The sequence below is a fragment of the Phodopus roborovskii genome, unplaced genomic scaffold (assembly GCF_943737965.1).
Source record: "Phodopus roborovskii unplaced genomic scaffold, PHOROB, whole genome shotgun sequence".
Classification (NCBI taxonomy): Eukaryota; Metazoa; Chordata; class Mammalia; order Rodentia; family Cricetidae; genus Phodopus; species Phodopus roborovskii.
The window spans coordinates 24,470,844-24,542,932 of record NW_026126558.1 but is presented as its reverse complement, the minus strand read 5'-3'; the positions used below and the strand labels follow the sequence as shown (position 1 = coordinate 24,542,932).

Genomic DNA, 72,089 nt, shown 5'->3' with positions numbered 1-72,089 from the left:
AACATAGCTGCAAACAGGGCAGGGAACCAGCCCAAGAGAGAAATGTGTTGCAGTCAACAAATCTGGAAGGACTGGGGGATCAGAAAAGCCATCTCAGTTTGACATCAGGCATAGATGTACAGGACTTGGAGTTTTCCCTGCTGGGGTTCTGTCTTACATAGGGTCAGTGCTCCATCCTTACACCCCTTTCCTCTTTTTTTTTTTTTTTTTTTTTTTTTTTTTGGAATAATGATGCATGTTCTGTGTCATTGTATGTTGGAGGTATGTGATGGCTTGCTTTTGGTTTTTCAGGCAGTTACAACTCAGGGATTACCTTGAGTGTCAGAGGAGACTTTGGACTTCCACACAGTCTCGAGAATGAAAGACTAATGGGGATGTTGAAATTGGAGCAGATGCATATCACGTTATGATATGGCTGCAAGCCTATGGGGGCCAGGAAGTGGAATGTGGTAGTTTGGATGCCCATTGGGTCCATAGTTGGTAGAACTGTTTAGGAGGGATTAGGATGTGTGACCTTGCTGGGGGAGGTATGGAGATGCCTCTGGGGGTGGGCCAGTGTGTCTCTGTCTCTCTTTCTCTCTCTGCCGCATGCTTGTGGATCAGCCACTGCTCCAGTGCCATGCCTGTCCGCCTGTTGCCATATTCCTACCATAGTATGGACTTACCATCTGAAACTGTAAGGAAGACCTCATTTGTAAGTTGCCTTGGTCATGTGTGCCTTCACTGCAATACAACAGTGACTAAGACACTCAGCATTAACAGGAGGGGAGGGAGAATGAGAAAACAAAATTATGTAAAAATTTCCCATCTTATTGAAGATAGATTTTTTTTTACAACTGTTTCCCACCCCCTTTGCTTAGCTCATCTTGATCTCTTAACCATTTCTCATCCTGTAAGCTCTACATAGCTGAGTCTGATCTCAAACTCATGGTCTCCGTTTTGGCTTCCAAAATTCTGGGATTAGAGGGAAAACATCACTCTGGTTCTTACTCTTTGTCGCTAACCTTCCTATACCTGTGGCTCTGTAGATTGAAGTAATTCTCCAAAACAGCAGCTATCAACTTGGAAAGCTCTTACATCTTTTGCAGATGTTGCAATTTCCCTTTGTAATAAGCATTCTACAGTAGCGTTCTATAGTAAGTGAGACTCACCAAAAAAGAGAGGCAGGGGTTAGACCAGAAGAGACAGCATGTTTACAATGAAAGAATATAGTTTTATAAAGTAAAATTCTAAAGATTTACAAACAGAAGATATGCAAAATCTGTATGCTTGAAATTATAAAATACCAATGAAAAAATGAAAGAAGAGGGGCTGGAGAGTTGGCTCAGAGGTTAAGAGAACTGGCTGCTTTCCCAGAGGTCCTGAGTTCAATTCCCAGCAATTACATGGTGGCTAACAGCCACCTACAATGGGATTTGATGCACCCGTCTGGCCTGCAGGTATACAAGAAGATAGAATATCATACACATAAAATAAATAAATCATAAATTGTTTTAAATTAAAGAGGACACAAATAAATAAACAGTAGTATGCCATGTTCATAAATTAGGAAGGTGCAAAATAATTACATTGTAGATTTACTCCAAGTTGATTTATAGACTCAATCAAATCCCTGTCAAAATTCTAACAGACTTTTGAGATTGTTAGATTGGGGCTGGAGAGGTGGCTTACAAATTAAGAATGTGTGCTCTTTTGCCAAAGGAACAGAGTTTGGTTCCCAGCACCCACATCAGATGTGGCAGCTGCCTGTAACTCACACTCCAAGAGATCTGACATCTTCTATCTTCAACTGGCACCTGCAACCATACAGGCTTTCATGTAAGCAGACACTCACACAAATACAAATAAAGAAATCTTTAAAGTTTCTCGGTTGATTCTAACATTCACATTTGGAAATGTATAGAACCTGGGAGAGCCAAACAACTTTGAAAAAAAGGTTGATGAACTTGAATTATCTGGTTTTCATCAGGGTTGACAGGTGGCTCAGTGGATCAAGGTACCTGCCACTTAACCAAATAGCCTGACTTTTCTCCCTGTGTACTACTCTCAAAGTTACCTTCTGATCTTCACATGTGTGCCATGGTGCACGCGTGCACACACATGCACACGCATGCACATGCGCACCACCCACACACCAACAAATGTTGTAATTTTTAAAAAAGCTATAGTCATTAACTCCTGTGTATCTGTGTAGAACATAGCAGAGAGTTTGGAAATGGCAGAGCCACACAAACCTGTTCAATGGGATTTTGGCAAACGTGAAGAAAATAACAGAGAATGAACAGCATTTTCAGTGAATGGTGTTGGAACAATTGGACATCCCTGTACAGAGAAGTGCTTTTACCTGTTTTTTATACAGAAATTGATTTTAAAAAAAAAGAATCAAAGCCCAACATGTAAATGTAAAGTGTAAAGACCTTAAAAACTTTTAGAAGACAATGTGGGTAAAATCTTTGTGACGAGGGTGGGACAGAGTTCTCAGAAGTGACAGTACTTAATCCATAAAGAGAGGAAAAAATGAATTAAATGAGCTTCATTAAAAAAAGAGAAGTTTGTTTTATGAAAGACACAATTCACAGACTAGGAAGACAAGCCACTGTCAGGTGTCTGGAGAATATATCCAGAATATAAGAAGCGTGCTCTAAACTCAACAGTAAGAAAAAGAAAAGCCCACTTTAACAACAGGCAAATAATTGAACAGACACAGAACAGACACATAGGTGGAGGCAAATAAGAACATGGAAGTTACTAAAGCCCATTAGTCATTATGGACATGCACACGAAAGATGCCACTATATACCTATTAAGATGGGGAGGGAATAAAACATGATGATGCCTAGTCCAGTTGAAGATACAGAGTCCTGGAACTCTGACTCATTGCTGATGGTCACGTTGGAAAACAAATTGCAGTTCTCACAAAATAGGCAAGTGCTTAAGACCAAAGAATCCGAATAAATACTTGAATGGATTAGCAATCTTCCTCTCTGTTTAGACAGGGTCTGTGTAGCCTATCTAGCCTTGAACTCATAATCCTCCTGCCTCAAGCTCCTGAACACTGGGATTCTATGGGTGCCTTGTCATGCTCAGCAAAATGTGTTATACATGGACCAGGAGGCAGCCCTTAGCAGACACCAAATCTGCTGACACATTGATCCTGGACCTCCTAGCCTACAGATATATTTATGAGAAATAAAACTATTGTTTATATACTCTGTGGTATTTGATTATAGAGCCTACACAGAAAAACAAGTTAATGAAATACATCTGTCATACCATATAAAGAAACATTATCAAACAACAGAAAATGATATAAACAATTTAAATGAATTTCAAATGCACTGTGCTATATGAAACAGCAGAGGGTCAAAAGCCCACATCCTGATTCTGTTTCTGCAATATTTTGAAAGGAAAATGTAGCTGTTCCAATGGTTCTCAACCTATTGGTTATGACCCTATGGAGGTTGCATATCAGATATCCTGCAATAAGATATTTACATTACAATCCACGACGGTAGCAAAATTATAGTTATGAAGTAGCAACGAAATACTGTTATGGTTGGGAGTCACCACAACATGAGGAACTAACTGTATTAAAGGGTCACAGCATTGGGAAGGTTGAGAATCACTGAGCAAAGGGACCAGATCAGGATTTCTAGCTACTCTATGCCAGTTACAAATCACATCCTAAAAATCAACAAATGTTTTAAGAATAGAAAGATATTTGATCAGGACCTGTCTTCTTGTCGAGGTGACCACTGGTTGTTTTACTGGTGCACAAGGTTTGGGCACACTGACTTATTTATTTATCTTCTCTTTCTTAAAAAAAAAAAAAAAAAAAAAAAACCATACATTGAATGGAATACTAACCAATTCCTCTGATCCTTCTCCTTCTTCTCTACTGGCCCAGCCTTTGTTCAGGCCCACTTAACTAATCTATTCTATGGTGTTTTGGCCCATTATCTGTTGCTATAACAAAATGCCTAGGGATGAGTAATTTGTTTTTAAACGTTTTATTTGAGGCCACAGTTTAGAAGGCTGTACATTCAAGATTAAGTAGCCATGTATTGGCCTCTGGCCAGTGACCCACAGCTGTGTCACACTATAACAAAGAAGCAGAATGGGAAAGAGAAGGTTCCCCCAAGGGTCAGGATGGCAATGTTTTACCACTAACCACCCACCTGGGAACTAACAGAGTTCCTACTGATCACTTCTAAAGGTTACCAGCCATGACTTAATTCAGTGACTTCCATCCACACCACCTCTTCCAATTTCCATATAAGGAACCTAGTTTCCAGTCCACAAATCTTTAGGACACATACTCAAACCATACCCAAACTATGGTATTCCCCAACCTTCCGAACATCAAAGCCATGTTGCTACAATGATGCATCTCCCAATGTCAAAATTATATCTTGTGTTCATTTGTTTAAAACTCAACAAATATATTTAGTTGCTCCCTACTACTCTCAGCCCAGTAACCCAGATTCACAGGACTTCATTTCTCCTTAACATTTTATCTCTCTATTGTCTACCCACGTGCCACACATTCCAGTTGCATTAAGCTCTTCACCTCCCTCAAACAGACGGTAGGCTACATTTTTGATCCAAATATTGATTGCTGTTTTCTGAAAAAAAAATACATATGTCTGATGCATCAATGCCCATCTTAGTCATGTGACTCCATTGTGGAGTAACATGTGAGACACCACTGCCCCCAGCCCATACCAATTCTTTAGTCTCAGGACCCAACACCCAGAAACACATTTTGCCTGAAACTCCTAGTGGCCACGCTTATCAAGACCCCCCAGAAACGTTTTTCTAGGCAATTCACAGCCACCACAGTCTTCTAAGAACCAGAGAGGAAACAAAAACCAAGGAACAAAATACCCACCCAACAAAGACAAGACCAGACATCAGCACCAAGAACTACAATCTTCCAAACACAGATGCCTAGATATCAGTGTACTAACACTGAACAATATGTCTCCACTAGGGCCCAGCAACCCTTCCACATCAGGCCTGGAATATTTCAACATAGCTGAAACACAAGAAAAGAGCATTTATGAATATGATAAAGGTCCTTAAGGGGAAATTAATAAATCCTTTAAAGAAATCTATGGAAACACAAGCAGTAGAAGGAAATGAATAAAACTGTTCATGTTCAAAACATGAAAGCAGAAATAGAATCAATAAAGAAAACCCAAACTGAAGGAAATTCTGAAATGAAATTCTTAGGAACTCAAACAGAAACCACAGAGGTAAGCCTCCTCAACAGAATACAAAAGATGGAAGAGAGGATCTCAGGCACTGAGAACACAATTTAAAAAAAAAATGGCTATGCCAGTCAAAGAAAATGTTAAATCTAAAAAATCTCCTAGCACAAAACACCCAGGAAACCTGGAACACCATGAAAAGACCAAATCTAAGAATAATAGGAATAGAAGAAGGAGAAGAAACCCAGGTCAAAGGCACAGAAAATATTTTCAACAAAATTGTAGAGAAAAAATTCTCTAACCTAAAAAAAAAGAAGCCTATCCAAGTATAAGAGGCATAGAGAACACCTAATAGACTGGAACAGAAAATAAATTCCCCTTGGCACATAATAATCAAACCACTAAACATAACAAAGAAGAATATTAGAAGCTGCAAGGGGACAAAAGCAGGTAACATATAAAAGCAGACTAATTAGAATTAAACCAGACTTCTTAATAGAGACTCTAAAATACAGAGGGGCCCAGACAGATGTGATATAGACTCTAAGAGACCACAGATGCCAGCCCAGACTTTCAATTACCATAGATGGAGGAAATAAAGCATTCAATGATAAAACCAAATTTAAGCAATACCTATCTACAAACCCAGCTCTATAGAAGGTGCTAGAAGGTAAACTCCAACCTAAAGAGGTTTCTACATTCAAGAAAACAAAGGGTAAAAAGAATCCCAGATCAACAAAATCAAAGGAAGGGAACCATGAGTACACACACACAAAACACCACCAACAACAATAAAATAACAGGAATCAACAATCATTAGCTATTGATATTTCTCAACACCAGCAATCTCTATTCCCCAATAAAAGACAAAGACAAACAGAACAGACTTGAAAACAATATCTATCCTGTTACTGCGTCCAAGAAACATACTTTAGCATCAGTGATAGCTATCACCTCAGGGTAAAGGTATTTTACCTTTTTGCTGGGATAAAAAGATATTCCCAGAAGAGGTACCAAAGAAACAAGCTGGTGTAGTCATTTTATTTTCTGACAAAATAGACTTCAAACCAAAACTAATCAGAAAAGATTGAGAAGGACACAACATACTCATCAAATGAAAAATTCACCAAGAGGATGTTTCACCTCTTAACATCTACTTCCCAAACATAACCCTTGTAAAAGAAATGTTACTACCGCTTAAATCACATGCTAACCCTCACACAATGATAGTGGGAGATTTTAATACTCCACACTCACCAACAGACAAGCCATCAAGACAAAAACAGAAAAATTCTGTAACTGTTATCATAAATGAAATGGACCTAACAGATATTACACAACATTTCACCCAAACACAAGAATATAACTTCTTCTCAGCACCTCACAGAACTTTCTCCAAAATTGACCACATACACAACACAAAACAAGTCTCAACAGATACAAGGAGATTGAGACAGCACCCTGCATCCTATCAGACCACCACAGATTAAAGCTGAATAGCAACAAAAGAAATGACAGAAAGCTGACAAACTCATGGAAACTGAACAACTTTCTGCTGAATGAAAAATGAGTCAAGAAAGAAATTACTTTCTAGAATTGAATCAAAATAAATACACAACATATCTAAGCTTATGGGACGCAAGGGAGGCTGTTCTAAGAGGCAAGTTCACAACACTAACTGACTACATAAAAAATTAGAGAGATCTCACACTAGTAACCTAACAGCATACATGAAAGCTCTAGAACAAAAAGGAGAAATCATACTAATGGACCAATAAACAGGTCATCAAGACAAAAACTAAACAGAGAAATGTGTAGCTAAAAAGGAGAAGATGGCAAGAAATAATCAAACTCAGGGCTGAAATCAATAAAATAGAGATAAACAAATAAAAACGATGCAAAGAACCAATGAAACAACGAGTTGGTTCCTTGAAAAAAAAAATCAGCAAAATTGACAAACCCTTATCCAAACTAATTAAAAGACAAAGAGACAATATACACATTCTAAAAATTAGTAACTAAAAGGGAGACGTAACAACAGACACTGAGGAAACCCAGAGAATCATAAGGACATATTCTAAAAACCTCTACTCTACCAAACTGAAAATATAAAAGAAATAGGTAATTTTTCTCAATACATACTATTTACCAAAGCTAAAACAAGATCAAACAAACAATTTGAAATAGGTGCAGTCATTAAATGTCCCCCAATGCCCTCCCCTGCAAAAAGCCCAGGGACAGATAGATGGCTTCAGCACAGAATTCTACCAGACTTTCAAATCAAGAAGAGTTATTGCCAATACTCCTCAAATTATTCAAAAAAAAAAAGAAAGGAAGGAAGGAAGGAAGGAAGGAAGGAAGGAAGGAAGGAAGGAAGGAAGAAAAGTAAAGAAGGAACATAGCACAGTTTATTTTAGAAACCACAGTTACCCTGATACCAAAACCACATAAAATTTCAACAAAAAAGAGAATTACAGACCAATTTCACTTATAAACATAGATGCAGAAATTTCAATAAAATATTTACAAACTGAATTCAAGAACACATTAAAAAAAGATCACACACCATGATCAAGTAGGCTTCATCCCAGAGACCCTGGGGTGGTTCAACATAAAGAAATCAGTAAATGTAATCCATTATATAAACAAACTAAAAGAAAACACACACACATGATCATCTCAGATGCAGAAAAGGCCTTTGACAAAATCCAATACCCTTCCATGATAAAAAGTCCCAGAAAGATTAGGAGCACAAGGGACATACCTCAGCAAAATAAAGGTAGTTTACTGCAAATCCACAGTCAACATCAACTTAAAAGGAAAGAAATTCAAAGCAATCACATTAAAATCAGGAATAAGACAAGAATGTCCACTCTATATCTATACAGTACAGTACTTGAAGACTTAGCTAGAGCAATAAGACAACTGAAGAAGATCAGAGGTATACACATTGGAAAGGAAAAAGTCAAAGTATCTTTATTTGCAGATGATATGATAGCACACAAAAGTTGTGGTGGTTCGAATGAATTTGACCTCCATAGACTCATAGGGAATGGCACTGTCAGGAAGTGTGGCCTTGTTGGAGGAAGTGTGTCTCTGGGCAGGGAGTGGGGAAGACTTTCAGGTTTCAAAAGCTTAACCTAGGCCCAGTGGCTCATTCATCCTTCCTGCTCTCTGAGGATCCAAATGTAGAACTCCCAGTCCATCTCCACCACCATGGCTGCCTGCACTCCACCATGCTTCTTGCCATGACAATAATGAACTAAATTTCTGAACTGTAAGCCAACCTCCAACTAAATGTTTCCTTTAGAAGAGTTGCCATAGTCATAGTATCTCTTCACAGCACAATAGAAACCCGAACTAATACACAAGTGATCAAAAAAAAAAAATCCACCAGGAAACTTCTATAACTGATAAACACTTTTAGCAAAGTAGCTGGATACAAAATTAACTAACAAAAATCCATAGCCCTCCTATATACAAATGAAAATGTGCTGAGAAAGAAATCATGGAAACAACACCCTTCACAATAGCCTCAAATAACATAAAATATCTCTAACCAAGTAAGTGAAAAACTTCTATGATAAAGATTTCAAGGCACTGAAGAAATAAATTGAAGATGATATCAGAAGACAGAAAGATCTACTATGCTCATGGATTGGTAGGATTAACAGTAAAAATAGCCAACCTACCTAAAGCAATCTACAAATGAAAAAAAAAATCCCTATCAAAATTTCAACACAATTCTTTACAGATCTTGAAAGGGCAATTTTTTAAGCTTCATATGGACACACACACACACACACACACACACACACACACACACACACCAGTACAGCTAAAACAATCTTGAAAAAAATAAAAGAACTGCTAAAAGTATCTCTCTGATTTCAAGTTGTACTCCAAACAATAATACTAAAAAACAATGTGTTGTTGGCATAAAACCAGATAAATTGATCAATGGAATCGAAATAAAGACAAACAAATCCTTACTTTTTTTTATAAAGAAGCCAGAAATACACACTGTGGGGGAAAAATCTTCTTCAGCAGATCATGCTGGTCAAACTAAATAGCTGCGTGGAGAAGAATTCAAATAGGTCCATACTGATCATCCTGCAAAAAATTCAACTCTAAAACGATTAAACACTTCCACATAAAACCCAATACACTAAACCTATTAGAAGAGAAAGTGGGGAATAAATAGTTTTGAACTCATTGGCACAGTAAAAGACTTTCTGAACAGAACACTGTTAGCACAGGCACTAAGACCAACAAGTACTAAATGGGACCCCATGAAACTAAGAAGTTTCTGCATGGCAAAGGACACTAGCATTCAGACAGCCTATAAAATGGGAGAAGTTTTCTTTTACCAACTACACACTCAATAGAGAGCTAATATCCAAAATACATAAAGAATTCAAGAGGATGTGAGGGTGATCTGGCTGCGAGATCTGTTACCCCTTGATCTCTAGGGTTGATTCAGCTGATCTGGCTGGCTGGTTAGGTGGATGTCCCCTTCCTCCCTCACAGCTCCATGTGTGTCCCTCCTGAAGCTGCATACTCTGTCGAGGAGGACAACCTTCCCTGAATAGAGGAGGACCGGTCTTTGGTCAAGGGTATATGAGTAGCTGTGCTCCCCTGCTAGAACCTCCAAACAAGCTCTCAAGAATTCAAGAAGCTATATATCAAGAAAAAAAAAACAACCCAATTAAAATAGAAGGTATAGATCTAAACAGAGAATTCACAACAGAGGAAAGTCAAATGGTTGAGAAACACTTAAAGAAATGTTCAACATCCTTAGCCATCAGGGACATGCAAATCAAAACCACTTTGAGACTTCATCTTATACCTGTCAGAATGGCTAAGATCAGCAGAACAAGTGACATCTCATGCTGGAGAGAATGTGGAGAAAGTGGAACACTTCTCCATTGCTAGTGGGAGTCCAAACTTGTACAGCCACTAAGGAAACCAATATGGCCACTCCTCAGATAATTGGGAATCTATCTACCTCATGATCTAGCTATACTACTCTTGGGCAAATACCCAAAGGATGCTTCATCCTACCACAAGGACACTTGCTCAACTATGTTTGTAGAAGCTTTATTTATAATATACAGAAACTGCAAACAACCTAGATGTCCCTCAACTGAAGAATGGATAAGGAAAATGTGTCACATTTACACAACCAAGTATTATTCAACCATTAAAAAAAAATATGGCATCATGAAATTTGCAGGCAAATGGATGGAACTAGAAAAAAAATCATCCCAAGTGAGGTATCTCAGATCCAGAATCACAAATATATGTGGGAATTAGCTGTTAAGTCAATAATAGAACCACAGAGGCTAAGTATAGAGTAGAGGACTGGAGAGAATTGATAGATCTTGTTAGGAAAGAGAAATAAAATGATAATTATGAATGGATGGGGGTGCTGAAATGGAGGGATTAAATAGAGAGAGCACATTGTAAGAGGAAACATGGGGAAGAGACAGGTAAAATTAAGGGGCATTTAAGGGTTAGTGTGGAAAGATAATATAGTAGAAGAAACGTGTGTGTGTGTGTGTGTGTGTGTGTGTGTGTGTGTGTGTGTGTGCATGATCTAAATGAAATTGCCAAATAATGGAGAGCTAGAGTCCCAACTGGCCATTTCTTGTCACCAAAGGAAGCTTTCAGTACTTCAATTGGATTATCTAATTGAGTTGTTGGCCAAAGGGGCCCTATGAGAATCCCCAAACAACCCAAGCTTTTGCCAAGGTTATAGGTTGCTCTCCACAAACTGATAGCAAGGCCCCATTGCTGAAGACAACACCTACACTGCTCACTAAACATAGAGCCTTCATCCCTACCCCTACATTCCAGCATCTTGGATACAGAAAGATACTCCAAATGTTACCAAAAGAAATGTAAACGCCAAGCCAGCCACTAGCCCTTTGGTCTACAGTGGTATGCTACTTTCAAGATAAACTGAGGTAGTGGTGAAACAAAGCTTGTGGAAGTTACCAACCAGTAACTTATTTGGCTTAAGGCCCATCTCATGAGATGGAACCCATATTCAATGCTGCTTGGATGTGACCAAGAACCAAAGACTAGGTAGGCCAGGGGCCTAGGGTAAAACCAAATACTAGTGGTCTTAAAAAAAAGGGTAGTGAAATTGTGACTCCTCATGACATTCTGTCGTACTCATACATCAGTGCCTTATTCAGACATCACAGAGAGACTTCCTCCTGCAGTAGATGTGTACAAATACAGAAACCCACAGCCAGACATTACACAGAGAGTGAGAGATCCCGGAACACTCAGCCCTAAATGGGATGTCTCCATCAAATTCCTCCCCTCAGAGCTCAGGGAATTCCATGCGAGAGGAGGCTGAAAGAGGATAAGAGTCAGGGGAAGGAGAGCACCAAGGAAACAAGGTCCTCTAAATCAACATGATCAAAGCTCACAGGAACTCACAGAGCCTGAAGCCACACGCACAGGGCCTCACAGGTCTACACCAGTCCTCTGTGAGTCTATTACAGCTTCCACTTTAGGGTGTTTATGGGATTCCTGAGTGTGCAAACGAGTGTGTTCCTGATTCTTGTGCCTTCTCTTGGGCTCTTTTCCTTCTGTTGGTTTGTCTTGACTAATGTAACAGTTTTTGTTTTATTTTATTGTATTTTATTTTGTTATTTTTTTAAATGAATGAATGAATGAAGACCTAGTCACTGGATTAAAGATTACGAACTGAGTTGTCATTTATACCTGCTGGGAGAGTAAAAATCAGTTTTCTCTAATGGAGTGACACTGGGTATATCAACCACTCCAGGTTAAGCCTCGTGTTCAGGAGAAGTTGACCAACATATAATGGACCCCACAGTATTTTTGTGTACTTTTATTTAGTTATAATTTGGTAAGTTTTGTTGTTGTTTTGGTTGTTTATTTGTTTGAGACAGAATTTGAAGTTGAGTGGGTAGGGATGGAGAGAAGACCTGAAAGGACTTTGGGGAAGAGAAGAATATGATCAAAATACACTTAAATTTAAAAAACTGTTTTAAATAATAAAAAGCAGGTGAAAGGAACGAGCACCTGGAGATTAGAGAGATGGCCCATTAGTTAAGAGCATTCCTTCTCCTTGCTCTCACAGACTTCTCCCAACAGAGGCCATGTCACGAGGCATTAGACTCTTCCATGGTCTATCTCCCCATGTGGACACGAAGGGCAGGGCCTTCATCAGATTCATCCTATGACTGTCATCTCACCATCAAATTATAAAGAAATAAAAGTGCACACGCACACACACGCACACACACACACTGTGGAGTCCATTATATCTTGGTCATCTGCTCTTGAACATGAGGCCTAACAGAAACCATCTAGGGCTTGCTTTCGTCAAATGAATTGGAATGTTCTAGTATCTTTTTCCATCCTCCCTCAGAAAAACCCAGATGTATCATAGGAAAATGATTTTCTGAATTCCATGAATGAGGCTGTATTGATTGGCACTTTGTCACCAGGGGAGAGTCCCATCCTAGATGACTCTGTGAGCCACATGACCCCACCAGTGAGTACCTCAAGGCAATATGACTCAGCATGCAGTGCTCCTCCTTTCCAACCCAGCACCCACTCCCACAGCAGGGGACCCCTGAGAAGTGTGTGCTGCTCACCTGCCAGGCCTGGGGCCCCCTCTCTCCAGTCTGTTACCAAGGGGAACAAAGGGTGGAGCAGAAGGCATCCATGTCCACCACAAGGTCATTGTGCATGGCTAATTGTATAATCAACCACAGATGTGGCCAGAGTCTGCTGGACCAGAAGCAAATGTCCAAGGTCAAGAAATACTAATCACCACCTCCTAATGTGCTTCTCTCTGAGTCTTGTTCTAGAAAATCCCAAGGGAAGCAAGGGGAAGGAGAGGAGAAAAGAAAAAAAAAAGAGTTCTTATCAAGCCTTAAGGGCAAACTTCCAGAAACTGGGAAATAAATATATAAAAAGCTTCTGTAAAAGCAATCAATACTTATTAGAGGAGCCAAGGCCATGATTGCCAGGGACAAAGGAGGAATTGTAAGAAAGTGGAACAGCCGGAAGGGACACAATAGCTGTGAGTGATTTGGGATCCTGAATCAGATTCTGGATCAGAAAAAAAAATATTCTAGAAAAAATGGTGATAGTCACAGGTTTTATGATTACATATGTTGTTGACATCATATGTTGTTGACATTGGAGGAAGCTGGGTGGAGGGTATACATGAACTCTTTGTACTGATCTGGTTGCTTTTCTCTAAGTCTGAAAATATTAAAATGAGAAAGGTATCTTGCATGCAGTCAGCCTGGTAAGGATGATAACATCGTCCCAACTAAACTTGGCTTTGCTGGTTGTCCATGAACTGTAATTTGCTAATTTAGTTATTAATTTGGTTAGTTAGTGGTTTTGCAAAGGGTCTCACTCTGTAGAGCAGGCTGGTTGTCCATGAACTGTAGCTTCCTGATTTTAGTTGTTAATTTTATTTAGTTAGTGCTTTTGCAAAGAGGCACACTCTGTAGGTCAGGCTAATATCAAACTCACAGAGATCCTCCTCCCTCTACCTCCTAAGTGATGGAATTAAAAGCTAGTGTCACTATGCCTGGCCCTTACTTCCCCACTTTATTTCCTATTCTTTCAATAAACCCAGAATTCTTTGTGAAGAAGTCAAAGCTAAGAACTTGGTGTTGAACTAGACCTAGTTCCTGCCCCGGAGAAGCAGGCCTGGGAAAGAGGTGAATAAACAAGCAAGCCTTACATGCTAGACAGAAGATCTGTGTTTAGCCCAAGGGAAAACAGGCCAGAGGAGTCTCCAGTGGGGCTGTTTGAATGTCTAAGGTGGCCATGGGACAGAGTTAAGATGAACAGTGAATAGGAAAGACAGGTAGACAGGGTCCTCATCAGAAAAGAACCTGGACCCTGCTGCCAGGGCTCTATGGCCTGAAGCCTTAAACAGTGAAGCTCCTGGGGTCTTTGACAAGAGCAAGGATGGTTGGAAGAAAGCTCCTGAGTCTGCAGTTGGGCAAACATTCCTTCAAGATGGTAGGTATTGGATCCCCAGTTTGTGGGGATCCACTGATGCAATAAATCCCATCAGGCCGAATTAATAAGACCAGATTTAGTAAACAGGGTAAAGCAAAGCAGAGAGCTCCCAGGTGACTCTAGGAAAGACTAGAGGAAGCACATCAGGTCTGGTGAGCAGGTCTCATATACTTGTAGGTGTGGTCTTGATCAGCTCCAGGGAAGAACTGACCCTTGGTGGGCTTTCTGAGAGGCAGAGTCTGGAATGGGAGAAGGGAAGCTGGAGCTGAGATTCCCAACGCAAGAGTCTGAGTCATGGGGAGTTTTTCTGCCTGCACCTTCCTCCAACCCTACCCACAGTTCTGGGGCTCAAACCGGAGGTTGTGTTTGTGCTAGGCAAACACTCTATCACAGAATTGAATCCCCAGGTCATATTTTTCATCTTTTTAAATTTTTGATATAGGATCTCACTAATTTACCTAAACTATCCTTGAATTCTTTGTGTAGCCAACTTGTGATCCTCCAGGGTAAGCATCCTGGGTAGCTGGGACTACAGGCATGCACGACCAGTTCTAGTTTGTGCTCTACTTTGAAAGTGTACATATACAGCACTAAAAAGGGACAAGCTGACAGTTCACACAGGAATGCCGGGGAAACCTGCCACGCCTGCACAGCCAGAGTACCGAGCTTGGCAGAGGGAAACTCTTAACAGACCACCACGAGAAGTGAAGAAGCCGCTGCCACCACTGTTTATTACAGAGAGTAATGGGCTTTTATACCCAAGCCAGGGGATGGGCTTAACATAAGAGGAAGTCATGTACCACTCACACCTGGGGTCAAGGTATGGGCACTGCACACTGGAAAGTTCTGAAAACAACTTTGTTTGCTCAACCTTGTTTGCCCTGAAGTTCTACAGCTGGATGGGGAGAAGAGAGCTGTAAGGAACAAATACTTAAGTTTCCCAACAAAACCAGCTCCTCAACACTAGGCCAAATGCACGAGCTTACTTTGCCCACCTAAAGGCAGTCAGTCAACTGCTCCTGCAGGAAATAAACTGTTCCTGCAAAATGCTACATTCAGGGCCCATGCTCTAGGGAACAGCATCTTACAGCACCATCAAGTTCATCCAGGACAGCTTAAAATGACTAGTAACAAAACAGCCCATAGCACCCTGCAAGCACTTCTAATTGTCGTATGTCAACTAAAGAAATGAAAATGACTGGCAGGTAGACTGGGACAATGCTTCTAGGGGCTGTCAAATAGGATGTGTCTCAATTCCCTTGGTGCTAGGCTCTGGCATTACCTGTCCTGTGTGTCATGGACGAGTACATGTGACTAGAAACTTTCTTGAATTCCCAGGAATCACCAGAAGCTCTGGCAGAGAAGGTCAAAGCACAAAAGAGAGGCAGGGTAAAAACCACCCTTTCATTGGCCACTCCACAGAGGATGCTGCAGAGGCATACCCAGGTGCCAGATGATGCTGCGTGAGACTCCTGCTGGACTATGGTTCTGAAAATACAAGTAGTTTGTCCCAAGATACACAGCAAGTAAATGGAAGAGAAGGGATTTGAACACAGGTGTCCTGATATCGGCCCTCTAGAGTTAGAGGCTGAGAGAACATCTCAGTGTTTTCTGTGACTTGGGCAGTGATATACATAGGCACTGTGCACCTTCTATGTGCTAGGCCAGCCCCTTTCCTCACTCAACGTGACCCTTTCCCATTTTCTTATTTATCCTCTGAGATATCATTGGAAAACATGCACACACACACACACACACACACACACACACACACACACACACACACACAAAGAGAGAGAAAGTTTTTCCATAGAAAATATTTTTCTGTATTATTATTCATATTTCTCCTTCAGAGAGAATCAAACCCACCTGAAATCACACACATAGTATGTTTTCTCTAACAAATGGGGGCCTTCTGGTCCCAGGAAACATACACATCTCTCTATTTTTCTGTATCAGGGAATAGGTAAAGGCAAAAGAAAACATTATGATGTTTTAAGTGAGCAAATTGGGGAAAATGAAAAATACAGACAGGAAATAAAAAGGCCAAAACGACACAGAAATGTAGAATACCCTTACTTGCCTGAGATTAAATCCCTCACTCCCAGCCCCCATCAGCACTGACTAAGTAGCAACAGTTGCAGAAGGAAGCATTCTATGACAGGACCTGCAAAATTCAAGAGGTGTCTTCAAATAAATGAAAAGATAAGGAAAACTGCTGTTCAGAAGAAAGGACACTATTTTTGCAGTCTGGAAATTCTTGCACAGATGGAATAAATGTTATTTCCTTTTCCTCTGCCTCTTGTGTTTGAAATCCCATTCTGACTCCCCTATCCCCACACCACCTCACCACCTTTATCTTCAAGCTGGGAGCCCAACTCTCTTTCTGAAGCTGGGCATACACATGAAAACCGGATATATTATTATTCAGTATTGGTGTGGTTAGTTGCTATGGTTGTTGTTATTATTATTATAGTTCAGTATTAGAACGCACATTGTTCTGCTGTTTGGAGAATCTGAACAAAGAAAATATCACAGTGTACCCAGCACCCAGGACAGGGAACAGCAGTACCAGGCTACCTGAAGCTCTGGCCCAGTCACAGCATGACCTGCACTGGAGAAGCTCTGCCCAGACCCTCAACCCTGCCGATCTCCTTCCTGCTTTGGATTGCTACATAAAGAGAGCCAAACAGTGTCTGGCTTCTTTCACTTGCTACTGTTCGTAGTTTGTCCATTCTACAGTCCGTAGCTGTCCTGCCCTCACTCTTGTGGCTGGATTCGGTCATGCGACATTACTACAAATTACTCTCCCTTGGGTGGGCAGGAAAATGAAGATGATCATGGGTAGATCACACACTGTACCCTGAGTTGGCTCTTAATAAATCCTTAAATGCCTGAGTTCATGGAATGTCAATGTTATTTTTCTAAACTTTTCATCTTGACTCAAACGTAGTCTTTGGAAACTGTGTCTGGCAGCTGGTATCATTTTAAACACTGAAGTCTATTGTTTGTTTGTTTGTTTGTTTTTTGAGACAGAGTTTCTTTGTGTGGCTCTGGCTGTCCTGGAACTCTAGAGGCTGACTTTGAACTGATGGAGATCTACCTGTCTCTGCACCCCTGAGTGCTGGGATTAAAGGCGTATGTCACTACCACCTGGCTTGAATCCTATTTTTGTAACCAAAGATTTTTCAGTCCTGTGGACCAGCAAAGCAAAAACAACAACAAAAACAAAACAAACAAAAAACAAATAGAAAAACGTGTTTTTCTTCACTCTCTTGTGCAAGTAAACACTCAACATTTGTGCACAGCATTTATTGAGACTTCACTGTGTATCAGGAGCTGTACTCAACACTTCCTGGGTATCATCAGTGGGGGTTCCTGACAAAGGCCCTGGAAAATAGCTTTGTTTTTCATTCACTGTTTATGCATTGTCCTAAATCCTTAGGTTTCACTTTATAAACCCTTTGCAGCCATTAATATCCCCTCTTCCCAAAAGCCCTCCAGGGCTAATCCAATTCACACTAATTTTCCTCCCTTCTCTGGACTCAAGACCAAAGTATATGAAACAAAATGGAAAAAAAAAATGTGACATAAGACAAAGCCATCTGGATAGAATACCAAGCTCAGCACTGCAAATGGAGAAAAGATTAAAGGATAAAAGTCACAAATGTCATACAAGTATAAAGTGAACACATGTCTAAAATTTTTATTTAACTTATTAGCAAAAGAATCATTAAAGATGTATACATTGTTCTTTCTCATATGCAGAACCCAGATTTAAATAGATATGAAGCCAGGTGTGGTGGCATATACCTGCAACTCCAGCAGGGAGGTGGAGGTAGGAGGATCAAGGGTTCAAGGTCAGAGGCTGGAGAGATGGCTCAGCAGTTGATAGCACTGGCTGTTCTTCCAGACAACCTGGGTTCAATTCCCAGAACCCACAGGAAGACTCATAACCATCTCTAATTTCAGTCCTAGGGGATCTGATGCCCACATACATGGACTTATATGCAAGCCAAACATTCACACATGTAAAAAATTTTTAAATTAATTCAAGGTCATACTTGAATACATACCAAGTTCCAGGCCAGAATAGGCTAGCTACATGAAATACCATCAAAAAGAAAGAGGGAGTGGAAAGACACCTCAGGGGTTAAGAGTTCTTGCTGTTCTTTCAGAGAACCCAAGTTTGGTTCCCAACACCTAGGTCAAGTAGCTCACAACTGCTTGTAACTCCAGGTCCAGGGAGTCTTAATGCCCTCTTCTGTCTCTCCTACAGCACCTGCATACGGGTGGCATACACAAATACGCAAAAATATTTTTTAAATAAAATCATTTTTCTTCAAAGGAAGGAAGGAAAAATGAGAGGAAGGAAGGGGAACTATGTGGGGTCAGTGGGAGAGATAAGGGAGATAGGGAAGGTGATGAGTGTAGGTATGAGCAAAGTATAATGACACACATATGAAATTGTCATAATGAAACTAATTGTCATGATTACTCTATTTTGTTTTATTTTCAAATGATGTTATGCCCTATTCTTATGGAAACTCCAAAGACTGGGTATTCATGGACAGCTGTTGCCCATCCCCCACAGAGCTCATAGATAACTCAGTGGGCATGAAAAGTTTACATCACTGCCCATTTACTAGAACTTATAGATAATACAATGGCTCAGAATCTGTGGCAGGAACAAAGAACAATATTCAATTTAGAGGACACCTGGCCTTTTTTTTTTTTTTTTTTTTTTTTTTTTTTTTTTGCCTGCCTAGTTTTTAAAATCTCTCATTCTTTCCTACTCAGTGGTGCATCACTGGAGAGCTGCTAACCCTTGAGGGCCTTGATCTCTCCATCTGTGAAGTGGGGTGGTTATGTAGACAAAAATGCCCAAGGTCTCAGCACACAGGGAGCTATCCCCAAGGAGATGGATGTTGCCATATTGCCTGAGTTTTCCCATTCTGTGTCAGCTGTCACCTCTGTGTTTGTGACTTGAGGAAGGACTGAGCCTTGTCCCCACCACCTCCCACTGGCCATGAGCCAAGGTATCTTGCTTCATCAGCCTCTAATGTCAGTAGAACAAGTTCCTTGCACTGACAAGATAATGTATATGGAAAGGGGGAAATTCTTCACCAAACTGGTGAGATTCAGTTTCTTTATGGTATAGTTCAAGATTGAAAAAGCATTGTACCATACTTTCTTAAAGAGTCCTTTAGACAGTGCACCAGAAGACTTAAGGGACCCGTTCTTTACAAAGTGAAATTACTTGGGGAAGGCAACAGCTTCCCATTAGTGGTTAAGGTAGCATGAATATACTGTCACTCTAGGGTAAGTCTTGACAGCCAGCCTTTGGGGACTCTCAACAGTTCACTGTCCTGAGAAGTCCTCTTAGTTCAGAGTGGTGATTTATAATGAACAGAAATACATTTGGCTTTTGGCTCTGAAGGCTCAGAAATCCAAGATCAAGGGCCACACTTTGAGAGGGCCTTCGTGCTACATCATAGTATGTGTACAAGTACCCCCTGGGTGAAGAGGATGAGGGAGTAGACCGGCTAAGGAATTCACTCTGAAGATAACCACTCCCTCGATAATGACACTAATCCCTTCATAACATCTGGCTCATCTCTTTGTTAAGAGATCCCCCTTTCAACCTGTTGCACTGGTAATTCTAACACATATACTCTGGGCATATGTTCAAACCCTACCATTACCACATGAATCCCTGAGAGGCTGGCTCCCCTCACCAACCTCCCCACTGAGTCTTGATGAAGCAGATGCCAGATATCTCTGTGCATTCCTGATATCCACGAAATATACACCCACTGGTATAAAGGATATTCATAGACATCAGGATGTCCACTGCAATGTTGTCTACAGGTAGAAAAGGGAAACAAACTAGATGTGCAGCAATAGGGAAGCAATAAAATAAAATACAGGGCAAATACAGTGCTAGGCAGCACTTCAAACTGTGACACAGACGAGGAAAGAGGCCACACTCAGCAAGCTCACTCTATTTAAGGGTATATGCAGAATTATACAACTTTTTTAAAGAGAAAGAAAATGCAGTATTAAAAATTAGTGGTTTTATTTTCTCCTTTTTGGTGTTTTGCTTATGTGCTGCTCTAATATGTATTTGTGGATGGGTACAGAGATGGCAGACATGTGGTCTCAATCCAACTCCTTAAAGCAAGACTCAGCCTCACCAACTCAACTTGAAACTACTTTTAGATCTGAGGCACAGATATGTCAGACCAGAGGTACTCAAATGAGAGGGTGGGGTGTATAAACCAATGAATTATTTAAGGCTGTGTCCCTCCCACTCAAAGTGAGCCACACCCACATCCCATACCCCTAAAACATGCATACTCAGGATTGCCCAAGAGTGACTATTTAACAACTGCTATGGACCAACTGATGTCTGCTCAGAAAGCATGGTCATTCTGTGTGCAGTGGCCAGAGCTGTGGCCTAGGAGTCAGCCTCCAGTCCTGGCTCCCTGGTTTGGTTCTCTCCCCTCTTTTCCTGGTCTTTCATTTGTTCATCCACAAAATAAATAAATGTTTGGATTTGGACAAAGGGCCCACCTAGGCCTTTTCTTAGGATCCTCATTCTAATCACATTTCTCGGCTCCCCCTACCATGACGACCCCAATGAGCTGAAATGAACCCCTTTAGGTATGGGAAGGGACCAAGGGACCAGTCAAGGAGGCAGAGTCCCAAATGAAAAGCTGCCCAAGGAGGTAGGGAGGGGGAATCTAATCCTGACTCCCCACATGGAGGCAGGAGCCATGGTGCCTAAGGGAGCTGGGGTAAAAGTCATCTGTTTTCTCCTGGAGGCTGCTCTGTCCCCACCTCCCAGTTGGGGCTTGCAGCTGCCTCACTTCTCTTCCACAAGGTCCCCAGGGCTCCTCTGCTTCCCCAAGGTTTTATCATCAACATGTTCAGCTCTTTGTCATCATGTTTTATTTTTGAGAACACTTTCCAGGCAGTGACAGGCATCCTTGTTTCTCTAAACCTCAGCTTACTCACCAATAAAATGTGTCTTTGGAGAGGGTCAGCAAAGCCTCAATTCATGGATTCACTGGTCAGATTTACCAAGTGCCACCCTGTGTAGACTTCCCACAGGCCCACCCAGACATAGCAACCCTTGCAGAGCTCTCCCAGGTGAATAAATATTCAAAATTATTCTACCAGTAACTGTATAGCACACCAATATATTTAAATGTGCAATAAACAGGGACCTTGTGGTAATGATGAAAAAGAATGGGATGGGATAGGATGGGATATGCCTGATGCTCCTAAAGTGGGGTGAATGCAGAGGAGTAGCTTGAACCCAGGCCCCTCCCCTGAGCCAAGGATCTTCTAAGGCAGGCTTTCATCTGCCAAGACTTAAGCTACAAGACAGAGGGCACTGAGTGGGCAAGGAATGGAGAAAATAGGCCTGCTGGTAGCTCAGATTGGAGGCCTCGTCCAAGACTACATGAAGGGAATTCTAGCAGCTGGGAACCAGAAGCCCTGACAGGTTCCTCTGCCCATCTCAAAGGCCAGCAGGCTGTGTCCCCCCGGCCACCACCACTCTATGCTCTCATCTCTGTCCAACCAGTCTGGATGTCCTTCCCTGATATATGGTTGGTCCACCCTTCTCTGCACGTGTCAATCTGTCCACCCTTCACAGGTCTGCCAGGCACATCGGCTTCCCTGCATCCCTGGGCCTCCTCGCCGCCCTGCCCCGCCCGCCCGCCGCTGAGTGGGTGTCGGGCTGGCTGTGCGCAGAGGGGCGCGGCTCGGCTCTCCCACCTCCCCCGCGTCCCTATCTCAGCAATGACCCGGGCCACGCCGCCGCCGATCTGAAACCCGGGAGTCGCGCCGCCGCCCAGGAGGACTCAAGAGGTTGACGGTGGCGCAATCGGCGGTGGGGAGACGGGCAGCGAGGCGGGGCTGCGACAGGGCAGGGCAGGGCAGGGCCCGGGAGACCGCCGCCAGCGGCTCGGTTGGAGATCGCGGGCGCAGGTCCGCTCGGCCCGGCCCGCCGGTGCGCCCCGCCCCTACACGCACAGCAGGCCCAGGCGGAGCGGCGCGTCGTCCCAACCCAGCCCGAGCGCCGCGGCATCCGAGCAAGAGCCGGAGCCCGAGCGGGACCCGAGCTGGAGCCGAAGCTGGAGCCGACACTACGGCGCACGGAGCGGAGTGCGGCAGCCAAGCCGAGTAAGGGGCGCGGGGCACGGGGAGGGCCGCGGAGGGGGTCCCGGTGGCTTACGCACGCGGCCAGGGACGCGCTGGGCGGCGGGGGACGCGGTCCGGAGCGGAACCTCAGCGCGCGCAGAACTGAGCGGCTTCCCGGGACTCCTGCGGTTCCTGCTCCAGCATCCCCAAGAGGCAAGGAACCCGGGCTCTTCCTCCTGCCTGAGTCTTCCAGTGGTGGAAGCCCAAAACAGGGTCCCCAGCCCCGTGCCCTGGGTTTGGAGGGTTGCGGACTAGCCCACTCAGGAAGACTCTAGGGCGCACTCTTGTCTGGGGTGGGAGAGGAGAAAGACTGAGGTTCTGTGGAGTTTGAGTCTGAACCTTCTCCCACCACCTTAAGCCAGGACGTTTGACGCTCCAACGCGCGGGTCTCCTGGACCATGCCCCTGATATTGTAGCACTTAGAACAGAAGGACCTTCCTCGCCTTCCCTCACCCCACTCCCACCCCCACCCCCCGGGTAAAGCAGACTTTCCCATGTGCATCTCTTGAGAAGGACCCGAAGCTGAATCAGAGGTGGCGGTTCGGCTGACTGAGCAGCGCTGAGTGGCACTGCCACCTCTCTCCAGGTTCCTTCCCAAGGTGGGCAATGCCCACTCTGCTCCAGCTGACTCCCGCACGCACCCCTTCCTGGTTGTCTTTTGGGCTCTGCAGACCGGGAACAGGCGGTTACTGTCGACTCTGGTCCTCAGTCACTCCAGTGCCAGCATAGGCAGCCAAACCCAGGGTAGGAAGGGAACCTAAGTGACATACATACCAGAGAAGCAGTGGCTACAAGAGTCTTGACTCACTGAGTCTAAGTGCACCGGAAGGCCAACAGAGGGTCCTTTAGGTTCTCAATTATAGGACTGCATACTAGAAGCACTGACTTCACCACCGGGTGCCTCGGTTTCCCTCTTTGAAAAGTAGGCATGATTCTGTTAGTGGACTGTGCAGAAACTGTGGAGCCATAAAACACCTTTGACTGATTCCCTAGCTCTGTGGTCTTAGGCAAAACACTTGACTTCTCTAAGTTTCAGTTTCTCTTGCCTGAAACACCTGGAAGATGAACCCAGATCATTAGCCGATTCTTCTGGGACAACAGACATACATATAGTACTAGACTGTATTTTGCCACAGGTGTCATTTTCTAAGACAAAGTGAGTGTCCCTGATGTGAAGGAGCAAGATGCTGCCCCCTTTTCCACCCTCTAAGACAGATTTTGGCTTCCTTGGTTCTACTGACAACTCGTTGCAAAGCAAGATTTTCCTTTAGCTTCTTTCTCAGGCACTTGCTGGCATTCTCTGTCTTGCCCAGACCCTCTCTCTATGCCTCTGTCCAGGTTGTAAGAAGCTCACAAGGTGTGCTCTTCCCCCTTTCCCTTTGGCTGGTACTTGCTGCCCCAGGCTGAGAAATCCCACATGATCATACTCTGTACAAAGGAATCTTCACACCCCACTCCGTCACTCTGGTTTGGGTGAAGGGAGGATTACCTCCCATGGGATGACTTAGGTGAGCCATGGTGATGGCTCCAACATGTGAAAAGAGAAGCCCAGGAGGTTACCATGAGTCAGAAGGGTACCCTCTGTGATGATTTCTTGCTCACTGTGGTGTGTCTGTCAGGGCCAGTAGCTCACAGGATCATGAAAAACCTAACAAAGGAACTGGAGCTGGTGACAGACAGCATGGTTTGAACTTAAGAGCTGCCCTGTTTCCTGGAAAGGATCTCCCTGAGTCTGGGCAGCTGGGGCCTTGGGCCCAGTGGGCCCAGGGCTTAGGGAAAATTGTGAGCATCTATGGGGAAGGGGGGCATGGAGGGTGTAGAGGACCAGGAGCATTGGTGGAAAGAAAGCAGAGGACACCCATGTTCCTGTCACCTAGGACTGGAATGAAATCAGGAAGTGATCCACCTGTTCCTGGACAGAATGACTGCTTCCTTGGTGTTCTCTCAGAAGTCCCTCTCTCGTTCTTTTGTAGCCTCCTCCACCCCTCTCCCATTCACTCACTAGGGTGTCCCTTTCCCTGCATCTTCTATAACCCTCTCCCCTCCTCTTCCCAAAGGAGTTCATCAGAAGCTAATTAGGTTTGTTCTGCTGCTTCACTCAGTATTTGGAGCACAGCTGATAGGGAAGGTGATGGGGATGTGGGATGATCATGGGCTTTGGTAATAATCAGCTGGACACCCTCAGAGGACATCACTGTCATTTGAAACCCTAGTCATCATGTGCCAAGCACGGGATAGGACACAGGAAGGCACTAATCAGCTCACAGCTTCCTTAAAGAGAAACTGAGGCCAGGGATGCTTGCTCCTTGGCAAGTGAGCTGCACAAGATAGAGTTGTGGCTGCAAACACAGCTCTTGGAGCTAGAGGCCAAGTTTACAGCATTTGATTCTGGGCAGGTGGCCTCCCGTTCACAGCCTCAGTGTTGTCTCTTGAAAATGGACTGAGTATTGATTGCACACCTATCAGGACGGTTGTGTAGACTAGAGAAATAATGCATGGAAAGCATATAACTGCATCTGTGGACTGTGGCCAGGGGCCCTGCCATGTCTGTGTTGTAAACACTCCTCACACTTGATTTTGTAAGCACAAGCATCAGCTGTTTGATTTCAGACAACAGCACTCTGGTAGAATGAAGGCAGGGTGGGAGGGGGTCACATCCTATAATCATTCCCACTGTGTAAGTAAAGAACACTGAGGCTCTGGAAGGTTAAGGACAGAAGCTAGGTATGGAATACTTAACGTGACTCTCCACAATTTTACACGAGTTTTTGAAATTGATAATTAGCACAATTTTAACTCCAGTGACATGCAATTAGTTGTCAAGATGATTCCTCCATGGAGAACTCTAATCATTTTGTGTCTGAGAGCTGAAAATGAAGGTGCTTACTATAAGTCCATGGGCTATGATGTTTTTAGACACTCCTTTTTTTTCTATTCAAACAATTATCAAACTCATTTAGCCAAATTGACTTAAAAGAGCAGTCTCCCACTCATTATATACACCTCTCCAGTTTTCTCTGCAGCATTTATCACCTCCAACATCTATAGCCCTTTTTTAAGTCTGTTACCTCCCCTCAGCAATATCACTTGCTGTGATGTCTCCTGAGACTAGAATGGCACTCAACATTTAGTATGCTTTGCAAAATCATAAGGTGTCTTGCAAAACAGGAGGTCTGCTATTTTTATTATTCTTGCCAAGTGTTCAGATTGATTAAAAACAAAATGTTACAGTAAGGGAGACACCATTCCCTCAAATATTTGGCAAACACAACTCCCTTCAGGACAGGAAGAGATGGCTCAGTGTTTAGGAGCGCTTGTTGCTGTTATGGCAAAAGACCAGAGTTTGGTTCCCAGCACCCACACAGGGTGGTTCAGAGGCACCTGTAACTCCAGCTCAACCAGATCTCATGCCCTTTTCAGACCTCCAAGGCACACGCATGTGCACACACGAGCGTCTGTGTACACACACAGGTACACAGGAAAGAAAAAGAATAAATAATTTTAAAAAGACTTGCTTAAGTATCAGGGACAATGTGATGGATGTTAAAGGAATGAGGAATACAGGGCCTGGTGATGCAAACTGTAATCCCAATCACTCTGGAAGCTGACACAAGGGAATGGGATCATGACAACTCTGGACTACAGAGTGAGTTCAGTGCCAGCCTAGGTTACTTAGTGACAAAAATAAAAACAAAAAATGTTTAAAGAATCTGAGGTTTGTGGTTGATGTAGCCTTGTAGTAGGACACTTGTGTCACATATATAAGACCCTGAGATCAATTCCTCTTGCCACAAAAAGAGATCATTTTTCAAGAGTCTTAATGAACCTTCTTATCAGCATTTGATGGCAAGCTAACTTTAAAAAATCAGTAGTAAAAGAAAAGTTCAAGGGCAAATGAGCTTTAGCCTTTTTCAATGAACTGGCATTGACTTTTTTATCCAGCTACTTTTCTACCACAAAAGGTCCTTTTCTGAATCTTCGTTTTGATGATCTTTCAGATTATAAAATCAATATGTTTCACTGTAGAAAATTCCAAATACCATAAAAAATATAAAATATATGAAAAATTCTCCTTAATCCCTCCAATGTATTCTATTTCTGTCCTAATCTTTTGCTGTGTGTGAATGCCTTCTATGGGATTTTCTTCTACAAAATAAGTATCATGCACAGATCTATAGCCTGTGTTATTTTTCTAAAATAATCAGGATTCTTTTTAAATTTAACATTATACTAAGAATCTGTATGTTATTAAAATTTTTGAAAAACATGATTTCACAGCTACATAATATTCCACTATAACTGCATAGCATAATTTGCTCACTCTGCCCTCTCTTATTGGTGGCCACATTGGAATTATGTCATATTTCATTATTATAATTAATACCTGCCTGAGTCTCTTCTGATGTCACCGAGCCCTGAGTCAGGCTTTGCTATGCTCCTGGGCAGTACCAGACCAGCTTGCAGATGGCTAAGCTCATGACGTTGCATACGACATCAGAGCTCTATGCTTTGGTTGGATTTGACCTTGTAGAGCAGTGGTTCTCAAACCTGTGGATCATGACCCCTGTGCAAACCCGTGTCTCTAAAAATATTTACATTATGATTCATAACAATAGCAAAATTTCAGTTATGAAGTAGCAACAAAAATAATTTTATGGCAGGGGGTCACCACAATATGAGGTATATTAAATGGTCACAGAATTAGGAAGGTTGAGAACCATTGCTATAGAAGAATAATTCTCGTAAATTAGGGCAAGTAGAGATTCAAAACCTCCAGCATATCTTGACCAATCCAGTACAGCACACAAGTGGCCAGATGTTGCCCAGAGAAGTAGAGGTGCTCACACACCCTATCTCTAATAATATCAGAACTCAGGCGCCCACCAGTGAGCTTCAAGGCCTCTTGCCCACCTCTGTGGCCATTGTCTTCTCCCACTCTTCCTCATGTCCACCGCCGAGTTCACTCTCTTGCCTTTAACCACAGGATAAATAGTGTGTGACTTTGCAGCACTTACAGAGGCATGAACCTCGAGATTAAGGAAGTCCCCAGCTGGGTCCCTTCCTGTGGCAGGACAGAATTCTGTTGCTAGTGTTAGACCTGCTGGGGTAAAAGCAATGTGTCTAACAAAGTCCATAAAAGTTTCTCACTTCCTTCCTGCTCAGCGTGATCACATACCCACCCACAGACCCAGGGAACAAAGCCCTGTGAGATGACATCATTCACTCAGTAGTCACTGTGCACTTCCTGTGGGCCAGGCCGGGTGCTAGGTTATCTATGACATTTACACCTACGGTCTGCAGTTCTTCCCTTTGCACCTGAGCAGACTCAGGACCATGGTTACCACCTCTCCTTTCTCCCCCTTATCTCAAATCCACACTTCTGTCAAACTCGCCCACTCTTTCCCACCCAGGGCTCCAGTGCTCTGCTGCACTCAATCTGAGTCTCCTCCCACCGGGATCCACCCCGCTGGCTGACCTTCTCTTATTGATGCTCACCTACCACCCTCCCACCAAAGCCCACTGCAGCTGCTTTATCTAAATGTACGGTGCCACATCTGCACACCTGTCTCTGCTCTGTCTCCCTTGTCATCTATCTAACATGCATGACATTGCCATTGCAGCGCCACCTTTAGCGGGATATGTGTGTGTGGACACTTGACAGTCAAAGATTGGCTTCAGCAGCAACTCCCAAGAACTAGTACACAAGGAACCAGTAAGAGGCCTCTCACCCATAGCCTGTTGTTCAGGGTCACCCTAAGCCCAGAGAGGTCTTCCACGAGAGCTGACCCAGTGGCTGCCCGGCTATGAATCTTCCCAGGAGCCCTCTTTGGGCAGAGTGGCTCACTCCCTGCCAGGCCCCTTTCTGATTTTGTATCTCAGAACTGTCATCTGTAAAGTTGAGGTTCATATTGAGGACCTGGTAAGCTGACAGCATGGGGCAGCAGTGGCCAGGTGTGTCACATGGCTTCCATGACATGGCTAAAGTGCCAGCCTGTACCCAAAGCCCTTCCCTGTCTGCTATTGACCTCTTACATGAGGCAGCTGGCTCCTGGATCCAACTACAGTCTTAGTACTGAGTCTCCCCTGGAACTATCCCCCAGTAGATCCCTCCTTTATCCAGGTCTGAGTGTCTCACAAGCCCAGAGTGGAAGTATTCCAGGAGCAGGAACATAAAGAGATGCACAAATGATGTGATCTAGCCACACACCATTCAGCTACTTCAAAGCCTGGAGTGCTGCCTGCCCACTCTCTCTTGCATTTCCAGCCAGACAATCCAGTCAGAGATGAGTCACAGTAGGAAAAAGCTGAGTCTCTGATGCTTGGCTCAGGGAGAGGAGGGCAGGGTAATGGTGAATGGTAAATGGGCCCATACTCATCAGAACAGGTGGGGTGCACTTCCTACAGACCCAAAACCATGGTCTCAGCCCACCTGAGCCAGGCATGCCTGGATGTTCTCAGCACTGTGTCATGGCTGTGTTCACATGCAGGGACCTGGATGAGTACTTGTTCACACAGACACCATGCATCTAGCCCCTTTCTCCTGAGGACCACAATGAGTTTTGCCCAAACAGAGTATCCGATGCACCAGGCATTGGTTTTCTTGTGGGTCACTTGGAGATCCTCTAGTGGACAGAGGAAGGAGAAAATAGACTGGGAGGTTGAACATCTTGTTACTTCTTTAGAGTTCAAAGAACTCTCTTGAAGGCTAGGGATGTGGATCAGGAATAGAGTGCTTGCCTATCATGGATGGTGCCCTAGATGTGGTGGCACACATCTGTAACCCACTGTTCAGAAAGCTGAAGCAAGAGGGTCTTGAGTTCAAAGCCAGCATGGGCTACATATGAGACCTGGTCTTAAAAAGTAAAAACCGAAACAAGAAATGAAAAATCTCAAAAGATAAGAAAAGCTGTTCCTTATGTTGCCAAGGATCTGAGGAGACCCCTTGAGAGCCTGGATAGGGAGCATGCTGGGAAAGTACAGCCAGAGGCTATGTGTAAATGTTAGCTGTGGTCCACATTACAGGGAATGGTGACCCTGGCTGTGACAAACATCAGTGTCACAATAGGCAACAGGATATGTGGAGATTAACAACTCTGTAAAGAGAAATCCTGCCTTTTGGCACATGGAGTATTACTTGAAGGCTATCTCAGCATAGTACCATACCTGATACTGTAGTATCAGGCTAAGGCTTATGCCAATATTCCAGATACTTTTGAAAAGTCCTATAAACTGAGCTCCAAGCTAATGTGCACAGACCATGATGCTCTTCCATGCTTCCAAGATGCTCTGTGTCTAGGATCATTTAGAGTTGGCTTTAAGGCTGTCACATGCTGGGGAAGCTCTCCCTTAGTTACTGATCTGTCACCAGTAGTCAAGGAAGTTTTATGAAGAGATCTTGAAAGCTGGGGTTTGATGGCACCATAGAAGTTCTCCAAATAGACAGGCCAGGAACAACATGCTAGGGAGAGAAAACAGCCCTGAAGTCCAAGAGACCCACTGTAGTATGATCGTGGACTAACTAGAACACCAAGGGCAGCAGATCTCCACGGATGCCACAGGCAGTAACTGAAGGATACCGGGTGTGGCATGGTTCCTGTGCACACAACTCCTCCTTGATCTCCTTTCTGTGACCTTGAGCAGGAAACCACCTGTGTTTCCTTATCTGCAAAATTGAAATGTTTTCCTCATCCCCAAGGTTCTGTCCCAATAGGGCAGGTGACTCTAAGTGACACTTAGAAAGTGTTTGGCTAATGTGAACCACATGTGCAGAACCAAGTGTCCCCAAAGTCTCCCACATCGGACTGTCTACTTGACTGAACTTCCACCCACATGTAATACAGGGATTCTTAGACCCTGGACTGTGAGTTGCCCATCCCACCGTGTCTGGTGAATTACCAGGCTTCACTTCAGAGTCTCCGGGTTCAGTGAGGCAGCACCCTAAAGGAAGCCCCTCAAGAGAAGGTGGCCTGCACCTCTCTATGGCATCCAGTATCCCCAGGAGCAGCACTACAGAAGTACCTTCAGCATGCACTTATTAAATACCTATGTTATCCCAGTGCACTGGAGAGTTAAGAGGATACCAGGGCTGTGGATGCTGGGTGAGGAACTGGACATTTTCCTGAAGGTGTCAGGGAGCTATGGAAGAGGTTTGAGCAAGGGATGGACATGTCCATTTTGTCTCTAAAAGAGACTTCTCAAGGACTGGAGAAATGGCTCAATAGATAAGAGACTTTCTCTGTAAGTGTGAGGACCTGAGTTAGGATCCCAGCACCTGCACTAAAAAAACAAAACAAAAAAACGAACAAAATAGCAGTGGCCATGTATGCCTGTAACCTCAAAGCTGGGGATGAAGATAGAGACAGGATTTCTGGGTATTGCTGGCTCCAGGTTCAGTGAGAGATGTTGTCTAAAGGCACGATAGCCCCTGCACATCCATAAATGTTAATGTCGACATCAGTTCTCACATGTGACCTTTGAAAGCAAAGGTCACAGGCCTTAAAATTCTTCTTTACTCTTCTGGTGTGTAATTGGTTCTCTTAGCAGCCTGGAAGATCACCTCCTACCCTCCCTCCCCAGGTCAAAACTCTCCCTTGGTTTCTATGGAGATCAAGAGTGGATGTCAGGCCAGCCTAGGGTTCACACTGGGAAAGCTGGAACAATGTGAGAGGTGAGTGGCAAGTCACTACCTACAGAGGTATCCCCAGATCAGCTGCATTCCTCCTGCCCCCACAGAGAACAAAGTGAGCATTGTGAGGCCTGTCACACACACGGGGTACTCCTGAAGCATGCTCCAAGCTTATCCCTGCTTTCCCAGGAAAGATGTGACGTTCAAGGGGGATGAAGCCCTTTGGCCAGAGTCAATGCCAGGAAGTAGCTACATTGACTTTAGTATTAAAGAACAGGGAGAAGAACAATGCAGTCCAAAGACAGTTCCCTTGTTCACTTTCTAAACCGAAAGGCCAGTGTTCCCATGCAGTGTGCTCACCAATGGGCTCAGTTCAAACTCTGTGCCTGTTTAGGACAGAAAATACCTGAAAGGGACCCCTAAATGCGGCAAAGCTAAGAACCTCTGGGGCTGACTCTCTCACAGGTAAATTCTGGCTGTATGATTCAGTCCCCAGTGTCAGGGAGGCTGGTGGTCTCTGAGGTTGAGGGAAGGGGCAGGCTGTTTCCTCCTGGACTTAACACTCCCAAAAGTGCATTCTAGAGGGCTGGAGAGATGGCTCAGAAGTTAATAGCACTGGTTGCTCTTCCGGTCCTGTTTGGTTCCCAGCATGTATGTGGTGGCTGATAACTGTCTGAAATGCTAAGTTCAGGGAATTCAAAGTCCTCTTCTGGCCTGTAAGAGCAACCAGCATGCGAGTGGACACAGCCGTATGAGCAGGAAAATGCCCATCCACATAAAATAATAAAATTCTTATAAAGTGCATTTTAGTGTCTGAAATCAAGTGTGCCACTTGATAAAAACCAAAAGCCCACGCCATGTCATTTGGGGACACACAAGAAGGGATTGGCTAGGTTCATATCTTTAGTGGAGTGAGAGGACATTGCTCTGAAAATATTTCCCCTTATAGAGTACTATTAAAGTGACCTGGTATAGCCTAGCTCCACCAAAAATCCAGGCGTCACACAGAGTTCATGTGGGAATAGGTTGGGTAGAAGAGAGGCATTTTCCTCCCACTGGCTTTTATTTCTAAATTGGTGACCTAATATATTATGTACCTTCCAAAGGGATGTGCTGGCTGCTGGGGGTATGAGAGAAAAACAGGCCTGGAGTCTCACTCCAGCCTGTAGTTGACGGCTGTGTGATCTTGGCCAAGCTATGAGACTTCTCTGAGCTTCAGTTTCCTCATGAACAAAATGAGGAAACAAGCACTCTTGGTTCTTAGAGAAAAAAATCAAATACAGTTTGAGCTGGGAGTCTGGGAATCGCCTCCCAAAGCCAGCCACGAAGCCTCAAGCAAGCTTCTCTCTCCCTCTCCTCTGGGTGTTTCCCCTATGCAATGAACACTTTGGACCAGTCTTGGATCTGTCCAGCCCTAAGGCACACAGGATGCTATTAGTCTATGGAGGATGAGGGAACAGTGAGTCTTCCACAATAGAACTCCATGGCATCACACTCCACTCCTGGGTCTTCCCAAGAGAGAGATCCACCCTCCACACATCACTGTGACCCAAACACCCTCTCACCCTACCCCTGTACCCATCCCTGTGCCTTGTAGCCCTGGGGTCCCAGCCTAAGAGCATGTTTATAAGTTCCACCCCATCAAATGATCGTGCAAGTGCTGTAAACACTCAGCCTGTCAACATGGCGGGTGCTATAGGCATCCCATCACCTGCCTGTTTGTGTCTCCACAGGTGAGTGGAGGGGCTGTCCCCTCAAGAAGTCAGAGCTGTGCTCGTGGGCAGGCTGGCTCCGCTGTTCTGCTCCAAGGATTACATGTCCTTCAAACGCCCTTGCCCCTGTAAGTCTCTTCTTTGTCCCTCGCTGTTGGGGTCTAACTACTACAGAGCTAGAGGGTGGGGTTGTAAAGATGGCATTTGGGATGTTTGGCCAAGGCACTGAGGGGAAGCTGACCAGGACTAGTGTAGAGAGACAGGCTGGGGGGGGGGGGTTGTCTGCAGCCTATCCCAACATCTATAGTGGGTTCCCTGGAAACTGAAAGTCACACTGTCCTGTTCCCAAACTATGGATCAAGGTTCTTCTGAAGCATACTGACGTGTTCTCCCTCCACCCACAATGCCACAGCCAAGTACTTGTGAGAAGTGTTGGATGGGATGTGTTAGAAACATTTTGCCACTGCCAGCCTTTTCAGGGCCTTTAGTGTGATGGTGTGATATGATGTGTGGTTTCTGTGGGAAACAAAAGCCTTAAGTTCTTCCCACACTTAAATAGCCACAAACAATGCTTCATGGATTTGGGGCCTACAGAACATTTCCTTGGGGCTGACTGCCCTAAGAAAATCCAACAGAAAGCCTCCAGTGACTGAAGAAAATGCATGATTTTACCTTTAAGAGTCTTCCCATGGGGGCTGGAGAGATGGCTCAGCGGTTACGGGCACTGAATGCTCTTCTAGAGGACCTGAGTGCAATTCCCAGCACCCACATGGCAGCTTACAACTATCTGTACCTCCAAGATCTGACAGCCTCACACAGACATGCATGCAGGCGAAACACCAATGCATATAAAAATGAATAAATTATATTTGAAAAAAAAAGTCTTCCCCATGAATCCCAGTGTGAGGAGTCCATTGGTAGACTAGCCAGGTGTCCTCTTAGACCCTCCACCCTCTCAGGCAACCTTCATGGCTCCACAGCAAAGCCTGCTTTCTCTCATTACACCCCTGTCTCCCCAAACCACCATCACTTGTAATTTGGGGAGCATGCCTAACTGCCGTGTTGAGAAGCTGTGAAAATGTGTTGAGGTGACATCAAAAGATGACCGCCTGACACCTTGGTGTCCACACTCACTGGATAACTACACTTCAGCTCTACTAAGGTTTGCTTAAGTTCCTACCACAAGCCTGTGCAGTCCTGGGCTGAGCACATCTCTCTCTCACATAGTCACAGCCCCAGAGGCTAGCTCCTAGGATGCTGAGGGAATACCCTTTCTTTGTGATACTTCTTTTCCAGTCTGGAGCTGCTCCACAAAGAAGTGAGAAACCTGGCAGAGACCAGAGACCACCGTGCTTTTTTTTTTTTTTTTTTTTTTTTTTTTTAGCTCACCCGATGATCTTGCCAGGTTATGCAAAGACACTGCACACTGCAGCCATGAAACCTGGAAAAACTCAGAGTAGGAGGCAGTTTGTTCCTGTTCACATCTCTGCACCCCTGGCCGCTGTGTTTTAGAAATGCAACCCACAGAAAGAAAACCTAGTCCAATGGTTTCCCGAAGAAAGACCTCCATTTAACAGCGTTTTGCACAGGGTGCCTGGGGCAGAGGGCAAGGTGGCAGCTAAAATAGTGCTATGCCACCCCTGTAAACAGATCTGCCATCCCTTCGGACACTGGGGATGTGGCATGCTTCTCTGACCTTCTGGGAGTTGGGCAGACATCAGCCATAAAGGACTGGGGTGTAGATCTTTTGCCTACCAACTCCATCTCATCTTCAGATACCTTAGCTTGTCTCTGCCCCTTGTGGGACACCTCTCAGCAGCAGCCCCATTGGGAAGTTGAAAAGACTGAGGCAGAAAGGCAGTGAGAACAAGAAAGAGGAGGAAGGGGAACCCTGTCGCTTTCTGGCCATGTGGCTGGAAGAGGACAGAGGGTTCCTCTGCTTGAAGTCATGTGTGTGAGCCTTTCCCAGCCTGCAGAGGCTTTGCCTGAAGCTCTGTGTGTGAACGGGGTCTGGTGTTCCTCAGGAAGGCTGGGGGTGGGGAAACCAGTTCCATCTGGCCTCTGCTGGGCAAAACAGCCCAGGACTCCCTGGGGACCCAAGCTCTAAGCACAGATGCCACATAGCCTCTTCATTGTCATCTAGCAGATGGCAGCACCATGTAGCTGCCTGTGTGCTGGGGGCAGGCTGCTTTCTTATGGCCTCTGGGGACAGATCTGACAGAGGAGTTTTTTGAGGGGAGGGACTAGAGATTAAACACGTAGCAAAACAAAATGAAGGAGGGGGAGACGTAGCACACAATCTATGGAGAAGTCATATAGGCACACCACTGTCAAGTTCATGATGGCTGTCCAAGGCCTGGCTAGAATCACAACCTGACCTATGCCCATGTCCTCCTCAGAGTGAGAGTAATGTTGGATTGGCATATGCAAGCATCCTAGCACAGATGTTTGCCAGCTGTATGAGCCAGGGCAAACTACTCATCTTCCCAAACACTCAGTTTGCTCATCTGTGAAATGGACATGGTTCAGTCTTATGGTTTGCTACTCAGATTTTAGGGCCCACAGGTAGAGGCTCTGAAAAGAGACTCAGAAAACCATCCCTCTGCCTATCTCAGTATTGGCCACGTCTTTAATGATGGAAATGGGGGAACAGAAGGTGGGGCTGTAGGGGTAAATTTGGGATTTGGACCATGTGTTAGTTTTCTGTTGCTGTTTCAAAATGCCCAACATTTTTAACTTAGAAGGAGGACCGTGGTCAGTTGATCATGATGCCTTGGGGTCTGTGATGAGGCAGAATATCAGGGGAAGCCTATTTGCCTCACGACAGGAAGGAAACACTGGAATTCCCAATATTCTCTGCAAGGGTGTATCCCTGGTAGCCCCACCTCTTAGGGGTTTTGCCAGTTCGCATCACCGCGAGGGCCTTTGGGGGACATTCACAGTACAGCAGTTCTTTGCTTGTTGTCTCAGTTGCCTCTGCCAATGTCAATAGAAGGAAGGGTTTGAGGGCAAGAATGGGAAATAATGGAGCGCACTCAGCAATCTAGCATTTCTGTATCCAGAGCAGACAGCACTAATTAATTATGGTATTCTCTCCCTAAGAGCCTAGGTGTAAACCTGGGGTCACTCCCAAAAAATGCGGGGACTACCCAAAGATGTTTGTCTATCATTTGGTGAAGCAAGGTATCAGGGGAAGGGACTTTAGTCAGTTGTTTACCCCTGTGTCTCAATTTCCTCACCTATAACATGGGAGTCATAAAAGTATGCATATAGAGGGCTGTGTGAGGAGTCAAAGAGGTAGCTGGGGAAATCCTCATAAGGCCTTAGGATCCATATTTCCTGTGGCCCCCTAGCTTCCTTGAAGAAGTTCTACAAAGAGGGGCTAATGTGCCCATTCCACACATGAGGAAACTGAGTGTTAAAGCGGTAAAAGAATTAGCCAAGGTGCTACAGCTAAATGATGATGGGGTCAGATCTTAGAAGGGGTGATTAGGTCTCAGTTTTAGCTAAACCACAGCTGACATACAAGGTGGAGCCCACTCTTCCCCACATTTAAAAAAAAAAAAAAAAAGATGGTGTGGTAGCATGTGCTTGTAATCCTAGAATGGGGGGGGGGACAAGAAAATCTCCAGAGTCTACTTGCCAGCTCCAAGTTGAGTGAGACACCTAACCTCAAAAATTAGGGATAGAGGAGGCACCCAGGGTTCACCTCTCTGGCCTCTGCACACATATACACACACTCACATGAGCATAAACAGTGGTGTGTGTGTGTGTGTGTGTGTGTGTGTGTGTGTGTGTGGTGTTTACAATGTAACGGGATGGTATGAAGCAAATATATCAGGAGGAGATTGCAGGTAAAGGGTGAGTTAATAAGATGATGCTGAGGCTGGAGAGATGGCTTAGCAGGGCTCTGAAACTATGTGGTGATCACCAACTGTAATTTCCAGTGCCCTCTTCTGGCCTTCATGGACATGCAAGCATGTAATGCACAGACACATGCAAGTAAAACATCTAAACACAAAATTGTCAAAAATATAAACATTGTTAGAGGTGGTTTGGGGAGACTGAGTCATGCAGATGTCTTGTGGAAGAGAGCTCTGAGTAGGACAATTTAGAAATGAGAGCAGGTTTGGGTTTTTGTTTTATTTTGTTTATTTTCTTTCTGGCATAGGAAGGACTGTGGGCCCAAAGGACACAGGGAAGGTACCAGAATTACCATATCAGCCAGATGATGTCTGGCCTTAGACCATGGTCAGACTTCAGCTTTTGCTTCCTTTGGAAGGATTATAAGCTGTGAAAAGTTTTGATCACACTGGTATGGCAGAAGAGACTGGAGGGACAAAGGACAGGAAGTCAGGAGGTGAAGAAGTAGCCCAGGAGGTAATGGCAGGGCATAGGACAGAGATTAATGACAGAAATAAACCGGGAAGTGAAGCAGTTGGGACAGGAGTGGATGGGAAGAAAGGACCGTTAGTGGCAGTGCTTGGGCTGAGTGTGTGGAAGGGCAGGTCTGCCATTGGCTGGGCTAGGGGAACTCCTGCAACAGCTGGCAGACTGACAGAGCCAGACTGGAAGGCACACTGAGATGCTGTACCAGGTGGTACAGTTAGACATATGAGTCTGGAGTTCATGGGTGAGTCTGGAGCTGGAGCTGTAAATTGGGGAGTTGTCAGTGTATGGCTGCTTAGCTCTGGGAAGCTGGATAAGGTCACTGGCAGGACAAGTATGGGGCAATGGGGAAGAGAAGGACCTCAAGAGTGAGCATTGTGTCTGTGGGGGCCACAGTGATTGCCACATCTAGTGGTCTTGCCAAGAGAAGTATGATCCCTGGAGTTGTCTCCCAAAGCCATGTTTGTGGAGAGGATGGCGTGCTCTCCAGCCAGAGGATGAGTAAGCACACTGCTGCTCCTCTGCCAAGGGCTCCCATGTGTTAGCCACCCTAACACTCAACTCTGCCTCGCCTGGAACTGTGCCCAGGGCTCAGGAGAGGCTGGTCATCCTCTGTGATACCACCACAAAAATGAGCAGCCTATCTGCTACAGAAACAAGACAGCAGGTCCTGGTAGGAAAACCCACCTGCCCAGGGACCCTGAGTCCCTTCTGAGTCCCCAGACCATCAGCTTCTAGAGGCTGCTCCCTGAGCCCACCCCTCTTCCCTGAAACTTGAGGGTACCTCCCTCTGAGGGTTTTGAGAAACTCATCCTGCTCAGCACCCTCCATATCCCTCACCACAGCCTTTCATCCCTCACCCCCTACCTTAAACCCCTCACCTCCCACCCCTCAACCCCCACTCCCCACTTAGCCTCCTGTCCCTCCATCCCTGGATGACAGAAAATGTTTTCTGCAGGAGGGGTCAAAGGGTGGGCTGTGGGAGTAGATGTGCCCAAATACAGTGGTAGCACCAAGGTCTGAAGGAGCCAGGCTCAGCCAACACTGGAACAAACCTAGTTAATTCATCTGAACCTCTGCTTTGCCTCTTGTGGAATGGGATAATTGGGCCCAGTTTCTAATGTGATGGGAGGTTTTGGTGAACACACGCAGTGTGCTCACTAATGTCACACCGAGACCAGACTCCTTTGTTAGGGAGACTGTGGTACAGCTGCTTCAAGGGACAAAGGTTGTTACATCAAGGTCTCTGCCCTCACTCCCACCACACAAACACATACACACACACACACTCCCCATCCTCACTTAAGAGGCCAGAGATAGTCAGAGAAGCCTACCTTCAGCTACTGGCTGGAGCACCCCTCACCCCTCCAAGCTTCAGGCAGCAGAGAACCCACATCTTCAGGGAGCACTGAGCCTCTCCTACCCTCTCTTCTGTCTCTAGGGATTTTCTTTTCTTCCTTCCTTCTTTCCTTCCATCCTTCCTTCCTGCCTGCCTGCCTTCCTGCCTTCCTTCCTTTCTTTTGCAGAAATGCCAGGCAACAAGAGCCAGTAATTTAAACTATTTAAGGGTTTCATGAGCAAATGGTTAAACTATTGGTAGCTTAAAAATCTCCAGGTAGAAGTATTTACATCATGAAAATTGATGAACTACAACTCTGAGACCCTTCCTTCCTTTCTTTTGTTTTACTCCCTTCTCATTTTCCTCTTCCCTCCCTCCCTCGGTGCTCTTCCTTTAATCATCCCTCCTTTTCCTTTTCTTTTTTCCCCCCTTCTGTTCCCCCTTCCCTTCCCTCTGTCTTCTCTTACCTTCTGGCTTTCCTCTCTTTTCTTCTTTGAAAGCTGGTTTGCAGCACTCCACTGACTTGGATGTGCCTACAGAAAAAGTACACCATCACCATGGTACAGCTTAAGAATTCCCACAAACTGAGCTTGCTCTTGCTGGGGACACAGTCATGCATGCGCCCAGAACTCCTTCATATGCTTCTCCACTCACTATCCTGTGCCAGTGGTGGCCACAAATTAGTGTTGCCTATGCCTCAAAACTTTATTGGGATCATACAGTATGTTATTTTGTTCAACATTGTGTTGTACACTGTATTTACTTTATTGAGTATAATTGTAGATCATATATTCTCACCCCCCTACTTTATTCCTTTGTGTAAACATACCACAAACAACTTATCTGTTCCACCCTATGGGTATCTGTGTATTCTCCAGTTTGAGATGATGAATGAATGGTCATGATATGGTTTTCCTAGTACAGTTATATCCAAGATAACATCCTCCAAAAATGAAAATGGTCTCTATCTTCACTGTCCAGTATAAAGAGTCCCAGGCCTACTTGGGGTTGTTTATACTGGGCATTTAGAATGTGTCTAGTACAACTAAAGATCTGGATTTTAAATTTGAATTAGTTTGCATTTAGTAGCTGCCTGTGGCCATCACACCATACTACCCAGTTCCTAGGCATCCCTTCTAGGAGTGGGAGCTTTGACAGTAGGATATGCACGTTTAGCTTCCATAGGTAAACACTGAAAACTTGCAAAGGTGCTATTCCAGCCTGGCCTCTCACAAGCAAATCTGAGATTTCTGATTTCTGACCATGGTATACCATGAGAACAGTGGGTATAATCTATGTTTTTCATCTTAGCCTTTCAGGTAGGAAACTGAGATAGTGCATGGTGGTTTTAGTTTGAATTTCTAGTGACTTAGTATAGTAGTTGGGACACTCCCTTGTTAAAGGACGTCTCGAGTCTTTTGCCCGTTTTTCTATGGTGTTGCTTGCATTGCTGATTTCTAGGGACTCTTTATATATTGTGAATGACTCCTCAGCTAGACATATTATTGCAAAATCTTCCTGCCTGGAGATTGCCTCTGATTTTCATCATAGTATCTTTGGGTTAATAGACCATGCCTACTTTTTCATCCATAAAACATGGGTTAGTTTTCATATACATAAGCATTTAGTTTTATGCATATTTATCGGAACTTGAGATTGTGGGATATCTTTTTGTACTCCTTAGGAGCAGAGAATTTTATCACTGCTGTTTCAAGAATAAAGTTCTGCAAATGTGAAAGCCATGTTGAGCACTTTTTCAGTCTCATAATAATGTTGTAGAAGAGGTTTCATCTATTGTGACTGACATTTCAGACTTCAGTAAATATATGTGTAAGGACATTTAAGAGACCACTCATGAAATGACATTTTAAGGACATTAGAGGACATGTGGCCATTACACATGCATAGCTTGTCAGCAGCACACTGTCGACCGTGGGGACAGTGGTGTTGTGGAGGAGTGAGATGATCAATTATACCTGCAGTACTGATGGGTTGCCCTCTCTGCCAAGTGTAAAATCCAATTATCTACAACAACATGACTATCAGTGGCCCAAACAGTGCATAATTTACAACTGAATTCGTATCTGCAGAACCTGGCAGGTATTCTTTAAGTTCTTTTAAAATATAAATTATACTGAATGTTAAGTAAAATCACTGAACTTAAGTAGAAGGGAAGACTCATGCTCCCAGCCTGGCTCAGGAAATGATTAGCTGTCATTCCCATGTCGGTGTTATGAAAGGCCCAGCTGTACACAGTTGTCTTCTCATGAATGCCATGGGTTCGGAAAGCACATTTAGAACAAAAGGGCACACAGCACCTACCCTCTTCCCCACTTGACATTGGCTTTGCTGTAAATGAGAGAACGTAAAGACATAAAAATCAAACGAAGGTCTGTCTGTCAGTTTGTTAGTAAGCAGAAACATGCCTTTTAGCTGCACCAGTGGGGTTGAAAGTGACACAGTCAACACTGAGGCAGGTAGTGGGAGGTGCCAGAGGCACTGATGGTGTGAGAGACACTCTGGGTAAACAGCACACACTTCCTGTCAGCTGTGGCTGAGGACTGCATATTTCCGTCTGAAAAGGATTCCTGTGGGGCTTTTGTTTATCATTTGAAGAAAGGCTGTCTTGGGTTTTCTCATGAACATGAGGCCTAGGTTTTAAAATTGGTTTTCCTGCATCATCACAGATGTGTTTGGCTGTTACTGCTGTTTGACATTGAGCCACTGTAATGGATGGCATGACTAATCGCTTGTGTATCCAGTAAAAAAACAAGCTTGTTAGGGTGACAAGCTAATCATAGAAAAAGGATGATTCTGTGAAGATGAGGGGAGGGGAAGGATTGTTCTGTGTTCCAGGATCTGTTAACACAGTTCAGAGAGGTGTTCTGAGGGTCCTGGGGGCACATTGTTAATTATGGGATGTATTGAGAAGTCTTTTATCAGCATCCCTGCCCACTTCAGATGTGACCCTGACCCTGTCCACCTATCAATCCCTGGTCAATCCTTACACCCCCTCCACCATCCTATCCCTCCTACTATCTAGCCCCAACGCCCATTGGAGTTCTTTACTTCAATATAGACCCATTGTACATTTTAATAGTTAGAACCTTTTGGGTTCTACTTACAGGATCTAAAGCCATGTAAGTATCCATGGATCTTTTCCTCTTCAAGTGTTATGGTTTTGCCCTTCAATATATATTTGTTTGGTTTTGCTGCAGTGGATGTTGTTTCAAGGCAGGTTTTATCTGTGTAGCCCTAGCTGTCCTGGAACTCACTGTGTAGACCAGGCTGACCTCAAACTCAAGAGATCTGCCTGCCTCTGCCTCCCAAGTGCTGAGACTAAAGGTGTGTGCCACCATGCCTGATAGCCATTCACATTTAGAGCTGCATCTAGGAAGTATCTTTAGGTTTTTAGGTTTAACTTCATATTTTGAGCACCCTTTATGAGCCAGGCATCCTGTTAGTCAATGTGTCTTGATTAGCTTATATCAGAGGACACTGCTCCAATTTTACAGATGAGGCAAGAAGCTCAAAGAGCTCAGTGGATACTACTGACCAGAGACAGGGGCAGATTTTGAACCCATGACTTATGTTCTTGCTCTGTATCTTGGACTGGCCTAGTTATCCTCCTGCCTTCAGTACACTGATAACCTGTGTGTGGTTACTGGGGGAACTTCTGTGAATAAGGAGACAAATTTTTATCACTTTTATCCCAAACCCAGATATCTCAGAGCCCTATTCCAGGTCAGGACAGTAGGGGCAGCAACTGGGGGAGCTATAATTCCTGCCCATGTGTAAAGGTATATAGGGGTTGGAGGAGATGGCGGGGACATTTTTCATGTATCTTTCTATTGTGGATGTCCATGTTCATTACACTATTGCCAAATAACGCATTTTGTACATATCAATATTTCTGAATTTATTGCTGCTTATGCTATAACCCACACATCCCAAAGAATGTCCCACATGTGCTTGGATAGAGCTGCAATCTTCCATTGGTAAAGTGTTCCTTAAGTATCAATTATGGCAAGCTGGTTGCTAGTGTGCTTCAAGCCTTTTGCTCCTTGCTGAGTTTCTAGATAGCTGTTGTGTTACTTATTGAGGCTGGGGCATTGAAGTTCCCATGGCTTTTCAATTCTGATAGTATTCTCCTACATGCTTTGGGGATGCTCATTATTTGGCACAATTGTACCTCCCTGATATACTGATTTGGCACTAGGAAATGTCCTTGTCTCCAGTAATATTTCTTGCCTTAAGTTACATTTTGTCTGAAATTAGCATAATTATGCCAGCTAAAGCCAGTGAGATGGCTCGATGAGTAAAAGTTCTTGCCACCAAGCCTCACAGTCTGAGTCCCATTCCTGGGACCCACATGGTGGAGAGAGAGAACCTATTCCCATAGGTTGTCCTCTGACTTCCATATGGTGCTGTGGCGTGTGTGTGTGTGTGTGTGTGTGTGTGTGTGTGTGTGTGTGCGCACGCACACACACACACAGAGGGAGAGAGAGAGAGTGAGAGAGAGAGAGTGAGAGAGAGAGAGAGAGAGAGAATAAATTAATTAAATAAGGATTTTTTTTAAAAAGTCATGCCAGTCAGGTGTGGGGTGCATGCCTTCAATTGAGAGCTCAGGAGGCAAAGGCAAGTGAATCTCTTCTGAGTTCAAGGCCAGAGCAAGTTCCAGGACAGAGCTATTACACAGAAAGACCATGTCTCACAAAAACAAACCAACAAAAACCATGCCCACCATTTGCATGCTGTTTCTTCTCCCATTCTTTCATTAGCATCTGTTTGTTTTTTAAATCTAACTAAAATGTGCTTCTTATGGCGGTGTATAGTTGATCTTGCCTTTTTATTTACTCTGGCACTCTCTGTTGCTTAAACCCATCCATGTATATTTACAAACACAAACTGGCAAAAGCATAAATAACAGAATAGTATAGGAACATTTTAATGTGTATTTCCTTTTTGTCTTGTGTTTCTTGTCTATGTGTTCTTCATGTATCTCTTTGCCATGAAGTAAACATATTTAATTTACTGGCTTCATTTCTCTGGGATTTTAAAAAATTCTGTTAGTAATTGTTCAGAGGGTCATACATGTCTCTTTCTGTATCACAATCTATTTCAGAATAGTAGTAACTCAGTCCGGTAAAAGAGGGAAACTTTGATCTAATGCATCTTCCCCATTTTTGTGTTTTTATCTTCATATTTACCACATCCATATATGATATGAACACCTTATGTCTTTAAAGAAACTAGAGGGTGTAGCGAGGGGCTGACTCATCATTTGCTGATGGGTTAGAGCACTTGCAAAGGACCAGCTCAGTTCCCAGCACTTCAGGTTGTTTACCAAGTGCCTGTGAACTGCAGGGGAGCCAGTGCCTGCTTCTGGACTCCATAGGCATCCACATCTGCTTACTTACACACACACACACACACTCACACACACACACTCACACACACACACACACTCACACACATGCATACACATCAATAAAGTATTTTAAAGAGAACAAATGAGAAAGAACATACTTACAAAATCTTGTCTAATTTTCTGTATATTTAGCCTGGCCAGAAGTTTGCATCTCCCCCTTCCTGTGGACTCAAGCTAACCCTGCCAGTTGTCATCACTTCCTTCTCAGCTTTAGTGTCTCTTGCACAAGTCTGCCAGCAGCAAAGCCTCTTGCTTTTGTTTATCTGGAAATTCTTCTATTTGTTTTCAGTTTTGAGGGAGTTTTGCTAATACAGCGCTCTTATTTAATGATTAGCTTGACTGTGCCCTCCCACGGCCCCAGGTGCTCCATGGTTTCTTATTAGCTGTTAACCATGAGTCACACTGGTTTCCAATGTATGGTTTCATTTTCTCTGTCTTTGACCTTCAGTAGTGTGACTGATGTGTTGAAGTATGGATCTCTTTGTGTTTATTCTACTTGTCTATGTAGAGCACATTGCCAACCAAACTGGGGGGGAATTTGATGTAAGTTTCTGAGGCTCTGTTCGTATCTCTGTCTCTCTGTCTCTCTCTCTCTCTCTCCTTCCCTTCCTTCCTCCCCCTAACCCTCCCTCCCTCCCTATTCCTCTTCTGTTCCTCACATTGAATGGCATTGTTGATTTGTTTTCAAGCTTACTATTTCTTTGGCACTTGAAATCTGCTGATGAGTTTCTTCAATTTTTTTTTTATCATTGTCTTTTCAGTTCCATTTGGCTTTTCATGCATCCCTGGCTGACTTTGAACTATGTAGCTGAGTGTCCTAGTTAGCTTTACCTATCAACTTGACACAACCTAAAATCATCTGAGAAGGGAGTTCTGATTGAGGAAAATACTCATATAAGATTGGCCTATGGATTTATCTGTGGAGACTGTATTGTTAATTGATGTAGGCAGACCTAGCCCACTGTGGACAGCACCATTCCCTTGGCAAATAGACCTGGGCTGTATAAGAAAACAAGCTAAGTATGAACTTGTAAGTAAGCAAACAGTATTCCTCGGGTTTCTACTTCAAGTTCATTTTTGAGTTCCTAACCTTTGACCTGTAATCTTTAACCTGAAACAAACCATTTCCTCCCTACATTGCTTTTGAGTAGAGTGTTTTGTCACAGCCATAGAAAGTTAGAACAGTGAGGATGCCATTAAACTCCTGATCCTCCTAGCTTCAATTCCCAAGTGCTGGGATTGCAGGTTTGCATTACCTTCCCTGGCTTCATCTAGCTCTCTACTGTGGCTTTCCAAGATCCTACTCCTTGGAAAATTGCAATCATACTTGCCTTAAACTCTTTAAACATAACTTCTTTATTGACTTACATACATCAATCATTTCTTCAAAGTTTTTATCTATCCAGTCTGAGATCTAAAGATACTCACAGCTTTTATTGACTGCTTTTTTGTTTGTTTTTTATTTGATATTTTCTGACTATACCTCATATTTTCCTGTTTCTTTTTTTTTTTTTCTTTACTTTTTATGCTATAGGAGCTTTTGTTTGGGACATGGTTTGAACTAAGGCTATAAAAATCAGTTTTTACAGAAACATATAGTTGCTGATGTTTCTACTTGGATTTTTCTTTCTTGTAGTTTTAAGATTTTCTTCCTTACAGTTGACAGGTGTCTGTATGGCTCAGTCTTCACCCAAAGAACAATCAGAGGTTGTACTGCAATGCTTCGAGATAGTAACTCTTATTTACCTTCTCTGCTGATGACTTCATAGTATGAGGCCTAGGGGAAATGCTTTCTCCCCGGCTACACTTGTTTTCAGTTCTCAGCAAGCTTACATCTCTTTGCACAGAAGTAAAGGCTGTATCAGTCTAAGAGATCCAGACCATGCCTCACTGGGTCCCAGGCAGTAGTCAACCCCAGGAGATTTGGAGGACCTCTCAGGCTGTGATGGCTTGAATAAGAATGGGCCCCATAGACTCATATGTTTGAATGATTGACCTATAGGGAATGACACCAATAGGAAGTGTGGCCTTGTTGTAGTAGTGTGCCCTTGTTGGAGGAAGTATGTCACAGTGGAGGTGGGCTTTGAGTCTCATATGCTCAAGCTACAGCCAGTGTGGTACTCAGTTCACTCCCTATTGTCTGTGGATCAAGATATGGAACTCTCAGCTCCTTTCTCCAGCACCATGTCTGCCTGCACACCACCATGCTTCTACCATGATAATGAACTAAACCTCTGAAACTGTAAGCTAGCCCCAATGAAATGTTTTCCTTTATAAGAATTGTTGTCATGGTGTCTCCTCATAGCAATAGAAACCCTCATTAAGACACATGCCCTTGAAGCTAACTCCCCATTCAGTTGCCAGCTAGCCAACTTACCCATTTTTTTGCTACACTCAGGACCACAACTTGAGACTAGTATAGAAGCTAGCCCTGTTTATCCACCACTGAGACCACTGTTTAAATAATACCATTCTAAGTAAACTATACGTCCTTTTATTCACAGTAGCAGGGAAGCCGCTATCTTTCACAACTTGTCCCTTTCGGGCTGATAGAGATAGTGAGGGGCTGTGGGAAGCAATCCCAGGCAGGAGAACTCCACAGATTCTCACTGGTCTTTGCTCAAGTGGCATTGACATGGCATTCTGACAGTGGTGCCCAGCCTTTGTGGTTGCATTTATGGAGTGTCATGTAATCTGCTTACATGGTCTTGAGCAATTCACAGAAATACCTTCAAACATAATTACCTTATTTGAGAGATGAGGACAGCCAGTGTCACTAACCAAGGGTTTTAATCACTTCATTTATCACCTGCAGTACTTTCTCTCCCTAAAGATTTTGGACCTTTTAAGTTTTTAGTGGGGTGGAAATAGGCAATACCCCCCATGTCAATGTGATTATTCCCCTCTGCAATAGCAAATAATGTAGTGGTGATTTACATAGACCTTAAATCTGACTCACAGAAAGGATTTTCTTCATTACATAGTACTTAATTAGCACAAGAAAGATAAGGAAAGACCAGTTTCTCTTCATGTTGAAATCAGTTGCAGGAGTATCTCTGAGTGTCCCAGAGTCCAAAGCAAAAAAGGGCAAAAGTATCAGTTATGCAGCTCCCATGGTCTTTTGTTTTGTTGCATTTTGTTTTTCTTTTGTTTGTTTGTGACAATGCCTTGCCTAGCCAAGGCTGGCCTCAAATTCATTGTTTAGCTGAGAATGATCTTGAACTGGGGTTCTCCAGTCTCTGCCTCCTGAACGTTAGGATCATTGGCACATGTGCCAAAAATCTTCAAGTGAGATTTTTTTTTCCTGTGTGTCAACTCTTTGGGGAAAACAATGATTTTATAATAGTCATATCCTGGCAATATTTTACATTGAGTTTCTGTCCTAGTTAGTTTTAATTATCAGCTTCACAGTGTACAGTCATTTGAGGAATTGTCTAGATCAGCCTGGCTTGTAGACATGTCTGTGGGGGATTGTCTTAATTATTAATTGGGAGGGCCCAGCCCACCACTATAGGTGGCATAATCCCTAGGCAGGTAATTCTGTAGGATATGAGAAAGCTAGCTAAGCATACACCTCTAAGTGAACCAGCAAGCAGTGGCTTCTGCTTCAGTTTCCTGCCTCTAAGTTACTGCATGTCTTCCCTCAGTAACAGATTATGACCTGGAAGGATAAGATGAAACAAACATTTTCCTCCCTTAGGTTCTTGTAGTCAAAGTATGTTGTCATACTTTACAGCAATGTAAAGGCAATTAGAAAGGATATGGCAGGATGGATGGGCAGGACCTGCAGTGGCACACCTTTGATAAAGCTGCTTCCTAAATCAGGTGCCTCAGTTTGGGCTCTGAGGCAGGAAGCTGCAGTGAAACACCAAGAAGACGGGACTTGAGAAAGCCTTGGCCATCACAGCTCTAGGTTGGTTCCAGGGACTGAGACCTTTGCAGTGCAGAAGTCTGTGGATGACGTGGCCTCCCCACAGTCACCAGTAATCTTCTCTCCCCACATGTGAGACAGCTGGTGGTCATCTGCCGCATTTGTAAGTTTAACATTTTATGGATTAAATATTTGTGAACTCCTGTAAATTCCATGTTAAAGTAAGTGGTCATCTTTCTGCCATGATCATAAGTTGCATGATGCAAGTTGGCAGGTTGGAGCTAATACCCTGGTTGATGGGTGGGTTCAGCCAGCCCCCTGACCCCTATCCCTACAGATGTTTCTCAACCCAGTTCCACACTTATCCAGCATACACAGGGACTCTACCAGTGTTACAGGCACCTGGATTATCAGGGCTGGAGATGCACAAGGCCCTGGATTCAATCCTCAGCACTATGAAAAAGGGAGGAAATGTGGACCAACTCTAGAGGGAGATGAAAGAGGAGAGGGGAGCACTGGAAACCATTGATGAGGCTAGCAGGAAACTGAGAGTAGGTGTAAGTTCTGGACAAGTGTATCCTTCACCACAGCTTGGTCTGTCATAGCAGCAGGCTCAAAAAACAGGGAAAATTGCTCAGTGGACTTCTAGCCAGTGAATAAATATTTCTGCAAGCCAGAAATAATATATTACCAAGTGACAAAGAAATGGGATTGAGGTATATAGAGAAACATCTGAGCTCATTTTAGAGTGTTTATTTGAGAGGCAGGAAGTGCCTAAATAGCAGAATAAATCATTCTGAGCTTATGCTTAGAGAATCATTAAGGTCTTGTGGGTGGTCATGTATATTTTCCCTGTTACATTTAAACATGGTAGTTGAAAACCTTCTACTTGGCAGTGGAGTGGTCTATGGTTAACCCTGACTTGTAGATCAGATGGGAGCAGAGTTGTTCTGCTGAAGTGGGACCAGGAAACTCCATGACACATTGAATCTCTTCCTCTGCATTCCAGGACATCTGTTTGGGAATCTATTGCTGTCCAGTTTGAGAGGTACATTTTGGCCTGATTCATAGTTATGTTGTAATCCTAGCCTGTGTATGGAATAAACACTTGGTATTAGTGAGGGATGCGTGAATGAATGGATAATAGATGGGTAGGTGACTGAGTGCATGGTTGTATGGGTAGATATGTGTAGATGGGTCGGTAAATGAGTGGATAAAAGGATGAGTAGATACATAAATGAATGGTAGACAGATGAATGAGTGAATGATGGGTGGGTGGATGGATTGAGGGATAGATATACATAGATGGAAGTTTCTGTCCCACTTGATCCCATAGCCCCTTAGTCCCAAATAAACACATAGAGGCTTATATTAATTATGAATTGTTTGGCTGATGGCTGAGGCTTCTAGCTAGCTTTGTCTTAATTATTAACCCATTTCTATTAATCTGTGTATCTCCATGTAGTCTTGGCTTACTGGTGATGTCCAGGTCTCTAGCTTCCTTGGCAGCTATATGGTGTCTCCTTGACTCCACCTAATACCTTTCTCTTTCCCAGTTTGGATTTCCTACCTGGCTAAATCCTGCCTGTCCATTGGCCAAAACAGTTTTATTCATCACCTAATAAGAGAAACATATAATCACAGCATACAGGAGGACATCCCCCATTAGATATAAGTGGGTAGATGAATGTTTGATGAGTGGATTGGTGGGTAGATGCAAATAGACAAGCAAATGGTAGTTAGGTGGGTGAAGGGATGTGTTTATGGATGGATAGATTGATAACTGGATGGATGATGGGTAAATGGATGGATGATTGATAAATGGATGGACAAATAAGTGGATTACTAAGTAGATGCTGAGATAATACCTAGATAATGCCTGAGAGGGTGGGTAAGTTGTTAGTAGAGTCAATTAACGGAGAATCAATGAATAAGTAAACAACCTTATATTTTATTATACCATAATCTATCCCCACTCCTGACATCACAGACACACTGTGTTATGACATTAGTTGACTTCCTATAGTGGTACATCCCCATTGTGAGAAGAGTCCTGAACAGCAGGTAGTCTTACTTCACCCTGTGGTCTAAGGTAATGCTCCCACTCCTCCCTGAGTTCTCTGTGATCTTCCCATGCTCCTCCCACCTCTCATTTTGTTCTGCTTGTTACCCTTTATGTCCTTGAGAATTGCTCAGTTCTCTGACATCCTTGTGTCAGTATCTTGAAACATCTGTTCCATGACTAGGTATCAGTAAGTGAGCCGAGGTGCCATTCAAGACACAGGGGACAAGATGTAAAAGGGTCCAAGTCAATAAGCTCTGCCCTTTACACTCTCATCAAGTGTAAGCTGGGACCTGTCAGTGGAAAACAGAGAAAGATGGTGCCTGTGTCATGTTCCCTCCATCCAGTCCACTGATGGCATGGGTACCCTGTCCATTTCTACTGTGAAGGACTACCCTGCTGAGTCCAGACTTCCCAGGGAAGTGCACCTGTGACAAATGCCTTAAGAATTTTTGTGACAGGAGCCATCAGTCAGATCTGTGTCCTTGCTTCCTCCCCTTCTTTCTCTCACCAGCATCTCCGGGGGGACAGGCAGGAAGATGGTGAAAAAACATTGACTCAGCACCCCAGTCCTCTGAACCTTCCCCACAGCCCCAAGGATCAGATAGCTTGGGGCTGTAATCCCCTGTACTCACTGAGACCCCTCATATAGCCAAATGTACTCAGAAAGGACTCAGTGGTCTGCTACAGTGTCCCTGCCCAGCTTAAATTCTGCAAACTGGAGCCGACCTTGCCCTCAGCTGCCTAACAGGAGTTTGAATCTCACGACCTCCCTTCATGGTTGTCACTCCCTCTCTGCCTTCTTAATGCCCTTCACCCACCCTGCAGAGAGAACAGTTCAAGACAGACAGCAAGATGAGGAAGATGTCCAAAGCCACATAGTGTTAGAGCCAGATCAGAAGATGTGCTGCTGCCCCCCTTACCCACCCATTGTGCTCTCTTTTCCTGATATCTTAGTCTGTTTGTTGAAAACAAACAGAATTCCTGAGGTTGGTTATTTTATAAATAAAAGACTTTTTTGTGATTTTGGAGGTGTAGAAGTATAGCACTGGTGTTGGCTTCTACTAAGAGCCTTGAGAGGAGGGGAGGGAAAGAGAGGGGGAGAAACAGGGAAGAAGGAAGGGAGAGAGGGGGACTTGGGGCTACATTAATTCTTTTTAACAATTCTATAACCTATCCCCATAAGACCCAATTTGCTCCAAGACCAACATTAATCCCTCCTAAGGATGGTGTTCTATGACCTGCCCATTGAGCGCCACCCCTTAAAGATCACTACCTCTCACTACTGTTACTTTGGGGCTCAAAGTTCCAGCACATAAAGCTCTGAGGGAAAAGCCACCCAAAACACAGTGCCTGTTCTGTACCTCACTGCTTCATGAGCTACCAGATAAGCCAGATAAGTCTGGAATCTTCTTTAGATCCATCCCAGAATTGCACACACTGGGTATATGATCTTCAGCATGGCACTTCAGCTCCTAAAATGAAGTGTATTACTCTGTAAATGGGGTGACAATCACATCCACACAGACCATTTAGTACCTTCTGAGTTAATATGACTCCCAGCCCTTACCTGGACCATCAACCCAGAAGCACCTGATTTGGCTCATGCTTGACACACTAGTGGATCTAGTGGCCCATGGATACAGATAGCACCCCAGCCCTATGGGGCCTTAGAACCTCCTCTGCAGAATAGGACAATACTAGAGATGTCTCCAAAGTGCAATCAGATGGCAGGTAGGTGGAGCCAAGAAACTCTTCAGTGCTAGGCTGTGGCATCAAATCTATCAGCCTGAACCAAGATCTGTGCTCTGCCCTGCATGGTGTTAGAGACTGTGCTCAGCATCCTGTATCCCTAGCTCCATGCTTATGGATACTTCCTCCCCCCAGTATTAGATATTTCAGCCACTTCCCAAGTGTCCTGCCTCCCATCATGTGTCTACCTGCCTGCCCCCCATTCTGCAGCCCAGAGGCTCTCTGAAAACACTATGACCATGCCACTTTTGCCCTTGGGCAAAGAAAAGCCTCCTGGTTTGACTTTTAAGAGCTCTCATGGTCTGGCCTTGTCAGTCTCTCCAAGGTGACTCTCCACCAGGCTCCTCTTATGATTCCTCACATGCACTGACCCTCATCAGGGGGCCCCAAAGTTCCTCAGTGGAATTTGCCAGACCAGTTAATCATAGTGATGTCTCCTAGATTTGAATGCTTGCCTCAAGATTTGACTATAGTTGGGCATGGTGGTACACACATGTAATTCAACATGGGGGTGGGGGCTGAAGCTAAAGGATCCTGTGTTGTGCTATGTTGTAAGACACTGCATGTCTCAAAATAGAAACAAATAAAACAAACAAAATTCCCATGAAGCCTGATGAACTCTCTTTGATGGATACTCTGCCTGGCTTATACATGTCTACGAACCTTATAATTAGACTAGAAAGTTGGGTAAGTGTTGGACAGGAGGATAGGCCAATGAGTGAGTTCGAATTACCTAAAGCAGCTTCTTCATCCTCCTCCAAGCCATATGGGGCAGTGAATCACTAATTGCACCTGGTGCCATTCAAATGGCTCCTAGGCTTCCTTTCTGAGCTAGCCCTAGGCAGAGGGGTGTGGCAGACAGAAAAGGTAATGTGCCCACACTCCAGAGACTCTAAACCAAGGCTTCTTGGATCATAGATTCCTAATTGTAAAGAGCAGTCTGGCCCCAAGCCCTGGCCCCATCCCTTTGACAAGCCTTGGCTTCTTATCTTAAGTGTATACAAAGACAGCACCTGCCTGTGGGGATCACAGCACAGATTAATCCATGTGCAGAGAATTTTGCCTGCTTGGTGCATAGTAAATGCTCATCCAGTGATAAGCTCCATATGATCAGCAATTGCAAGTCACCCCAAGGTCGCACTCTGCAGTCCAGAATGTCTCCAGATGTTCTGGAACCAATCCAGAAGTAAAACATCCACAGAGCAATGGCTCATGGCCCAGCCCTATAGAGCTGCTTCCTCCGTGTGTCTCCCACCTTGGAAAGTTGGTGTTTCACCAGCAGTGTTCTGCTAACTGAGCCTGAGTAAGCCTGGGTCATGGCCTGACAACACAGAAAGTAACCCAGAAGAAGCAAGAAATTATTTAGTAGAGATTGTCCTTTCCCAAGCAACCATGGGCTCCCAGGATCCAGCACTTAATATCCACAGTCCTTCATCTGAATGTAGAGCAAAGGGTGTTGGCTTCCCATAGGCCCAGATCCCTGTCTGTGGTGCTCTGTGATGTTGGAGAAATTCCTTAACCTCCCTGTGTCTGTTTCCTTACTTCTTGCCTGGGATCCCATCACTGAATTAAATGAGGTGATCTGGTGGAGCCACTCAGGAGGTACTCAGGAAACAGATGCCACTCCTGCTGGCACTACATGATGGTGACCAATTAGGGAATTGTGTACATAGTGAGGTGGTATTAATTTGGTCATGGATATCATTGGAGAAGCTGCCTGGAGAAGTCAGAGGCTAAGACGAAACTGGCTTTTTCCTCTGTCCTTGCTGCAGCTGGTGCAGGGAACAGGGAGTCAGAGGTTTGAAGGGGGCTGTCATGTTATTGCTCTGCAGTCAAATTTATCTTCTTGAAAAAATGGCCCTGCATTTGGAAATTGTGAGTTGCTCCCATAATTTAAAGCAGAACCTCCTCTGTGGGTGATAGTGACTGGGAGATTAATTTCCCAGCCAGTCATGCAAGAGACACTGGCGCCAACTGGCTTCATGTGCAGGCATGGGAGATGATGCCATCTTCCACCCAACCCATAATGAGCCTCGTGTCTGAAGTTTCATCTCCTGCTGTGGAAGATGGAGGGAGGAACATCTTCAAGGTGCCCCATGGGACTGACACCTTGTTGGCAGTTGGTTATTCATACTGAACAAAACACACACACGTGCGTGTGTGCGCGCGCACACACACACACACACACACACACACACACACACCAATGTTTACAGCCTCGGCACCTGCAGCCCTGACAGTAACAGCTTTCTAGTATCATGTACACCAGGGTGTGACTAGTGTGTTTCCAAACCCCCCCCCGCCCCCCGCATCTGGGTTCAGAGCCACACTGGGAGCAAGATTCTTGCCTTCAGCTCCCTGTTCCCCAGTAGTTTACACCTCACACACCACAGTCCCTGCCCTTGACTCTGAAAGTGAAAGCAAGAAGGTGGCCAGTGGTTTGGGAGGGGCAGCATGGTATATAGTGTCACACTGAATGATTGATGGCCAGAAGCTACATTTCATGACCAGCTCTAAGAGGTCCTCATTGCATGGAATACCACATTGGAAAGGATGCTAAGACTGTCAAGCAGGAGGAAGAAGAATCATGATCAATTGGTAGTGCCTGTCACTGGCATAGAGAAGAAATAGTGGAAGGCACTACAGATTAGCTTGAAGTTGAGTTCAAGATAACACAATTTAAAATGATCCCTTTGGAATGGGAGTGGGTGGGTGGAGAGGAGTTTTATCTTTCATCTGCATCTTGAAGAAAAATAAAAAGTAATAGCTGACAGTAAAAATGAGAAGCTGCCACTTCATCTAAAATTCAAGCTGTTAAACAACAGAGAAACTGGATTCTAGCCTAATAGAGAACAAAGAGCCAACCAAGTCCACTGCAGTTCATTCAGTCATCCTGCAGATACTTAACGAGCATCTATTATGTGCCTGGCATTTGACCATGTGCTGCAGATTCAGTGAGTCAGGCAAGACAGATGGGAGGTCTGTCTTCAAGGGGCTAACAAACTAGCAAAGTGGCCAAGGAGTCCAAAGACATGGTATCACAATAAATAAACAAGAGTAAGTGAGACATTCGGAGATCGTGATAAGAGTCATTTGGAAAACAGCACATGCTTTATATGCTATGTGGCTGGGTAAAGTCAATCTGGCTTGTTTATGTGTATGAGGCAATGTTATAAAATAAGAGGTTCCTTTAGCTTACAGTTTTGACAGTTCCAAGCACAAACAGCATAGGGAAGCCTTAGCCACTCCTTGACTGCCCCATCTCATGACATGAGTGACAGTGGTGGGGAATGTGTTGGTGCACACATCTCTAATCAGGGCAGAAAGTGGGGGACTCCACCAGAAACTCTCATTTTTTTCTGGAGGATGCATCCTCAGTGACCTATAGATCTTGTGTGAGACCCTACCTCCTGAAGGTCCCACATCTACCATTAATACCACTGGATATCCAATTTGGCAGTCTCTGAGGGTGTGGATTTTAAGGGAAAATCTAAAGACTCAGAAAGAAGAAGCTGTGTTCCATCTTTGCGGTTTGTTATTATATTTTGAATATTAAGTTGCACAGATGTGTTTTCATTTTCCTGGAATATGCCAAGGAGAAGGTAGCCAGATCATCTGAGATCATGTTTAGTCATTTAGGAAGGACAAAAGCACTATTAGAAAAGAGCCAAGAGCATGTACAGTCCATGAACAGTTATAAGACTCCCATTCCTCTACAGCACTTGATGTTATCCACCCCACAGGTTAGAGCCATCCAAGTGAGTGTGAAGCCTATCTCACTGTGGCTGATTTGTATTTCAGCACCCTTCCTTCCTTCCTTCCTTCCTTCCTTCCTTTCTTCCTTTCTCTCTCTCTTTCACTCGTTTTTCAATGGTCTCTGTCTTAGTATTCTATTTCTGTGAAGAAACGCCATAATTACGGCAACTCTTTTAATTCATTTTTTTTAATTTTATATACCAACCACAATTTTTCCTCCCTCCTCTCCTCCTGCTCCCTCCCATCCACTTCTGCTTAGATGGGATATGACCTCCCATGGGAATCAACAAATCATAGCACAGGTCCTTATCCCGCTGCTGTGGGCCCCAATAAAGACTAAGCCAAATAGAAGGCCTAGGTCAGTCCCATGCTGGCTCCCTTGTGGGTTTCCCCATTATGATCTTGATCACCCCCCTTACTCATACAATCCCTCTACCCTCTCTTCAGCTGGACTCCAAAGGCTCAGCCCAGTGCTAGGCTGTGGATTTCTGAATCTTCTTCCATCAGGTATTGGATGAAGGTTCCATGATGATAACTAGGGCAGTCACCAATCTGATTCAGGAGACCAGTTCAGGCACCCTCTCCACTATTGCTAGGATTCTTAGCTGGAGTCATCCTTGTGGGTTCCTGGGAGCCTCCCTACCTCCAGGTTTCTCGCTAACCCCACAACAGCCTCTTCTATCAAGATATCTCCCCCCATCACTCTCCTGCTTTATCCCACCCACAACTCAACCATCCTGATCCCTCATGTTCCCATCCCTCCATCCCCTCTTCTCTACTCCTTTCCTGACCCCAGTTTACCCAGGACATCTCAAATATTTCCTCTTCCCAGGGAGATCCATGCATCCCTCTTAGAGTCATCCTTGTTACTCAGCTTCTCTAGGGCTGAGGATTATCCTTTGCTTTACATCTAATATCCATTTATGAGTGAGTACCTATCATGTTGTCTTTCTGGGTGTAGGTTACCTTACTCAGGATGTTTTTTTTTTTTTCTAATTCCATCCATTTGTATTATGCACCTCTTATAAAGGAAAATATGTAATCGGGGCTGGCTTCCAGTTCAGAGGTTTAGTACATTATCCTTGTGGTGGGAAGCATGGTGGTGTGCAGGCAGACTTGGTGCTGAGAGGGAGCTGAGAGTTGTATGTCTAGATCAGTAGGCAGCAAGAAAAGAGAGGTAGAGACACTGGGCTTGGCTTGAGCATTTGAAACCCAAAGCCTACCCCCCAGTGACACTCTTCCTCTAAGGCTACATCTACCCTAACAAGGCTACACCTCCTAATCCCTGTCAAATAGTGTGACTCCTGAATGACCAAGCATTCATATATATATGAGCCTATGGGAACCATTCCTAGTCAAACCACCATAGTTTCACAGTAAGCTGAAGTGGAGCTTACTCTAGACCAGGCTGGCCTGGAACTCATAGAGATGTACCAGCCCCTGCCTCCTGCTGGGATTAAGACCTGAGCCACCACACTCAGGTTTATCTTTTTTTTCCTTTCATTTCAGCACATTTTCATGTGTTTTAATGGCCAGTTATATTTAGAGAAGTGTCCATTCTGATCTTGGCTTGCCTCTGATGGCACAATCTTTATATTATTGGTGTATTTTAATAGCTCTTTATGTATTCTAGACTCTCATACCCTCTGAGATATCTACTTCACAAATATTTCTCTCCTATTCTATGGATTGCCTTTTCCATTCTTTCATAGTTTTCTTTAGTGCAAATAGGTTATTAAATTTTATGTCTATCTGTTTTTCTCTAGCTTCTCATGCTTTTGTTGTCTTATCCAACCAAGAATTGTTTGCCAAATCAGAAATCATGAAGTCAAGCATTACTGAACTCAATTCACTGCATTGTAGTAGGAGGTTTTGCTTTATAAATATTGAACTATATTTTTTCTTGTAATTCTTTTATCTGGTTTTGGTAGCTGGGTAAGGATGGCCTTTTATAATAAGCTGGTAAGCATTCTCACCTATATTATTATTTTTGAAAACTAAAAATTTGTGTTATTTCATATGTGTATATATACATATAATTATATATATGCATAATTATTTTAACTATACAAATGAATTGCATTGTGTCCATTCATGTATTGTGTAACTGTCACCATCCTCTCTAGAACTTTCCTCATCATCAAAAACTGAAACATGTACCAGGCATTGCTGGCTCATGCCTTTAATCCCAGCATTTGGGAGGCAGAGGCAGGCAGATCTCTGTGAGTTTGAGGCCAGCCTGGTCTACAGAGAGAGTTCCAGGACAACCTCCAAAGCAATACAGAGAAACCCTGTCTCAAAAAACCAAAAAACAAAAAAAAAGTTATTCTTTAAATGTTTGGTACACTTCACCAATGTACTTGATTTTTACTTGTGGGATTGTTTTTATTAGTCATTCATTCTCTTCACTAGTGATAAATCTGTTGAGAGGTTCTGATTTATCCTGGGTCTATTTGTTCAGTTTTATATATTTTTAAGAATCTGTACATTTTATGCAAGATGTCCCATTTCCTGACATTTAGCTGTTCCTAATATTATTCCTTGGTAACTGTATTTCTGTAGGGTCTGTAGTAATGCCCCCTCTTTCATTTCTGACTTTTAGTATTTTGAACCTTCTTCCAGCCTCCCTTCCTTGGTCATTCTACCTTAAGACTCTTCTATGTTGTTCATCTTTATTTAAAAGAAAAAAAAAGTATGGCCTCTCTGACTTTATTGTCTTTGTCTCTAATTTAACAAATTTCTGTTCTAATCTTTTTTTTTTTTTTTTTTTTTTTTTTTCCTTTCCTCTTACACAGACGTCAGTTTGCTCTTCTCTTTGAAGGATTCTAAGGTAGAAAGTACTTGTTGACTTGAGATCTCTTTAAAAGTATATAGGCACTTGAAGCTGGAAACATCCCTTAAGCAGTGCATTAGCATCATTTCACAGGGTCTGATATGTTGGTTTTCACTCTAACTCATCTCAACATATGCTTGAATTTCTCCTGTGCCTTCCACTCTGATTTGTTACTTATTTCTTGATGTGTTGCCTAATTTTTACATATATATTATTTTGACAAATTTCTTTGTGTTGTTCACTTCTAATCTTCCATGTAATCAAAGAACATAGTTTGTACAATTTTGGTCATTTTAAGTGAATTTGGAGCTCATCTTACAGCCTAGCATATGGGCCATTCTGGATAGTGTTCCATTGTGCTAGAGAAGAATGCATATTCTGTCAGGTGGAGTGTTCGGTAGGTGTTATGTTAGTTAGGTCTAAGTAATTTATAATTTTGTTTGAGGTTTGTATTTGCTTTTTATCTTCTGCTTAGTTGTTTGTTGCTTAGCTGGCTCATTTATGGTTTGTAAGAGGGTCTCACTATGTAATGGAGGCTGGCCTTGAACTAATGACTCTCTGTCATTATGTCTCAAATCCTGGGATTATAAGTATGTGCCACTTTACTTGGCTTCTACCTAATTTTATAGAAGATGGAGTGTTGAAGTTCCAACTATTGTTGTACTGTGTCTATTTCCCCTCAGCATTTTAGCCTTTGCTTAATGTTTTTTGGGACTCTCTTGTTAAGTGAATATATGTTCATAGTTTTTGTGACTTCCTGGTAGTATAAAGTGTCCCTTTTATTTTATTTTGTTTTAAAATCTCCTTTTCTTAATTATTACAGCCACTACACCCATCTTATAATTATGTTTTCATGGTATATATTTTTCCATTCTTTCACTCTCAAGTCTGGTTCCCAAATGAGATGTCGACAGACAGTATAACATAGATATAGTTTTTGCCCAGACAGAGAGTCTCTGCATCTTGGTCACACTGATTAATCATATCACATTCAGGATGACAACTGATACAACTGTATTTAAGTATGCCATTTTACTTTTCTTTCCATGTGTCTCATGTCTTTCCCCCTCCATTTCTACTTTTTGCTAAATACTTCAGGTATAATATTTTGATCCATTTAAAAGATTTCCTACCATATTTAATTAGTGATGTTTCTAGGGCTTACCACATACATCTTACCAAAGCTACCTCATATTTATACAGACTTAATCCCAGTGAGAATCAACTTACACTGTTTCATAACTCAGTTCTTCCCCCTCCCCTATTACTGTCAACACCCCCCCCAGCTTTTTGTCCATATCCTGCCTTAGTGAGGGAACCATAGCCCAGAGGAAGCTGCCTCAGTTACACATTGGCATGCGAGTTACTTTGAGTATTGATGTCCTTGGGTTAAATGAGAAGACCTGGATGAACATAACTTCAAAGATAAAGTGAGATCTTAGCACTGAGCTTACACATAGTAGGGCCTCTGAAAATTGGCCTGTGTTTGTCCTCACAGAATCCCAGGAATCAATTTATATCGGCATTCTCATTTCAGAGCATCAAGAAGTGTGTCTGTGGGCTGGAGAGATGAACCTGTGATTAAACCTCTTACCACACAAGCTTAGGGACTGGAGTTCGGATCCTCAGAACCCATATAAAAGTTGGGCAGATGGGGAGGCCATATAATTCCAGCCTCAAAAGTTAGAGACAGGGAATCCCCAGAGTATATACTGGCTACTGAAATGAGTCATATCAGCAAGCTCTGGATTTGATTGAGAGACCCTGCTTCAATAAATAAGGTGGAAGAGTGATAGAGGATAATTCTGAACATCAACCTCAGTTTCCACATGCATGAACCTCCATGCTGACATATGCACATACACACACACACACACACACACACACACACACACACACACACACACACACACACACACACACAATGGGAGCAAAAGAGAAGCATGCATGCCTAGCTAAGACCATGGGAATACACATTCCACCAGGGGAGGTTTTTTTTTTTTTTCATTATTTTATTACTTTATTTTTTACATTCCAATCCAAGTTCCCCCTCCCTTCTCTCCCACTCCCCGCACTTCCCCTGTCCTCTCATCTGTTCCACAGAGAGGGTAAGGCCTCACCCAGGAAGTCTACTAAGTCTGTCCCATCATCTGGTTGAGGTAGGACAAATGCCACCTCTCCACTCCTACATCCCTGTGTCTAGGCTGAGCAAGCTATCTCTCCATATAGAATGAGCTCCACTAAGTCAGTTTGTGCATTAGTGTTAGATCTTAGACCCACTGCCAGTGACCTCATATATTGTCCCAGTCGTACCAATGTCACCTATTTTAAGGGAGGCTAGTTTGGTCTTATGCAGGTTCCCCAAATATCAGACCTGAGTTGGTGATCTCTCAATGTTCAGGTCAGCTGATTCTGTTCATATTATCACTCCTCCCTCACTTTGATTGTTCTCCAGGAGCTTGGCCAAATAGTCAGTTGTGGATTTCTACATATGCTTCCATCTATTTCTGGAAGAGGGTTCTAGCTTCTCTGGGGTTGTGGATTGTAGGATGGGTATCTTTTGCTTTACGTCTGGTATCCACTTATGAGTAAGTACTTACTATATTTGTCTTTCTGGTTTTGGGTTACCTCACTCAGGATGTTTTTTTCTAGTTTTGTCCATTTGCCTGTGAATTTAAGATGTCGGTTTCTTACCACTGAGTAGTACTCCATTGTGTAAATATACCACATATTTTTTTTTAATCCATTCTTCAGTTGAGGGACATCTAGACTGTTTCCAAGATCTGGAAATAATGTTGCTATGAACATAACTGAGGAAATGTCCTTGTGGTGTGACTGTGCAGAGTCTTGAGGTAGGTTGATCCCTGATTTTCTGAGAAACAGCCATCTGATTTCCACAGTGGCTATACAAGTTTGCACTCCTACCAGCAATAGAGGAATGACCCCCCTTTTCTACATCCTCTCCAGCATGAGCTACCATTGGTGTTTTTTATCTTAGCCATTCTGATCAGTGTAAGATGGAATCTCAGAGTGGTTATGATTTACATTTCCACCAGGGGAGTTTTTAAAACTGATCTTCAGCAATCAAAGTATGGGCATCAGGCATGGATAACAGTGACACACCCCCTACTGATGATGATCAGTGCACTGCAGAAGCTCCCAATATGAACAAAAACTGCTGCCAGGCATGTTCTAGTGCCAACTAAGATCCCAAATTCTTCCTTTACCCACCTTGCTGGGGCTTGGGTGTGGTGGGGCTTTAGGGCAAGTGCTGGAAAGGAATTTGAAGAGAAAAACAGCCACCCTTGAATGGAGGATGTAAAGACCATCACACGGGATAAAAAGCCTTTTTGCAGCTACCTGGGCAGGTCACCATTCAAACTCCACTTGTTTACCACCCAAAACAGAAGCCTTGTGCCTCCAAAGCAACTCAAACCCTCCCTGGCATTCTCCCATCTGGTCTCAGGTCTGGATTCACTCATACCATACATATATTAGGTACCTTTCATTTACCTGGCCTGGTTGCTGAACATGAAGACACAAAGGGTTATCAAATGCAAGGCCTGGAAACCTCATACAATCCTAAGCAACGGGTGGACCTAACATGGGCTGTGGGAAGACAGGTGGAAACTCCTCTCAGAACAGGGCCCAGGAATGACCTGACTTTCCACTATGCTTGCCATACTCCTGAGGTCCAATAAGGCTGAGAGTCTGTGTCCCACTGTTGCCCAGAGGTTGGGAATACACCTCAGGAAAGACTCCCATTGAAGGCCAGGGATGCTAGAGAGTGACCTCTGGACTTGGGAGCCTACTTCTAGCTTAGCTCAGCAACAGAGTAACTAGTCAGCTGTGGGATGGACTCTTCCAGCACTGAGCCCCAACCCCCTTGTCTATGATGAGGGACAACTGTACCATCAGCCTCAGCAAGTTGGAGGAACTCAGTGGTACTCAATCAGATGATGGCTATCCCTGAGCCATGTGGCAGGTGCCTGTGGCTGCTCTGACTTATTTTTGTCCCTCCCTGAGACCCTTGCCTCAAGTCCTCACACTCTGCCTTCTACACACCTCTTGCCTCTTCCCAAGACTTGGTAAAGACATTTTGACCTGACATCTGTGATGTTTTGACCTGACATCTGTCCTCTTCTAGTACTAAGATTCTTGGGTTTGAGCCTCAGCTCTGCCTTGAGCAGGGCCACTGCCCTATCTGGGTTTTCCTATCTGTGGGCTAGTTGGGCCCACAGCAGAAGATACAGAAGAAATGATGGAGGATAGCCTACAAACACCAGAAGCCCCTACAGAGAGTTAGGTGGTACTCAGCTCCCCTCCCACTCAGCAGGATCAACCAAGGTGAGAAGCCTGATCCTGACTATCCTCCATTTATTTAGGGATAAACAACTCACAAGATGGCAGGGTTGAAAGAAGAAGGTGTGAGGCAGGCACAGGACCCAGCTCAGTGTTCATTCTCTCTGTCCACAGTAGCACGATACAACCGTACCAGCTACTTCTACCCTACCACGTTCTCCGAGAGCTCTGAGCACAGCCACCTGCTGGTGTCTCCAGTGCTGGTGGCAAGCGCTGTCATAGGTGTGGTCATCACACTCTCCTGCATCACCATCATTGTGGGAAGCATCAGGAGGGACAGACAGGCCCGGATCCAGAGACACCACCATCGTCACCGCCGCCACCATCACCATCACCGCCACCGCCGGCACCGACACCAGGAATACGAACAGGGCCAAGGTGAGCTCTGGCTCATGCTACTCCTGTCACTGTGACTGACTTAAGGAGGTGTCCAGAGATGGCCTGGAGTCAGGAAAGTATCCTTGTCCACCAGAAGTAGCTCACAGGTATCCACTGTCATGTCCTCCAAAGCATGAAAGGCCTATAGTCTACCAAGAGAAAGGCTTAGGGAGAGGCTGAAGGCCAGATGAAGACTGTGCCATGCTCCTCGGCCACTGCCACTGCTGGTTCATGCTGTGCTGACACAGGTCCAGCTGGCATCTGGATGGAAGGAAGGATGGATGGATAGAGAGATAGATGGATGGAGAGATGGATTTATGAGTAGGTAGATAGGTGGGTAGGTGGGTTATTGGGTGAATAGAGAGATGGTTAGGTGGGTGGGTAGATAGATAGGTAGACAGACAAATGGAGAGATGTTGAACAGAGAGATGGAAGGCCGGGTGAGTGGATAGGTGAATGGATAAATGGAGATACAGATAGGTGGATAAGTGGATAAACAGAAGGATGAGCAATGTAGACAGGTAGATGGATGAGAAAGGATGGGTGAGTGGGTAACTGGAGATATGGATGAGAGGGGAAGTGAATGAGTAGAAAGACTGATGGATGAGTGAATGAACTGACAGACAGGGACAGTGGGTGGACCAGGCCAGTAGAGAAATGGGTACAAAAGGGATTGAATGCATAGATCTGTACATAAATTAGTGGAGGGGATGGGTGGATAAATGGGTATGATGGATGCATTGACCCATAGAGAAATAGATGAATGGGGGTAGAAAGGTGTGTGTGTGTGTGTGTGTGTGTGTGTATACATGTGAATCAAGTGGCATACTTATGTGAGAGAGATGGGTGAGTAAAGGCTGGGAAGATGGATAAATGAGAACAGGTAGAGTATGAATAGGATGAGTAGGTATATAAATAGATGGATGGATGATAGAATAATGATCAGTGAAAATGTATCACTGAGAGCCCACAAAGAAAAAGCAAATTATTTCAGGGTTTCCTGTCATACAACAGTGGCTATTGAGGCAGAGGTACCAGTGCCAGGAATGCATGAACTTTTACAGAACATGGCCACTGACTCTAGCTCATTCCTGGTATAGACCACCAAAGATCTAAGTGAAGAACAGTGGTTTACCTGGGAGCTTCTCACTGTAACTGAAGTTTTGTATGGGACCTGAAGGGCCCTCCCCTATCCAAGGCAAGAGGCTGGGAGCAAGGAAGAACCAGCTGGGCTGGGCCACCTGTTAGCAGTTAAGGATCACCTGAAGCTAGCAGAGGACTAGTGGCTAAGAGCACTTAACATGTCTGGGGCTTCCTTTGCATTATGCAAAATCCTCCTCCCCGGACAGTTTTGAGTAGCTAGCTCTGCTCCCCACTCCCAATTTGCTGATCCAAAATTGAGACTGGAGCAGTTGAGCAATAGACCAGAGTCAACCTCTTGCAAGAGGCAGGTTAGAGATGTGAGCCCTGGTAGCTGTCCTGGGTGCACTCAGACTGACCCTTGCACATCCCTAAAGGGCCAACTGTGGGCTTAGCGCCAGGGCCAGCAGACACTTCCATGCCAAGGGTCCTTCAAACCTAGATGTTGCTCCTCTGGAACAAGTCTAGAAGGAAGCAAGAGGCCAGACCTTAGACAGGGAAGGCTGTCATCTGTCAGGGAGCCATAGCCACAATGAAAGAAAGATGGCCTGTTAGTGTGACATGCTATGAACCATCTAGAATTAGAAAGAAAAGTCAGCAGGTTTACATGGACAGCCAGCCCAGGCCCCAAGTCTGCCCAGGGGCTAAGCTCTCCCTAGAAGACTAGAGTAGAACCCATGCCAGGTTAACATGACCTATGCTCCCATGAGGAGCCCAGGTGCTCTCTTAATTGTACCCAAGAATGGTACTAGATGGACCCAGTGTATCCTTCATGCCATCCTGCCCCTCCCACATAGCACCTACTGCCCCCTTCATGCATCTGACCATGCTCCTTCAGCACCCACCCTACTGAACATGCTTTCTTTCTTTGCCCACTGCTCTGAAGTTGCCTGGGCCTGACTCAAAGGCTGCTTACTCCCTTTGGCAAATACCTCCAGCCCTCCTTATGCCTACCAGGAAAGTGAAATGGGAAGCCCCTTCTTCCTTGCTCTCATACCCACACATTCAGCCTCCGTCACAGGGGTGACATCTATGAGAGTAGAGTCTGTATATTGTTCATCCATCTGCACCCAGACCAAAGAAGGTTTTCCAGAGGCTATGGAAGGAGTGATCTTCATGTGTCTTTGTGGCAAGGCTCCAGGGTGAGGACTACAATTCCCCAGCCAGGTTGTGTGTGCGTGTGTGTGTGCATATGTATGTATGTATGTATGTATGTATGTATGTATGTATGTATGTTGCAGAAGGAGGTACAGCTGCAGTAACCTGCAGCTCTGCAAGTGGATCCACCCTGCCTGAGCCCAGAGACTCTTCTGGGCAATGCTGGCATTGCAGGACCCCAGCTCGTGCCCAGTAGCCCCGGCCTAATTCCTGTCTAATTTTTGTCTCATCTCTCCAGGCTTTCTTCTCCCACATTGTTCCAAGTCTCCTATCTTTCAGCTGACACCCTGGAGGGGAATCAATCTCAGCTCAGCTCCTCTTGCACAGCCTGTTACTGGGTTTATTTTTTTCTAGTAGAAAAGTAGTATGTAGTCATTATAGAGAACCTTAAAAATATAGGCAATGTGGAGGATAAAATAAGACCATGACCTGCCAGAAGGGCAGAGCCACCAATAGTGAATGGATGTGTCTGTAGTTTTCTCCTCTGAGAGTTCTCTTTGTTCTCATGCATAATCCCAGAATTGGACCTATGGATATTGTTTCTGATCTAGATCCATTGCTGTTGGATCAAGAATAAGGAGAAGTCTTCTGTATGGGGAGTGGGAACTAGTCACTGGAGTCACATGTGTCCTAGCACACATATCTCTTCTCCCACAGTCCTGTACTAACTTATCAAAGCTTGGCAGATCTCGCCCAGTGCCGAGGCTGCCCTGAGCTAAGCTGTCATCCATGCTCCTCAGGACAGGTCTAGCCTCATCTCCTCCCTATGACTCCACTCCCAGAACTGCAAAGTGTTCACATTCAGGCAGTGGGCTCGGGACAGAGGCAGTGGTGCCTGATAAGGGGTGGTCATGTGGGGACTTCCGAGCCTCAGATAGACTGCTACTGTGAGGGAAGTCCCTAGCACCTGCCTGTGCTTCTATTCTCTGCAGCACCTGGCGGACACATGCACAGCCACTCCAGCCACAGGATGCCCTATGCCTGTAGCCCTGCTGAAGACTGGCCTCCACCCTTGGACATCAGCTCTGATGGGGATGTGGATGTCACAGTGCTCAGGGAGCTGTACCCAGATTCTCCACCAGGGTAAGGAGGCCTCGTGGTGGGAAGAGAAGTGGACCCTCTAGATAAAAAGGTCTCCCACCCAGGGAAAGAACCTCAGTTGCCCGTGTGTAAATACAAAAGGATCCCAGTGGGCATGGCCACAGCCTCTGCCCTCTGATCAAGCAAGCCCCCTTGAGGATGGAAATGTCACCAGGATGGCCTACAGAGACCAGCTGGGATTCCTCGGGCTGATGGGTGGTGGGGACAGGAGGCTTGTAGTTTTGGAATGGTCTCATGTCAGTTTTGGGGAGCCCTACGAGTTTCTCCAGGGATCTCCCTGGGAGTGAGAATGGCAGGGTGTTCAGGGTCATGGCCATGGGATCAGTGTCCATATAGAGAGAAAAATCTCTTGAGCTTCTATTTGTGACACCAAGAATCCATGCCCACCCCAAGATCAGCCTTTCTCATACATTGCAGGTGCAACCACAGAGTCCCCAGACTTGGCTAGCCCCTGTCATCTGTTGGGTGACAATGGTGTGCATGAGACCCTGCCTTTCCAGTCCTGTCCTCACCTTCTCACACTCTTGCTGTAGGCTATTCAGGGCCCAATCTCAGTTAGCCCAGGCAGAGAAGACTTTTTATCAGCTGTCCCCCTAGACAGCTCTGACTCACATAGAGCCCTACCTCCTCCCATACTCTATCTCCGTGCACCTCCACACCAGTCAAAGTAGCTCCTGTTGGCCCTGTGCTTTAGATGAGCCACGAGGACAGAGTGATAACCTATGGAGCCCAGTTCCTTCCCCATACAGGCTAAAGCAGCTGAACTCCTTGGGGGACAGGGAGGTGATATTCTCGGGACCATGGTAAAGACAAGGGAGGGGTTTAGAAGGAAGCTTGCTGCACACTAAGACTCTGCTTAGGAATTATGGCCAGCCCTCACTGGGGCATCGGACCCCGTAAAGTGACAGTGCCTTCTTGGGCATTTGAGTTCTCCCAGCCACCTACAATCACTATCATTTAGAGCAGAGGATCAGAGTCCTGTCACTTTCCCACTGCAGACCCTGTATCTGGCAAATATGTTATTTTTACCTCTTACCAGTGGCTCTGGGAGAAACAGCAGATGCTCTTAGCCCCAGAGATGTGGCTTCAGAGACCCCAGGGGCTCCTTCCTAAACCTAGAAGACAGCAGTGGAGACATTTCAGGGGTACTACCTGGCCCATTCATGGTGCCCAGCCTGGTCTTAGACTATGGCTGCTCTTGCTTCAGGGAATCAGAGAGAGGGGGGAGAGAGAGAGAGGAGAGAGAGAGAGAGGAGAGAGGAGAGAGAGAGAGGAGAGAGAGAGAGACTGAGACTGAGACTTGATTGGGTTCACATGGGATGTGAGGTAAAATGGACCCAGGACCCATGTCTCAAGGGTATCAGACTGTCTTCTCTGGGGACTAGTGGTCTCTCATAGGAGCCAGCATGTTTGAGACCGGACATCTTTCACAATGAGGGTAGTTCCTCACCACAAGTAACAGACTCTTCCACCTGCCCTAAGGCCTAGGGATCCATAACTCCTGAGTGAAAACTCTTCTTTCACAGCTATGAGGAGTGCGTGGGACCAGGGGCCACTCAGCTGTACGTCCCCACAGATGCACCACCACCCTACTCGCTGACTGACTCCTGCCCTGTGCTGAATGATGCCCTGGACTCAGGCAGCAACCATCGCCACAGCCAGCATCACCAGGAGCAGAGGACCCAGGGCCAGAGTGGCCTGCACACTGTCTCCATGGACACGCTGCCACCTTATGAAGCTGTGTGTGGAGCAGGCTCCCCATCTGACCTGCTGCCACTGCCAGAACCAGAACCCTGGCCAACTAACTCCCAGGGCTCACCCACCTCAACCCAGGCTCCAACTGCCAGCCCTGAGAGGATTGTGTGAGTGACCCAGCGCATAAGTCCCACTGGTCCTTCCAGGCTACCCTATCTTCTCCAGGCACACAGGTACACATACAACTCATGCACATACACATATATGACTACACACATACACTGGCATACCCCAAGTGCACACACTGACATATACCACACATATATAGACACCTGCATATACACAGGTCCCACTACCACAGAAACTAACGTGGGCAGGTTTCCTTCAGAAGAAGTGTCCCCCATCTGGTGGTCTCTCTGCACTCCCACCCCTAGCCTCGCACCGGATAGTAGTGCCTCACTAAACAGTGTGGGCAGGGGTGAGGTAGGAAGCCCTCCCTGCTTCCTTCCCTCTCCCCAGCCTCCTCTAGGATGAGGCCACAATCTGATTATCCTGCAAAAGCCGCTTAGTCCACTTCCTGCCACAAGCCCTACCCCAGGGCTTTTCCCACTGGGAGCCAAGGCAGGTCCACTGAGCACTGTGCCTATCTTTCTACTCCAGGGCAGAAGAGCCACAATGTTACCACCCTGCCACTTACAGAGTGGAGAAACAGGTCTGGTGACTTAGGCGTGACCTGGAGGTCCTCACAGCCCATTGAGCCCCTTGCTGTCTCAATGTCCTCAGTCTGGCGGTGCTAGTGGGGTTAGCTCAGACACCCACCCCAGTTACAGGGGGAGGAGAGGCCCTTGGGCATGTGTCATGGAGGAAGGTCACAGTTCTTCCCATGTCCATGCCAGGCTTGGGAGTTCAAGGAAGAGAAGGTATGGGTAGCCTCAAGGCAGTGCTACTTGAACACTTACTCAGGGGCTCGGAAGGGCCCACTGCTCAGTAAGTGCCAGCCAGCCCTGGCAGCCTGAGCCCAAGAGATCTCAAGCTAACCCAAGAGCCAGTGCTGTCATCCATGGTGGCAACTAACAGCTGGGGACTGAGTTGATGAATTCTGATCTTGCCTCTCTGGGACATACACAGAGAAAAAAATAAAAGGAATACGAACCCCCACAAAAAAAAAAAACAAAAACAAAAACAAAAACAAAAAACAAAACAAAAAAAACACCATGCCATTATGAGAAGACTCCAACAGAAGCCACAGAAGCAATTATGTGGAGACAGCTGGTTGGAGAAAAGTTGGTATTAGCCTGTGAACTCTAGCAATCTCCATCAAAGACTATATAAGGTGACAAAGGTGATCTTGGAAGACCCAGCTTGCCAAGCATCTCTGAATAGTGTCCTGCCAGCATTGATGGTGGCAGGGAATGAGACACCCTGCCTCCCCCACTCCCCACCTTTTGTAACTCATCCCAAAGCAGCAGACCCACCCCCATTGAACCTCCTCCCACATTTCAATTTCTCCAATGAAGGGCTAAGAAAACTCAGCAATCCCTTTCTTAAGCAGAGGGTGACGAGGACGGCTATCTTGAATTTTATTTCCTATAGAAATAGCATTTATTCTGATGCAGAATCGAAAGGGACCCACCCACAGGTTCGTAGCATCCTTCCAGTATATTCTAGAGTCAGGATCTCCACCTGGGGGAGGGAAACTTGTTTACAAGCAGCTCTGCCCACCTTTGTGCTGTTTTGCTTTCTAGGCAAAAATATGTCTGTTGCATTGTATTGCCTTTCAAATGCACCCCAGGGATGAGACTCTTTTTAAGAAATGCAGTCTGTTTCTGTGGCTCTGGGAAGTGCTGGAGGAAGAAAAAAAAAAAACATCCCTGCCTACTCATCATGTTGGAGGGATCTACAGGACAGCTTTTCTCCTTCCTAGATTAGGCTGAATAAACAGCAATGTATCTTTTCTGTGTTCAAAATAAATACATCATATCAACAAAGATGTAGAGAGAAGTAACACTTTCAAGGAGTGCATGGGGGTCCTGGATGTCTGCAAACTGATTGGAAAAGAACCCCCTAAATAGGAGCAATCTTAAATCTGCCTCCGAATGCTTACATGCCCAGCAGCTACACCTCAGGTTTGAGCCAGCGAAGCCAGGTTGTGCTCCTGTAGATGGGGGTGTTTGCATAGTCAGGCTCATAGGATTTCGCTTCTGTTTCCTCTGCTTTTTTTTTTTTTTTTTTTTTTTTTTTTTTCTTTTTGTATGTATTTATTTATTTATTGGTTTGTTTTGAAACAAGATTTTGCTGTGTAACCCAGCTGGCAGTCCTCCTTCTCTTCTGCTTCCCTAGTTCCCAGAGACACCTAACAGTCTAGACTAGCCAAGCCCCCAAAAACTCCTGTCTCCACTTCCCAGCCTGTACTGTAGCATCTGGCTTTTTATGTGGTACAGCAGGCACTTTACCTACTAAACTATCTCCCCAGCCCCCTTTTCTTTGTTTTTTGTGCCTCACTGAAACATAATGCAACTTCTGAGACCTGTCTGGTGTTAATGTGAATACAATGAGCCACCAATTTCAGGACTTAATTCCAGGCACACTAAGTGCCACCTTCTGGCCTTCAGTACTCCAAAGGCTTTTCCTCCCAAGACAGAAGTGTGCTTTTCGCTCCCCTCTGCAGAAACACTCCTCTTTCCTATTGCCCTTCAGACCTGGTGACCTCTTTACAGATGGAGCCTGACTTCCTTTCTTGGGCATGGTTCCCTTCCACTACAACTCCAGTACACTAGCATAGGCCTAGTCCCCAAGATCACGCCCTGAAAGTGGGTGTCATCTGAAACAAGCGTGGGAGGGGGGCCTTCTGGAAATCCCATGCTGAAGAAATGTAGGTCTGCTGCCCAGCACTGTCCACTCTCAAGTCCACACTGCCACCTGCTGGCTACTTGCTATAACTTGTCACAGTGGACCCTAGAATGAGGAAACTCCTGCCACAGGACACTCTAAAACTGTATGCTGAACTTGACACTTGGATCCTAGGCTTGTCTTCTACTACTGAGATGTTCTGTGAGGTTGAACCTGTTGTCTCCTTTTGTAAAGGGGACTGTCCCTCAGTCTCAGTTTCTGGGATTTCCTGTTGGCTATGATCTCCTCTCTCTATGTGAAATACTTCCTCTTCTGTTCTATATGTTACTATGCTCTATGCTCGGGCTCTGGCTCCTTCATGGTGATGGTGTCTAGCCATGTGCCGACTCCCACCCAGACCACCTACACTGACACTCATTCTAAACACTTAAGCTCCTGGGACTATCAGCCTCTTGGTTCTCCCCCTCTCTCCCATTCACACACTCCTTGGGCTGTGGACATCATGCTCAAGACTCTGCATGATCCTTCAAGGAGTCTAACTCCTCTCTTTTCCAGGAAATGAGGCCCAAGGAGAACAGCTGGGTGCCTGGAATCCTCAGAGATGTGATGTGATGATCCACCATCTAGATGATATGCCAGGAGGAAGCAGGACCAGATACTGGAACACAACCATGCTCTCCAATGGACTGGTTAGGGAAGTAGCCTCAGAGCAGTGAAAGGAGGGGATGGAAGCCTGGGAGGACATGGGCTACAGAACTCTATTCCACTAGCAATCCAAGAGATGCTACACACCATGCCTTGAAGTCAGGTTTCCTGAGGTGACCTATCTGCATCACTCACACCTGGCTCTCGCAGCACTGTTGGAGCTTTCCCTTTACAGAGTGTTGGTTCCTGCCATGCAGACTCTTGTGATCAGAGGAGGACTTCATACAGGGAAACCACAACTGTTGGCAGGCAAAGTAACTGAGTCATTATGGATGGACACCAAAGGTACCAGGCTTTGGATAGCACCAAAGGCCTCTGACACAGCTGAGTGATAGGCCTCACCCAAGCAAATAGGGAAGAATAAGACAGTAGTAAGGCTATAGCAGTCCATGCACCTTATGTAACATCCACCATCTTTGGGTTACACATACATTCACACAAACCAAGTTTGTATAGCTAGCACTGT

At 44.6% G+C, this 72,089-nt stretch overlaps 1 protein-coding gene across 1 annotated transcript; it reads left to right on the top strand.

The window, feature by feature from the left end:
* The first annotated feature begins 21,865 nt into the window (after positions 1–21,865).
* Positions 21,866–68,446, top strand: Bean1 (brain expressed associated with NEDD4 1). Its single transcript, XM_051201825.1, has 5 exons — positions 21,866–22,130; positions 22,161–22,445; positions 62,711–62,974; positions 66,205–66,355; positions 67,900–68,446. Exons 1-5 carry the CDS (start codon positions 21,866–21,868, stop codon positions 68,237–68,239), a joined length of 1,305 nt encoding a protein of 434 aa, XP_051057782.1. The 3' UTR covers positions 68,240–68,446.
* The last annotated feature ends 3,643 nt before the right edge of the window (positions 68,447–72,089 follow it).

Excerpts from the sequence above, each read along its gene's own strand:
- Bean1 (XM_051201825.1), top strand. The coding sequence starts at position 21,866 with ATGGTTGGTCCACCCTTCTCTGCACGTGTCAATCTGTCCACCCTTCAC. Across the intron at positions 22,131-22,160 it reads CGCCCAGGAGGACTCAAGAG|ACGGGCAGCGAGGCGGGGCT; the intron begins GTTGACGGTGGC and ends GGCGGTGGGGAG. Across the intron at positions 22,446-62,710 it reads GAGTGCGGCAGCCAAGCCGA|TAGCACGATACAACCGTACC; the intron begins GTAAGGGGCGCG and ends CTCTGTCCACAG.